At 43.2% G+C, this 55,029-nt stretch overlaps 2 protein-coding genes across 5 annotated transcripts; both read left to right on the top strand.

Annotated features, from left to right (window-relative positions):
• Positions 1–6,812: 6,812 nt before the first annotated feature.
• Positions 6,813–29,780, top strand: LOC120028361 (RAC-beta serine/threonine-protein kinase). Of its 3 annotated transcripts, none has more exons than XM_038973580.1 (12): positions 6,813–6,871; positions 19,986–20,150; positions 20,317–20,448; positions 20,727–20,838; positions 21,105–21,255; positions 22,712–22,843; positions 23,828–23,893; positions 24,012–24,203; positions 24,560–24,688; positions 25,921–26,135; positions 27,595–27,785; positions 27,950–29,780. In XM_038973580.1, the coding sequence occupies exons 2-12, from the start codon at positions 20,105–20,107 to the stop codon at positions 28,027–28,029; spliced, it is 1,446 nt and encodes a 481-aa protein (XP_038829508.1). In that variant the 5' UTR covers positions 6,813–6,871; positions 19,986–20,104; the 3' UTR covers positions 28,030–29,780. The 3 variants fall into 3 exon arrangements, with proteins under 3 accessions (XP_038829508.1, XP_038829510.1, XP_038829509.1); XM_038973582.1 differs by lacking the exon at positions 6,813–6,871 and adding an exon at positions 7,072–7,148; XM_038973581.1 differs by lacking the exon at positions 6,813–6,871 and adding an exon at positions 11,283–11,353.
• A 12,516-nt stretch (positions 29,781–42,296) lies between these two features.
• On the top strand, positions 42,297–48,605 carry LOC120028891 (CLOCK-interacting pacemaker-like). Of its 2 annotated transcripts, none has more exons than XM_038974164.1 (4): positions 42,297–42,811; positions 44,265–44,441; positions 45,291–45,493; positions 46,754–48,605. In XM_038974164.1, the coding sequence occupies exons 2-4, from the start codon at positions 44,273–44,275 to the stop codon at positions 47,984–47,986; spliced, it is 1,605 nt and encodes a 534-aa protein (XP_038830092.1). In that variant the 5' UTR covers positions 42,297–42,811; positions 44,265–44,272; the 3' UTR covers positions 47,987–48,605. The 2 variants fall into 2 exon arrangements, with proteins under 2 accessions (XP_038830092.1, XP_038830091.1); XM_038974163.1 differs by having other exon boundaries at positions 42,298–42,811; positions 45,291–45,520.
• The last annotated feature ends 6,424 nt before the right edge of the window (positions 48,606–55,029 follow it).

Here is a 55,029-nt window from a genome sequence, read left to right as displayed (position 1 = left end):
TTGAGGAGAGAACAGTGAAAGTGCCTTCCAGACTTAATGATGAAAAGCTTGTTTTGTCTGTGGCCATGGATCTTGGATGGTAATTCAAAATATTGGGGAAACTTCAAGATAGTAAGGAGTTTTACGCTTTGAGAATTATTGCTGAGGTATGTCATAAATAACGTCACTGTAAATGCAATGCCTCATCATTTCCACTAGGGAGCAGTATAAACCAGCTCTTCTCTACAGTGATAGGCAGATGAGTTGAAGAGGCAGAGCCCCCAAGCTGCCTGCAGATATAGATTCACTCAAAGAATTTAAAGAGACAAAAATATGAAATTTCATTCTGCTTGTCTCCTTCTTTCCAGCAGTTTAGGGGTGTTCCACTGTGTTACATTAGAATATCTTATGCCTCAGAAATCAAGGCTACACGCAGTCTTAACCCTTGTTGTCTTAAGGGTCATGTTAAACAGCAGAGAAAACCCCCTAAATTATATTTTTTCTACTTGAAATTTTATGACTTTTCCTAGAGTGACCCCAACATCAGAAAAAGTGAAACATCACCTTTGTTCATATTTCCATGAAAGCTGTACACCACCAGGTTACACAGATTGTCTTGGGGTTTCTTGTGCATGTGCAGCATCTCCCCTCCACAAACCCACACACGATTCAAGTTCACAGACAAAATAAACAAAATTTCAGACAAAATAAGCATTTCTTGAAAGCATTGTTTACTAATGGGGAATGCAGTCAGAGGCTATAAAGGTGGTGCAGATGACAGTCCCCCCAGTTCTCTCTTTGCTGAGCCATGAGTGCATGTTTCAGTGCCCAACAGGTCGTAGATCTGATTTTTTCAGATGTCCAGGAGGATCAAGCGAACAATGATTTAGAAGAGGAGGAGGTATTTGAAGAATAAGATGGGGAAGAATACAACCCAGAGCACGATGCATCATCTTCAGATGAAGAAGAAATCCCCCAAGCTGAAAGAGAGACATTTGTGTTAATTAAAGAACAGCAAAATAACATGGTCCTTGTCACCATATGACAACCAGGGCAGGATGGCAGCACAAAATGTCTCAAGGATGACCCCAGGGCCCACAAGACATGCAGTTGCCCAGGACATCACCTCAACATTCTACATGTTCATCACACCAGCCATCGAAAAAATCATCCTGGAGATGACAAATTTGGAGGGTTTACGTAAATATGGAGACAACTGGAAAAGGATGGATGAGATTGACCTGCATGCCTACATAGGGCTGCTAATCTTAGTGGGTGTGTATAGGTCCAGAGGCGAGGCTACATGTAGTCTCTGGGATGCAGAGAGTGGAATGGCGATTTTCCGTGCCACGATGCCACTGAAAGTCTGTCACACATTCTCAAGAATGCTACGATTTGATAACCGTGAGTCAAGACCTGCAAGGCGTGTGAGAGAAACTAGCGGCTATAAGAGAGGTCTGGGAGAAGTGGGTGAAGCGTCTGCCATCTCTATAACCCTGTGCCTGAAGTAACAGTGGATGAGCAATTGGTTCCATTCAGAGTTACATTTTTTTCTTCATATCTGTAAGTGAGGGTGTTCCTGGAGCAGCTGGGAAAGGCACTTGTAACCCCACACATTCAAAGAAGGGAGTGCCTCCCCGCACAGCAGCCTCTGCAATGCTTGTTAAAGCTGTTCAGGGGGCTGAATCTTGTCCTGATCCACCTGATGCTGCAGCTGGGGCAGGCAAGAGGAGGAGATGCCAAGTCTGCCCCCCCCCCCACCCCCAAAGAAGGAATGTAAAACAAATACTATGTCCTGCACATGTGAGAAATACATATGTAAAGTCCATGCACACACATTTGCATACTGTCCTACATGTGCTAATTAGAGTTGATTGATTTATGTTCTTCATGTTTTTGTTTTGTATCTATTATCTTATTTTATTCTTATTTTTGTTGTTGTTTATACACATTGTGGGTGGCGGGTATGGTTAAAAAAAATGGGAGAAAATTAGTATTTTGTAGTTGAATTCCTCATTGTACAGTATATACGAATATATCACTATGTTGCCAAAAAAGTTCAAGACTGTTATTGTTTCCCTTCAATAAAATGCATTCAAAACTACTTTCTGCACATTTCTGCTACTTTCTTAGGCTATAGGCTATCTCTTGTAAAAAAAAAAAGTCATGTTTACACCTATGCAGTACCTTTAGCAATAATAATAATAATAATAAACCTCTACTTTAAAAAAGAAAACAATTATGACAGGTGTGTTGTAATAAAAATGAGTGGTGTCCACATGATTAAATGCAGTCTTTCTGCATTGTGAAGAGGGAAGACCCAGATATTCACAAAGTTTGTGATGAATGACAGGTTGTTTCTTCATGCAAAATAGATTTGGGGTTTAAAATTCAAATAAGCTGCTTTATTTTAGGGGTTTAGTGAAGGCGGGTCATTTTCTATATAGAATGTTAAGACTACACAAGGGTTAATGAAGATGAGAGACCTGGTCGAATGCACCGATTCTCTTTGGTTGTAGGACTGACCAGGACAGAGCCTCCACACTTGAGGGATGAAAGCCTCTCTGTAATAAACTGAGCAGAGGATACATTCTATTATCTCCTGATTCAAGGACGGTTACAGAATCACATACATACAATATTCATTTGACAATATTTCAACGAATATACTTTTTTTAACACGTAACCAGTTGTGCCAAATCAGCACATTGGAGATAAGAATAATAGTCACAAAATGTGCATTTTCTATTTAGGAAATAAAAGATTCAATACATTTCTAAAGCAACATTTATTTGTACTTTTTACATATTCTTCTTCTGTTCTATTTCCTTAAAGAGGGAACGTGTGGGTTAATTAAGCAATAAGGCCCGAGGAGGTGTGGTATATGGCCGATATACCACGCTAAGGGCTGTTCTTAGGCACAATGCAACGCGGAGTAAGAACAGCCCTTAGCCGTGGTATATTGGCCATATACCACACCCTTTCTTGCCTTATTGCTTAAATGCAGCACTCGTGGAGATCCTAATTCTTTGGCAACTCCTCTCAGGTGCATTGGCAGCATATACAGTCATCAAGCTGATCGCTTTTGTCAAGTCCGTGACCATCATTGGTCACCGCCTTTCAAAGTGAGTTGGATTATGGGGATAGAAATTGTCTCACGTGCACCTACATGTCAACTGCGTGAACTTTACAAAAATCATGTGATCAAAGGTCATGAAGGTTTGACTGCAGTCGGCTGCAAGTTTCTGCAGTTGCTCTTCACCAACTTCATCCAACAGCCATCGCCTGAATTGTGGGAGGCTCTATTGTCAACCAATCATTATAGTGTTTTTGGTTGACCCGCATAACCAAAGACATGACTGAAACCGGAACCAACTTTGCCGCAATTAATGTATTCAGTGGAGGCTTTCTCTCACAAATTGATTGTGCAATCTACACACATATGATTTCAGTTTGTGAGGGTGTGATATTGGGGTTAGAGACATGTTTATTTCAACATCATAAAGACAAACTTCTAGAAACAACGGAAACACTACCAGGTTGATCTGAGCCTTGCCTTTGGAGTGTCCTACTTTCGGCTGTCGCAAATGCACCACCCCTAGGTGCTTTTAGCAACGTGGGTGTATTTACATACACTAGCAACATCCCCCACAAGTTATCCCTTTTTTGTCCACATTTGACACACGTGCACAGGGGAAGTTGAAGGAGAACCCATACTTTCATGGCTGCTTTAGGGAGATACACGTTTGAGAGCAATGGCGCTGCTTGATTCTGTTGGCGCGAGTGACAATAGAGGAAATTAGTGGAATACTGTAACATCAAAGAATGGAGCTAAAAAGGGCTAAAGTTGTAAATCAAGATAAACCTCGGTATGACAATGCCTCCTTGTTGGAGTGCATTTCATGAGCAATGATGTTTTTGGGGGAAAACTGTTTGCGGGCACAAAAATGGTGGGGCACTCCATTGGGAGTGGAGGCAGTTGGAGTGGAGGAGTGGCATGATGTTGATTTCATGTGTGTCAAAAGAACAAAAGGAGAAAGCACTGTGGATGTACAAAATATTCGACGCATGAAGTGGAATGCTATGATTATTGGAGTAGGGCACTGATAAAAGATGTCATATTTGGTGTCAATACTTTGAGTCTTCATGGTTTAAGATGAACATGCCAGGAATAGTTGATTCACGTCGCTTAACCCACACTGTGAATGGAAAGAAGAAAAGCCTTTATGTATTATTGATGTTTGATGAAGAAGTTCTCCTGAACCCATGTAAAGCTGGAATATATGAGATTTGCAGTGCGAGCCTATATATGTACAAAAGCCACTTCAATGTCATAAATGTAAAGAGTTTGGCCCTGTGTCAAGTGTTTGCAAACAGAATAGCATTGTTGAAGAGTCTGAGGATGCACAGTGTTGCAATTGTGATGGGAAACATGTTCCCTGACTGCCCTGTTAGGGCGAAGGAGGTAAAAGCAGCAAGGATCAGGGCTGTTGAAGGCATCCTATGCAGAGGCGGTGAAAACTGTCAAAGCAGCAGAGATGATGACGCTATGGCAGTGGATACCCAAGAGTCTTTGGATGTTAGTTACTTGAGAGATCCTGAAACACTAATCATGAAGATGTTTGATTTTGTTGCATTTATTGCGCAGGTGATTAATTGAAGAGGACAAACTAACAAAAACATCAAACAAACTGGAGATCACTGTGAAAGTGGCAAAAAGTTTATTGGATCTACAGACTGAATAATATGAGTTTGTTTTATTTATATATGCAGTACCAGTCAAAAGTTTGGACACACCTACTCATTCAAGGGTTTTTCTTTTTTTTTTTCTACATTGTGGAATAAAAGTGAAGACATACAAAATATGAAATAACACATATGGAATCATGTAGTAACCAAAAAAGTGTTAAACAAATCTAAATATAGTTTATATTTGAGATTCTTCAAAGTATGCACCCTTTGCCTTGATGACAGCTTTGCACACTCTTGGCATTCTCTCAACCAGCTGCACCTGTAGGTGTGTCCAAACTTTTGACTGGTACTGCATATATCAAAAAAATATATATATTTAAGTATCTCAGTTTTTACCCCAGCCAGTAGGTGGCAGCAATACTAAATTTTTAGATGTAGTCCGCCAATAAAACCTTGAAAAAGAAGAAGTTCTCCCTTCTCAGGTGTCTTTGGGTTATATGAGATTTGGTAATGTGTATGTAGACTGAGAAGTATTATATGCCAGCTGAGCCTAAATGCTGCAATTGTGGTGGTGAACATGCACCTGAATTTCTGAAGTGTCCTGTTAGGCTGAAGGAGACGGAGGTGGTAAGAGTAAGGGCTGTCTCCTATCCGGAGGCAGTGAGAAGAGTGAAGTTGAATAAGTAATGGTATTAAGAGTAGAGACACAAGAGGTTCCTTGTCAACAGAGGGATCCTGACATGTCGCATGTTAAGAAGATGGACTTTGTAGCGTTTATTACTTTGGTTATCAACTGCACAGTGCAAACAGAGAGAAAATCAGAGAAAATAGCCATCATTGTAAGTGCGGCTCAGCGTTTTTTGGGACTCAGGGAATTTTTACAGAGCCATTAACAAGGAATCCTGTTGATGAATGCTCTGTCCTCATAGGGATGTGATTTGAATGTGACTGAAAGAGTGGGATGGTTGTTTGATTCATTTTTGTATTATCTCAGATCCCCCGCAATGGAATATATTATTTTTTATTTGTTTCAATACCCCATACAGTAGGTGGCGTAGTCTGCCATAAAACTTTAAAGAAGAAGAAGGGGGGAAGTTGGTCTACAACAGACCCATGTTTGGAAAGTCTGTTTAATAATTCGTTCCTTTTACATATTTTGTCTTAAATTTCCCCTTCATAATGACGAACTGTCTTGCCCACCAGCGCAGTAAGTTTAAATGGAATTGTATTTAACTTTTGGCTGACCACTGACTGTTTTTGTGGAACCCAATACAGTTGAAAGCGACGCTAGTGAATCTAAAAGCACCTACCTGATTTCTCGACTTTCGTCTACAGTCGATTGCTTGCCTTACTACTCAAATGCTATGCTTGAGTGTCAGTGATCACTTTCATGTGCTAATTAATGGTGCAACTAGGAACTATTTTTTTGTTTTATCAACTGGGAACTCGGAAAAAGGATGAGTGGAAGTCATGACGGAAATGTCGGAGCCCGAGTTTCCGACATCGAATATGAAATTGGATGACCATTCAAAAGATTTTTCAGTCAGAGATCGTTTTTCACAGTTGTTTCATGTAGGGAGGCCTCTCAATACGTCATATCCTATTTGTGCGCGTGTGGAGGGTTGCTGTTCTGTCTGGTTTGGACGGGGCCTGGCCTGCTGATGTAACCAAAGATGTTTTATAACTAAACCAAGATAGACCACATCTTGTCGTTTCCAATGTGAACAAATTAGTCTTAGTGGGTAGAACAAGCAAGGAGGAGGGCAGAGCCAAGCATGCGCTAGCGATATCTTATTGGCGCGTTCTCGTAAACATCTGCGTATTTCCGTTAAGGAACGCCTACTCGGTAGTGCGCGTGTGAAATAACTCAATTCTTCTTTGCACTCCTTCTAAACAGCGCGATTTTTAAAAACTTTTGCAAATGTTGAAGTCTACAAAGTTTAGTCCGTTCATAACATATTCTAGTTTTGGGAACAGAACTGTATTGAGAGTAAATGTTAAATTGATGCTTTATGTCGGCCAAAATCCATCTCGTTCCATATTCTTCCATTGCCCGCCAGTGGGCTTCCTTTCACTACCATATTTGGTAGTGAGTGGAAACGTCAACCGGATGCTTCACATATATACATCTAGTGAAATATCTGTCTCCTTGTTCTATCTGTGATATAACTGAAGCACCAGCAATAACAAGGGACTGAAGGTAAAATCAAATATTTTTTATAACGTAAAAGGGAGATCAATAATACTTGAAAAATGAATAGATATGAACTGTAACTCAATCATAAAGATTTGTAATTATTTAAAAGTTGACTAGTCGCAACTAACGTACAATTTCGCGAGTTCACCCGACACATCCGTTTTACTATCTTGTTAGTAGGTAACTAACCTGCGACAACATGCCGCCGTTGTAGGAAGAAAAACAAGCTCAGCGGGCATTCGTTGGTTGTTTTTTGGAGGAAGTGTGATCACTGGCAGCGGTCAGTTAATTTTGTAAACATCAGTCATTGGTAGCTAGGTACGCTAGCTAACAGTACTACAGTAGATGGCTAACTTAACCGGCCATTGTTCACAGCAGGTCTGACCGAGACAAACTCAGTTCGAAGAGTGTGTTAACTAACCATTATCCAGGTGTCATTGCTGTTCATTCACCCACACCTCCATGCAGTAGTCTCGTTTTATCTATCAACAACATTATGACTGGGGGCAGGTGTAGATATCGACCTCGCCGATTAAACCCAACTCCACGATTTATGATGCGTTGAGACGGCTAATATCGACCCAGGGTCACTGCTCGACATAACGTTACTCTGAAAAGGCCCGGCATTTTAGGCTTGTCCGCTTCAGTGGAAGTAGCCCAATTTCTGTTTCATTCAGTAACGTTATTTAGCTAAGTTATATCACCCAAAACCTAGTTTTGCTTTTAAAAGTAGCAACCCACCTAGTCGATGCTGTTTCAAGTCTAACTGAATTTGTATCAATTCAAGTGGCTTACTAGTACCGAATTCCATTATCAAAATTAAGCCATTAAATAGCCAACAGATGTACACTTGATAAGTTTAATAATATATTTGGATTTGACTGAGTGGAAGGGATCCATTGGATTTTATCTCTGCAGACAATACAGTTTAAACAGACACATCAGTCACTTCTGTGTAATGCCAGGCCCCTCCCACTGTTAGTAATTTTATTGTGGTTACAGATAAACATTGAACTACTCTCCCATCACCCAATAGTATATGGTTAGATTGATGTAGCCTAGCCTGTAGCAGAACATGTTGTCCATTGTATGTTTCTAGGCACTGATGGTTCCCCCAAAAACGATCACTTATTTTAAATTAGTCTCTATTTTGAAAGTTGAGAACTTGATTGCTGACATGCAAAACATGTTGGGACTATATCAACAATGGACTAATAGGTTTTGGTTCGAGTTTTCCTTCAAGAGATTTGGGACAGTAACCAAAGGTCGCTGGTTCGAACCCCCAAGGCTAAAAATCTACCGATGTGCCCTTGAGCAAGGCACTTAACCCTAATTGTTTCTGTAAGTTGCTCTGGATCAGCGTGTCTGCAAAATGACTAAAATGTATAATGTTATGCTATTTCTGCCATCTTGTCATAATTATGGAGCTGGGAAGCGGAATGTTTAGGATCGCCACAGACGACTGACCAATTAGTAGATGTAGGGAAAAGCTCATCCTCTAAAGCGGAACAACTTTGCTTGTGATTCCTTGAAATTCACACCGTGACATGAGCTGCAATTTGGATTGTGCTTGGTAGATGCTTGAGAGCATCAGCTGTTCCGGACGACTGTGTGATCACTCTCTCCGTAGCCGATGTAAGACCTTTTAAACAGGTCAACATTCCCAAGGCCGCAGGGCCAGACGGATTACCAGGACGTGTATTCCGAGCATGCGCTGCCCAACTGGCAAGTGTGTTCACTGACATTTTCAACCTGTAACTGACTGAGTCTGTAATACCAACATGTTTCAAGCATACCATCTTAGTCCCTGTGCCCAAGAACACTAAGGTAACCTGCCTAAATGACTATGACTACCGACCCTTAGGACTCACGTTTGTAGCCATGAAGTGTTTTAAAAGGCTGGTCATTGCTCACAACACCATTATCCCAGAAACCCTAGACTCACTTCAATTTGCGTACCGCCCCAACAGATCCACAGATGATGCGATCTCTTTTGCACTCCACACTGCCCTTTCCCACCTCGGCAAAAGGAACACCTATGTGAGAATCCTATTCCTTGATTACAGCTCAGCGTTCAACACCATAATGCCCTCAAAGCTCATCAATAAGCTAAGGACCCTGGGACTAAACACCTCCCTCTGCAACTGGATCCTGGACTTCCTGACGGGCCGCAGGTGGTAAGGGTAGGAAACAACACATCCGTCACGCTGATCCTCAACACAGGGGCCCCTCAGGTGTGCGTGCTCAGTCCCCTCCTGTGCTCCCTGTTCACTCATGACTGCACGACTCCAACACCATCATTAAGTTTGCCGATGACACAACAGTGGTAGGCCTGATCACCGACAACGATGACACAGCCTATAGGAGGAGGTCAGAGACCTGACCGTGTGGTGCCAGGGCAACAACCTCTCCCTCAACGTGATCAAGACAAAGGAGATGATTGTGGACTACAGGAAAAGGAGGACTGAGTACGCCCCCATTCTCATCGACGGGGCTGCAGTGGAGTGGGTCGAGAGTATCAAGTTCCTTGGTGTCCACATCACCAACAAACTATCATGTTCCAAACACACTAAGACAGTCATGAAGAGGGCACGCCAAAGCCTATTCCCCCTCAGGAGACTGAAAGGATTTGGCATGGGTCCTCAGATCCTCAAAGTTCTACAGCTGCAACATCGAGAGCATCCTTACTGGTTGCATCACTGCCTGGTATGGCAATTGCTCGGCCTCCGACAGCAAGGCACTACAGAGGGTAGTGCGTACGGCCCAGTACATCACTGGTGTCAAGCTGCCTGCCATCCTGGACCTCTATACCAGGTGGTGTTAGAGGAAGGCCCAAAAAATTGTCAAAGACTCCAGCCACCCTAGTTATAGACTGTTCTCTCTACTACCGCATGGCAAGCGGTTCCGGAGGGCCAAGTCTAGGTCCAAAAGGCTTCTTAACAGCTTCTACCCCCAAGCCATAAGACTGCTGAACAATTAATCAAATGGCTACCTAGACTATTTGCATTGTGTCTCCCCCTCTTTTATGCTGCTGCTGCTCTGTTATCTATGCATAGTCACTTTAACTCTACCTACATATAGTGGGGAGAACAAGTATCTGATACACTGCCGATTTTGCAGGTTTTCCTACTTACAAAGCATGTAGAGGTCTGTAATTTTTATCATAGGTACACTTCAACAGTGAGAGACGGAATCTAAAAATCCAGAAAATCACATTGTATGATTTTTAAGTAATTAATTTGCATTTTATTGCATGACATAAGTATTTGATCACCTACCAACCAGTAAGAATTCCGGCTCTCATTTGGAAATTGCTCCCAAGGATGAACCAGACTTGTGGAGGTCTGCAATTTTTTTTCTGAGGTCTTAGTTGATTTCTTTTGATTTCCCCATGATGTCAAGCAAAGAGGCACTGAGTTTGAAGGTAAGCCTTGAAATGCATCCACAGGTACACCTCCAATTGACTCAAATTATGTCAATTAGCCTATCAGAAGCTTCTAAAGCCATGACATCATTTTCTGGAATTTTCCAAGCTGTTTAAAAGCACAGTCAACTTAGTGTATGTAAACTTCTGACCCACTGGAATTGTGATACAGTTTAATAATCTGTCTGTTAACAATTGTTGGGAAAATTACTTGTCATGCACAAAGTATATATCCTAACCGACTTGCCAAAACTATAGTTTGTTAACAAGAAATGTGTGGAGTGGTTGAAAACGAGTTTTATTGACTCCAACCTAAGTGTATGTAAACTTCCGACTTCAACTGTACCCTGACTCTGTGTGCAATGAACCCAAGAGAAGTGACACAATTTCCCTAGTTAATATTGCCTGCTAAGAGGAATTTCTTTTAACTAAATATGCAGGTTTTAAAAAATATACTTCTGTGTATTGATTTTCAGAAAGGCATTGATGTTTATGGTTAGGTACGTTCGTGCAACGATTGTGCTTTTTTGCGCGAATGCGCTTTTGTTAAATCAAATCAACGTTTTTTTGTCACGTGAAATGCTTACTTACAGGCTCTAACCAACAGTGCAAAAAAGGTATTAGGTGAACAATAGGTTTGTAAGAAATAAAAACAACAGTAAAAAGACAGTGAAAAATAACAGTAGCTAGGGTATAACAGTAGCGAGGCTACATACAGGCACCGGTTAGTCGGGCTGATTGAGGTAGTATGTACATGTAGATATGGTTAAAGTGACTATACATATATGATGAACAGATTGTAGCAGCAGCGTAAAAGAGGGGTTGGGGGGGGGGCACACAATGCAAATAGTCCGGGTAGCCATTTGATTATCTGTTCAGGAGTCTTATGGCTTGGGGGTAAAAACTGTTGAGAAACCTTTTTGTCCTAGACTTGGCACTCTGATACCGCTTGCCATGCGGTAGTAGAGAGACAAGTCTATGACTGGGGTAGCTAGGGTCTTTGACAATTTTTATGGGCTTCCTTTGACACTCACTCTGGCCACTAGGAGCGCCGCCTCTGGGTGAGTGCTTTCCCCCGTTTGGTGAAGTAAGCTGTGATTCGATGATAAATTAACATTCATCGCATTGATTATATGCAACGCAGGACAAGCTAGTTAACTACACATGGTTGATGATATTACTAGGTTAACTTGTGAAGATTGATTTGTTTTTTATAAGATAAGTTTAATGCTAGCTAGCAACTTACCTTGGCTTTTTGCTGCACTCGTGTAACAGGTGTTCAGCCTGCCACGCAGTTTCCTCATGGAATGCAATGTAATCGGCATCCAAAATTGCCGATTTGTTATGAAAACTTGAAATCGGCCATGTCGATTAATCGGTCGACCTCTAATCGGTCATCATTACTACTAATATCATGCCATTTTTCCTTTTGAAATAATGTCAGTTGGAAGTCGGCGTAATGGGTAAACAAACCGAAAAGAGGCCACCTCTCAAGCTAGCTGCAAAAGGTCTGGATTTGTTTCAGCCACCAAGGTCATGATTGTTATACTGTTATAGACCTATATCCATCCTGCCCTGCCTTTCTAAAGTCTTTGAAAGCCAAGTTAATAAACAGATCACTGACCATTTCGAATCCCACCGTACCTTCTCCGCTGTGCAATCCGGTTTTCGAGCTGGTCACGGGTGCACCTCAGCTACGCTCAAGGTACTAAACGATATCATAACCGCCATCGATAAGAGACAATATGGTGCAGCCGTCTTCATTGACCTGGCCAAGGCTTTCAACTCTGTCAATCACCGTATTCTAATCGGCAGACTCAATAGCCTTGGTTTCTCTAATGACTGCCTCGCCTGGTTCACCAATTACTTCTCAGACAGAGTTCAGTGTGTCAAATCGGAGGGCCTGTTGTCCAGACCTCTGGCAGTCTCTATGGGGGTACCACAGGGTTCAATTCTCGGGCTGACTCTTTTCTCTGTATATATCAACGATGTCGCTTTTGCTGCGGGTGATTCCCTGATCCACTTCTACGCAGACGACACCATTCTGTATACATCTGGCCCTTCTTGGAACACTGTGTTAACCAACCTCCAGACGAGCTTCAATGCCATACAACACTCCTTCCGTGGTCTCCAACTGCTCTTAAACGCTAGTAAAACAAAATGCATGCTTATCAACCGATCGCTGCCCGCACCCGCCCGCCCGACTAGCATCACTACTCTGGACGGTTCTGACTTTGAATATGTGGACAACTATAAATACCTAGGTGTCTGGCTAGACTGTAAACTCTCCTTCCAGACTCATATTAAACATCTCCAATCCAAAAATAAATCTAGAATCGGATTCCTATTTCGCAAACAAAGCATCCTTCACTCACGCCGCCAAACATAGCCTTGTAAAACTGACTATCCTACCAATTCTCGACTTCGATGTCATTTACAAAATAGCTTCCAATACTCTACTCAACAAACTGGATGCAGTCTATCACAGTGCCATCCGTTTTGTCACCAAAGCCCCTTTACCACACACCACTGCGACCTGTATGCTCTAGTCGGCTGGCCCTCGCTACATATTCGTCGCCAAACCCACTGGCTCCAGGTTATCTATAAGTCTATGCTAGGTAAAGCGACGCCTTATCTGAGCTCACTGGTCAGCATGGCAGCACCCACCCGTAGCATGCGCTCCAGCAGGTATATCTCACTGGTCATCCCCAAAGCCAACACCTCCTTTGGCCGCCTTTCCTTCCAGTTCTCTGCTGCCAATGACTGGAACGAATTGCAAAAATCGCTGGAGACTTATATTTCCCTCACTAACTTTAAACATCAGCTATCTGAGCAGCTACCCGATCGCTGCAGCGGTACATAGCCCATCTGTAAATGGCCCACCCAATCTACTTACCTCATCCCCATATTGTTTTTATTTACTGGTGTGCAAAAGAGCAGAAAAGTATCTCTACTTGCACATCATCATCTGCTCATTTATCACTCCAGTGTTAATTTGCTCAATTGGAATTACTTCGCTACTATGGCCTATTTATTGCCGTACCTCCTCACGCCATTTGCACACACTGTATATAGACTTTCTTTTTTTTCTATTGTGCTATTAACTGTATGCTTGTTTATTCCATGTGTAACTGTGTTTGTGTCGCACTGCTTTGCTTGGGCAGGTCGCAGTTGTAAATGAGAATTTGTTCTCAACTAGCTTACCTGGTTAAATAAAGGTGAAATACATGGTACTACCATGATGGTAGTAGTAATTCTGTTTGTCTTGCTTTTCTAGTGCAGTGGTTCCCAAACTGAGGGGGGCTTGAGGGGTCGGCAGGGGGGACTCTGTCCGGCTTTTAACTTACTCTTTAAAGTTTTAATAGTAGAGGGAACAAGGTGTAATTTCGAAATTGGGTGGTGTATCGTCAGTTCCTCTTATGTCAGTCATTGCATATTTTAGAGTTATTTATAACTTGTCAAATGTCCAGATCTGTGTTTTTATTGTTTTTATTTTCTGGTCATTCAAATATTACAGGAATACACTTTAGACATGGCAAAATGTATAGAATTGCAATAAATCTGGCTTTAAAACGTTACAATTTTCTTTGCATCCCAATGACAAAATGTGTAGAATTGTAGGAAATAAGCCTTAAAACATCAGAATTCTCTCCACCAACGAGGGGTGTGAACAGTTTGTCATTAACAGTGCTAGTGCCCAGAAATAGACGTTGATCATGTGTGTGCAGGGGAGTGCGGGATGTCCCCTAATGCTAGAAGGGGGGGGGGGGGGCACTGAGTAGAAAAAGTTTGGGAACCCCTGCTCTTGAGGACCGTGTGTGTGTTGGGTAAGTGAAATAAGAAGAAGCAGCAGCGGGGGGCTGGGGGGGGCTGAGAGGTAGCTGGCAGTTATTTGGTTGTGTAGCCAAGTAGTGTAACAGCCGGGTGGGCAGTGCATCACAAAATGGGGATTATTTGATAGTGGGGGTGACCGGGAGTGTTGCCAGCCTGTGCCAGGGCAAGCTGATGGGCTCTAACTGGGCAGAGCTGGCTGTAGAACAGACACAGACCCAACACTGTCTGGTGATGAGGATCCACATACACACGGCCAGGGGGTGGTCAAAAAGCGGAGTCCGTCAACACAGACTTGTCAGTTAACTTCTCTGGGATATGTGGGACGCTAACGTCCCACTTGGCCAAAAGCCAGAAAAAATGTAGCGCGCCAAATTCAAATATATTACTATAAAAATCAATCTTTCATGAAATCACACATGAAAGATACCAAATTAAAGCTACACATGTTGTGAATCCAGCCAACATGTCTGATTTCAAAAAGGATTTACGGCGAAAGCACACCAAACGATTATGTTACCTCAGTACATAGCCACAGAAAAACACAGCCATTTTCCCAGCCTAAGATAGTAGTCACAAAAAGCAGAAATAGAGATAAAAATAATCACTAACCTTTGACGATCTTCATCAGATGACACTCATAGGACATCATGTTACACAATACATGTATGTTTTGTTCGATAATGTGCATATTTATATCCACAAATCTCGGTTTACATTGGCGCCATGTTCAGAAATGCCTCCAAAATATCCGGAGAAATTGCAGAGAGCCACGTCAAATAACAGAATTACTCATCATAAACTTTGATGAAAGATACATGTTTTACATAGAATTAAAGATACACTTGTTCTTAATGCAACCGCTGTGTCAGATTTCAAAAAAACTTTACGGAAAAGCACACCACGCAATAATCTGAGACGGCGCTCAGATATAACAACATTTCTCCGCCATGTTGGAGTCAACAGAAATACGAAATTGCATCATAAATATTCCATTACCTTTTGATGATCTTCATCAGAATGCACTCCCAGGAATCCTAGTTCCACAATAAATCGTTGTTTTGTTCGATAATGTCCATTAATTATGTCCAAGTAGCTACTTTTGCTAGCATGTTTAGTGCACATGTCCAAACGCTCGCGCAGATGCAGGCAAACTCGGACGAAAACTTAAAAGTTATATAACAGGTCGAATAAACTGGTCAAACTAGTAGAGAATCAATCTTCAGAATGTTATCATAACTATCCAATAACGTTCCAACCGGAGAATTCCTTTGTGTCTACAGAAGTTATGGAAAGCAAGACGATATCGTTTGGAATGCACGTGACCAGGAACTGGCATTCTGCCAGACCAATGACTGAAACACCTCCCATCTGGCTCAACATCACAGTAGAGGCTTCATTCCACGTTCTACAGACTGTTGACATCTAGTGGAAGATGTAGGAAGTGCAAACAGATCCATATCTTACAGGGAATTGAATAGGAGATGAGTTGAACATCGACCAGCCTCAGAATTCTCACTTCCTGTTTGGATTTTTTCTCAGTTTTTTTCCTGCCATATGAGTTCTGTTATACTCACAGACATCATTCAAACAGTTTTAGAAACTTCAGAGTGTTTTATATCCAATAATAATATGCATATATTAGCATCTGGGACAGAGTAGGAGGCAGTTCACTATGGGCATGCAATTCATCCAAAAGTGAAAATGCTGCCCCCCTATCACAAAGAAGTTAATTGAAAAACATGTTAACATTGATGATCACATTTTTTGCACTCCTCACTTTACACCTGCATGCCTGTGAAGGCGTCCGCGTGCTTCCCATCCCAAATGGTTAGGAACAGTCAGTGGTGTAGTGATGTAAGGCACTGCATCTAAGTGCGTCGCTACAGTCCCTGGTTCGAATCCAGGCTGTATCACATCCGACCGCGATTGGGAGTCCCATAGGGCGGCGCACAATTGGCCCAGCGCCGTCCGGGTTTGGCCGGGGTCGGCCGTCATTGGAAATAAGAATTTGTTCTTAACTGACTTGCCTAGTTAAATAAAAAATATATTATGGCAACATATGGTAAAGTTTTTGCCAAAAGCCAAGGTTTTTTTCTGGAGGCAAGCTGAAGTTCGGAAGCCGAAGTCTAAACCCCATCGGTGCTTGGTCAACAGTAGGGATTCTTCAATGTAGTGTTTGTCATTCAACGATACACAAATCATTTTCATGCACATTTTTTTTACTTGAGCAATACTCTACCAAACATCCTATTTAGGTGTAAAATTATGAGCCTAAGATCTACTCAGCAAAAACTTCCAAATGAATTACAGATTTCTTGAGTTCTTACATTCATTCTGATGAGTTTGAGGAAGCATTAAGAGGCTGCATTTCTGTTTACAACCCTCAGCAGTTCTTCAGTGGAAGTAGGGCAATTCCATGGTAACAGAATTACGTGGACTTCGATTTTTCACTTTAAAATGTATACCTAAATTAATCGGTTTTGTTAGAAGTTTAACAAACAATAGAACAATGCACTGCTTTTAACAATTTCCACAAAACATGTTACAAAAACATATTTACGGGTAGAACTGTGCAGATACAAAGTTGGGTAACCATATAAAACTGAAGGAGATTTTACTGTAATTCTGTTACCAAACTTGCATCTGCACAGTTTTTCCAGTAAGTTTGTTTTAGAGCGTATGTACCAAGCCTTACTTTACCATTGTACAGGTGAGGTGATCAGCACCAAGTAACCTACAGGAATTTTTATGCCATTGTAGTCTTTGGGTGGGCTGCCTAAGTGTTTTTTTTTGGGGTCGCCTAAATGGAAAATGGAACAACACTATAGGTGTAAACTTAAACGACTATAACCAGATATAAAGTATGTAGAATAGATAATGGATATATATCACAGCAAAAAAAGAAACGTCCTCTCACTGTCAACTGCTTTTATTTTCAGCAAACTTAACGTGTACATTTTTATATGAACATAACAAGATTCAACAACTGAGACATAAACTGAACAAGTTCCACAGACCTGTGACTAACAGAAATTTAATAATGTGTCCCTGACAAAGGGGGGTTCAACATCAAAATTAACAGTCAGTATCTGGTGTGGCCACCAGCTGCATTAAGTACTGTTGTGCGTCTCCTCCTCATGGACTGCACCAGATTTGCCAGTTCTTGCTGTGAGATGTTACCCCATTTTCCCACCAAGTCACCTGCAAGTTCCCGGACATTTATGGTGGGAATGGCCCTAGCCCTCACCCGCCGATCCAACAATCCCATTGAGCACGTCTGGGACCTGTGATCCGGGCTCTTCGCTGGCTATGGCAGAACACTGATATTCCTATCTTGCAGGAAATCACGCACAGAACGAGCAGTATGGTTGGTAGCATTGTCATGCTGGAGGGTCATGTCAGGATGAGCCTGCAGGAAGGATACCACATGAGGGAGGAGGATGTCTTCCCTGTAATGCACAGCGTTGAGATTGCCTGCAATGACAACACGCTCAGTCCGATGATGCTGTGACACACCGCCCCAGGCCATGACGGACCCTCCACCTCCAAATCGATCCCGCTCCAGAGTACAGGCCTCGGTGTAACGCTCATTCCTTTGACGATAAATGCGAATCCGACCATCACCCCTGGTGAGACAAAACCGCAACTCGTCAGTGAAAAACACTTTTTGCCAGTCCTGTCTGGTCCAGCGACGGTGGGTTTGTGCCCATAGGCGACGTTGTTGCCGGTGATGTCTGGTGAGGACCTGCCTTACAACAGGCCTACAAGCCCTCAGTCCAGCATCTCTCAGCCTATTGCGGACAGTCGGAGCACTGATGGAGGGATTGTGCGTTCCTGGTGTAACTCAGGCAGTTGTTGTTGCCATCCTGTACCTGCCCCGCAGGTGTGATGTTCGGATGTACCGATCCTGTGCAGGTGTTGTTACACGTGGTCTGCCACTGCGAGGATGATCAGCTGTCCGTCCTGTCTCCCTGTAGAGCTGTCTTAGGCCTGCCTACCATCTGTAAGCTGTTAGTGTCTTAACGACCGTTCCACAGGTGCATGCTCATGAATTGTTTGTTTCATTGAACAAGCATGGGAAACGGTGTTTAAACCCGTTATTTGTTTGCTGTGTGTGTGTATATATACACACACACACAATTGAAGTCGGAAGTTTACATACACTTAGGTTGGAGTCATTAAAACTAGTTTTTCAACCACACCACACATTTCTTAACAAACTATAGTTTTGGCAAGTCGGTTAGGACATCTACTTTGTGCATGACACAAGTAATTTGTCTAACAATTGTTTACAGACAGTATTTCACTGTATCACAATTCTAGTGGGTCAGAAGTTTACATACACTAAGTTGACACTGCCTTTAAACAGCTTGGAAAATTCAAAAAAATGATGTCATGGCTTTAGAAGCTTCTGATAGGCTAATTGACATAATTTTAGTCAATTGGAGGTGTACCTGTGTATGTATTTCAAGGCTTACCTTCAAACTCAGTGCCTCTTTGCTTGACATCATGGGGAAATCAAAAGAAATCAACTAAGACCTCAGAAAAAAAATTGCAGACCTCCACAAGTCTGGTTCATCCTTGGGAGCAATTTGCAAATCAATCCCAGAACAACAGCAAAGGACCTTGTGAAGATGCTGGAGGAAACGGGTACAAAAGTATCTATATCCACAGTAAAACGAGTCCTATATCAACAACATAACCTGAAAGGCCGCTCAGCAAGGAAGAAGTCACTGCTCCAAAACCGCCATAAAAGCCAGCCTATGGTTTGCAACTGCACATGGGGACAAAGATTGTACTTTTTGGAGAAATGTCCTCTGGTCTGATGATACAAAAATAGAACTGTTTGGCCATAATGACTATTGTTACTTTTGGAGGAAAATAGGGGGGGGCCTTGCAAGCCAAAGAACACCATCCCAACCATGAAGCACGGGGGTGGCAGCATCATGTTGTGGGGGTGCTTTGCTGCAGGAGGGCCTGGTGCAATTCACAAAATAGATGGCATCATGAGGGAGGAAAATTATGTGGATATATTGAAGAAACATGTCAAGACATCAGTCAGGAAGTTAAAGCTTGGTCGCAAATGGGTCTTCCAAATGGACAATGACCCCAAACATACTTCCAAAGTTGTGGCAAAATGGCTTAAGGACAACAAAGTCAAGGTATTGGAGTGGACATCACAACGCCCTGACCTCAATCCTATAGAAAGTTTGTGGGCAGAACTGAAAAAGCATGTGTGAGCAAGGAGGCCTACAAACCTTACTCAGTTACACCAGCTCTGTCAGGAGGGATGGGCCAAAATGCAAACAACTTATTGTGGGAAGCTTGTGGAAGGCTACCCAAAATGTTTGACCCAAGTTAAACAATTTAAAGACAATGCTACCAAATACTAATTGAGTGTGTAAACTTCTGAACCACTGGGAATGTGATGAAAGAAGTTAAAGCTGAAATCAATCCTTCTCGCTGCTATTATTCTGACATTTCACATTCTTAAAATATAGTGGTGATCCTACCTGACTTAAAACAGATTTTTTTTACCAGGATTAAATGTCAGGAATTGTTAAACTGAGTTTTATTGTATTTGGCTAAGGTGTATGTAGACTTCCGACTTCAACTGTGTGTGTATGTGTATATATATATATATATATGTAAAGTTTAAATTAGGAGGCATATATATATTACACACATCTTGGAAAAGTGACATTTACGTAATCGTCATGCGGGCAATAATTTTCCATTGTCATACACCTACAATGAGTATTTATAAAAAATAAAAAATAAAAATAAAAATGTTATGAAAATGTATCCTCTTTCAATTGTGGTTAATATCTTGGTATCTTTGATCTTTCTGTCCCCCAGGCACTGTGAGACATTTTCTTCAGAGACACATCTGACTCCCTTCCCCAGCAGTCACAGCTCCCCTTCCCTCTTTTTCCCCTGTGACCCCACCCTGAGCCCCAGCAGTCCTCCGCCCCAGCATGAATGACATCAGTGTGGTCAGAGAGGGCTGGCTCCATAAGAGGGGTGAGCTGAGCTTCACTCATAGCTGTCTCACAGTGTCTCTGTTTCTAGGACACTGAGTCCACTCAGAATGAGTTAAACCCTAATATGTATGGCTTGTGCCTCTCTCTCTCTGCCCCTCTCTCTCTTCCCCCCTCTCACTCATGCCCTTCTCCCTCCCTCCCTGCAGGAGAGTACATTAAGACGTGGAGGCCGCGGTACTTCATCCTGAAGAGTGATGGCTCCTTCATCGGCTACAAGGAGAAGCCAGAGATGTCGTCCGACCACAGTCTCCCACCCCTCAACAACTTCTCTGTGGCAGGTTGGTCTCTGTCATTTCTGGGCAAACTTCTAGAGCCTGGTGGTACTTGGATGATGATGAGAGTTTCCTAGTCATGTTCACACAGATGTGCTCTCCTTTGATTCCTTGTGTCCATCAGCAGGAAGAACTGTTTCCTCTCCTTGAATCCTCTCCTCACTTCACAAGCTACTGTTTTGAGGTGTAGAGAGAATGGGAGGAGAGGAATCGAGGGAAGACTGTTGAGATTCACCCAGTGTCTACAGTAGCACACTCAAACCTCTCTTACTCCCTGTCTGCAGAGTGCCAGCTGATGAAGACAGAACGGCCCAGGCCCAACACGTTTGTCATCCGCTGCCTACAGTGGACCACAGTCATAGAGCGCACCTTCCACGTGGAGAGTAACGAGGAAAGGTGAGAACGGAAAGTTCCAGAGGCAGGGACAACGTGGAAGAGTTGGGTATTTGTTTATCTGTAAACTGGGCAATGCCCTCCTTCTCCAAGTTGTTATTTTTACTTCACCAACTTTCAGGATTACAGGTCTGCAATTGACCCCATTAGTGACCTCACTAGTCAATCACCCTCATACCCACCGTATCCACACACACACACTCAGTCAGTGTAGATTCATGTCTTTTGGGCTTGAAGTGGTCTACATTGAACTCCCTCTCCCCTTCCAGGGAGGAATGGATGCGGGCGATCCAAGCGGTGGCCAACGGCCTAAAGACGCGAGTGGAAGAGGCTCCCATGGACATAACGTTTGGTTCCCCCAGCGACTGCAGCGGCATGGAGGAGATGGAGGTGGCCATGTCCAAGTCCCGCAACAAAGTGGTCAGTGTTCTCCTGTCCCCCTACCAACCTGGCAGGCCTGTCAGTGTTCTTCTGTCCCCCTACCAACCTGGCAGACCTGTCAGTGTTCTCCTGTCCCCCTACCAACCTAGCAGACCCGTTAGTGTTCTCCTGTCCCCCTACCAACCTAGCAGACCCGTCAGTGTTCTCCTGTCCCTCTACCAACCTTGCAGACCTGTCAGTGTTCTCCTGTCCCCCTACCAACCTAGCAGACCTGTCAGTGTTCTCCTGTCCCCCTACCAACCTAGCAGACCTGTCAGTGTTCTCCTGTCCCCCTACCAACCTAGCAGACCTGTCAGTGTTCTCCTGTCCCCCTACCAACCTAGCAGACCTGTCAGTGTTCTCCTGTCCCCCTACCAACCTAGCAGACCTGTCAGTGTTCTCCTGTCCCCCTACCAACCTAGCAGACCCGTCAGTGTTCTCCTGTCCCCCTACCAACCTAGCAGACCTGTCAGTGTTCTCCTGTCCCCCTACCAACCTAGCAGACCCGTCAGTGTTCTCCTGTCCCCCTACCAACCTAGCAGACCTGTCAGTGTTCTCCTGTCCCCCTACCAACCTAGCAGACCTGTCAGTGTTCTCCTGTCCCCCTACCAACCTAGCAGACCTGTCAGTGTCCTAGCAGACCTGTCGGTGTCCTACTGTCCCTCTACCAACCTTGCAGACCTGTCAGTGTTCTCCTGTCCCCCTACCAACCTAGCAGACCTGTCAGTGTTCTCCTGTCCCCCTACCAACCTAGCAGACCTGTCAGTGTTCTCCTGTCCCCCTACCAACCTAGCAGACCTGTCAGTGTCCTAGCAGACCTGTCAGTGTTCTCCTGTCCCCCTACCAACCTAGCAGACCTGTCAGTGTTCTCCTGTCCCCCTACCAACCTAGCAGACCTGTCAGTGTTCTCCTGTCCCCCTACCAACCTAGCAGACCCGTCAGTGTTCTCCTGTCCCCCTACCAACCTAGCAGACCTGTCAGTGTTCTCCTGTCCCCCTACCAACCTAGCAGACCTGTCAGTGTTCTCCTGTCCCCCTACCAACCTAGCAGACCTGTCAGTGTCCTAGCAGACCTGTCGGTGTCCTATTGTCCCTCTACCAACCTAGCAGACCTGTCAGTGCTCTTTGTGTTTGTCCAACAGCCCTCCTCTAGATGTGGCTGCTTTTGTCCATTGGAACCTCTGCATCCTAGTTCAGAGTATCTACTAGTCCTTAGTAACAGTACCTCATCACAGCTGGTTTCCCATCTCCCTATGTGACCTGGGCCATAGTGTGTGTTGGTGCGTTTTCTGCTCCATTCTCTGCCCGTTCTTCATCTAAAACCGTTGTGCAGGTCTATGTAAACTCTTTATTACGCTGGAATTGTCATGGTCAAATAAATCCTGTCATCCAAACTGTCTTGAAGAAGCCTGAGATTTGAACCCTCATGGTGTTTGTGTCCCCCACACCCCCCACAGACCATGAGTGACTTTGACTACCTGAAGCTGCTGGGGAAGGGGACGTTTGGAAAGGTGATCCTGGTGAAGGAGAAGGCCACAGGGATGTACTACGCCATGAAGATCCTGAGGAAAGAAGTCATCATCGCTAAGGTAACGATTTGGCATCAAAGGAAATGGCAGTTGCTCAGACAGATGCGTCCAAAGTGGTTCCTTATACAGGGCATTATTTTGGACCAGGACCCATAGGGGGCTGGTCAAAAGCAGTATTGCACTATATAGGGAAAAGACTACTGGGCCCAGATTCACAAAACCTTAAATTACTTTTTTCCCCCCTTAACTTTCTTCTTAAGTCTATAGTTAAGCAAAGTTTCTATTCCTCAAAAAGATTCTTGGAAATTTGCTTTAGCTGTTTCTAATGTTTCTCCTTAAGCAAAAAGTTAAGAAGAAATATAGATTATTGAAAATAAAGTCCTTGGAAATGAATTCCAAGATAGCTAACCCTTGTCTTAAACTCAAGGCAGTGAGAGAAAACAGCTCATGAAAGCAATTGAACATGTTTAAATCACTCACAACTTAATCTGAAAGTTTCAGTATTGATTATTTTAAACCCAAGAACATGTTTTAGAACAGTGATCTCAGTACGAAATATGCTAACATGATTGCCATTGCTAGCTAAACTGGTTGCCTAGCAACAAACATTCAGTCATTAATATTAAGATATTGTTGAGGAATTACACCTACAAACTTATTTTTTTTATTTCTTAAGAAGCTTCTTAAGATTTTGCGTAAGAGGTGTTTTGTGAATCTGAGCCGTGCACCATATCCCTGGAAGTCTTGATTTTGATGACATTTTCCTTTTTCAGTCATTTAGCAGATGCTCTTATCCAGAGTGATTTACAGTAGTGAGTGCATACATTTTCATATTTGTTCGTACTGGTCCCCCGTGGGATTCGAACCCACAACCCTTGCGTTACAAGCGCCATGCACTACCAAGTGAGCCACAGCACTAATTATGCACAGTTACTTCTTGGTTCTATTGTGGGTTCTTGAGTGGCTCAGAAGTCCAAGTCCAGCTGTACACTGCTGAGTGTATCTGTCCCTCATGGTGTGTTTTTGTGTGACGTGTTCCATAAGGATGAGGTAGCACACACGGTAACAGAAAGCAGAGTCCTTCAGAATACGAGGCATCCCTTCTTAACGGTGAGTTCCTAACTGACATCATCTGACCTTACTGAACACTGATTACATTTCACCAAGCAACCAGCTGATTCAAAAGAAGTCACTAATTCTGACTGTGTCTCGTCTCCCCCCCACACAGACACTAAAATATGCGTTCCAAACACATGACCGGCTATGCTTTGTGATGGAATATGCAAACGGAGGAGAGCTGTTCTTTCACTTGTCGCGGGACCGCGTGTTCACAGAAGACCGGGCACGGTTCTACGGTGCGGAGATTGTGTCTGCGCTGGAGTACCTCCACTCACGGGATGTTGTCTACAGAGACCTTAAGGTAATGGTCGCTTCCCTGTATGTCTACCAAATGGGACTGGAAGTCTGGCTGATGTTTCCCTGACTCACCCATACCTTTACACGCACCGCCTCATACTGAAAGTATATTCTCAAGACTAACATTTCGCACAATAGGAAATATGGGCTGATTTTAAGATTAAGCCCAGTCTTGGATTAAAAGTGCTTCTGAATTGGTCTAGGCTCAATCCTACCATAGACTGAACTAGTCTCTTGGTGAAAAGCCTGTAAGTCTGTGGCACTTATTACAGTCAGCTGTCATGTTAGCAGTGGTATTTTCTGCTGCTGACTCTCTTGTGGTCACTCACTCACTCTTGTTCTCATCTCTTTCTCTTCCAGCTGGAGAACTTAATGCTGGATAAAGATGGACACATAAAGATCACAGATTTTGGACTGTGTAAAGAGGGAATCACAGACGGGGCTACCATGAAGACCTTTTGTGGTACTCCAGAATACCTTGCACCTGAGGTAACTACAGCACAGTGAACAAAATCATACATTCTAGTTGTGCTTTGAACAGTACATGGCAGTGTGTCCAGTTAACAATTTCAGATGCATTCCTTGCTGGTGCTTAACATACAATTTAATAACTCTACTTTGCCATTGGAAAGTAAATTATTATCAACAGGAATAGACAGCCGGACTGCAAATACACTATATATACAGTACCAGTCACACCTACTCATTCAAGGGTTTTTCTTTATTTTTGCTATTTTCTACATTGTAGAATAATAGTGAAAACATCAACACAATTAAATAAAACACATGGAATCATCTAGTAACCAAAAAAGTGTTAAACATCAAAATATTTGAAATTCTTCAAAGCACGCACACACGAAAGTATGTGGACACCGTTGCTGACTGGTGTATAAAATCGAGCACACAGCCATGAAATCTCCATAGGCAAAAATTGGCAGTAGAATGGCCTTACTGAAGAGCTCAGTGACTTTCAACGTAGCACTGTCCTAGGATGCCACCTTTCCAACAAGTCAGTTTGTCAAATTTCTGCCCTGCTAGAGCTGTCCCGGTCAACTGTAAGTGCTGTTATTGTGAAGTGGAAACATCTCGGAGCAATAACGGCTCAGCCACGAAGTGGTAGGCCACACAAGCTCACAGAACGGGACCGCCAAGTACTGAAGCGTGTAGCGTGTAAAAAATCGTCTGTCCTTAGTTGCAACACACCCCACTGAGTTTCAAACTACCTCTGGAAGCAATGTCAGCTCAAGAACTGTTCACCGGGGGCTTCATGAAATGGGTTTCCATGACCGAGTAGCCGCACACAAGCCTAAGATCACCATACGTAATACCAAGTGTCAGCTGGAGTGGTGTAAAGCTCGCCGCCATTGGACTCTGGCGCAGTGGAAACGTGTTCTCTGGAGTGATGAATCACTCTTCACCATCTGGCATTCCGACGGATGAATCTGGGTTTGGCGGATGCCAGGAGAACACTACCTGCCTGAATGTATAGTGCCAACTGTATAGTTTGGTGGAGGAGGAATAAAGGTATGGGGCTGTTTTTCATGGTTTGGGTGTCCACATACTTTTGGTCATGTAGTGTAGGTAATCGTTTACATTGCAACCGAGGTAGAAAGAGACACAGTGCCTTGGCTTCCACATAATTGGATTTGCTATTTCTCTTTTTGTTCTCTCTCTTTCTCGTTCTCTCCCCCTCTTTCTCGCTCTCTCCCCCTCTCCTGCAGGTATTAGAGGACAATGACTACGGCCGAGCGGTGGACTGGTGGGGTCTAGGTGTGGTCATGTACGAGATGATGTGCGGTCGACTGCCCTTCTACAACCAGGACCATGAGCGGTTGTTTGAGCTCATTCTCATGGAGGAGATCCGCTTCCCCAAGAACCTGGCCCCCGAAGCCAAGGCCCTGCTTGCTGGCCTGCTCAAAAAGGACCCCAAGCAGAGGTAGGTGTTGGTGTCTTTTTTATTTTTTATATATACACCGAACAAAAATGTGAACGCAACATGCTACAATTTCAAAGATTTTACTGCATTACAGTTCATATAAAGAAATCAGTCAATTGAAATAAATTCATTAAGCCCTAATCTATGACTTTCACATGACTGGAATACAGATGTAGATCTGTCGGTCACAAATACCGTAAAAAAAAATAAAAAAAACAAAGTAGGGTTGTGGATCAGAAAACCAGTCAGTGTCTGGTGTGACCACATTCGCCTCATGCAGCGTGACACATCTCCTTCACATAGAGTTGATCATACTGTTGATTGTGGCCTGTGGAATGTTGTCCCACTCCTCTTCAATGGCTGTGCGAAGTTGCTGGATATTGACGGTAACTGGAATACACTCGTACACGTCGACCCAGATCATCCCAAACATTCTCAATGGGTGACATGTCTGGTGAGTATGCAGGCCATGGAGGAACTGGGACATTTTACACAATTCCTGGAAGCTGAAAGGGCCTTGTTACATGGGGCTGTGCATTATCATGCTGAAACCTGAGGCGATGGCGGCAGATGAATGGCACGACAATGGGCCTCAGGATCTCGTCATTCAAATTGCAATCGATAAAATGCAATTGTGTTCATTGTCCGTAGCTTATACCTGCCCTTACATAACCCCACTGCCACCATAGGGCACTCTGTTCACAACGTTGACATCAGCAAACCACTTGCCCTCACAAAACCGGGATTCATCCATGAAGAGCACACTTCTCCAGTGTGCCAGTGGCCATCGAAGGTGAGCATTTGCGAACTGAAGTTGGTTACGACGCCAAACTGAAGTCAAGACCCTGGTGAGGACGACAACCGTGCAGATGATTTCTGACAGTTTGTGCAGAAATCGTTTGGTTGTGCAAACCCACGGTTTCATCAGCTGTCTGGGTGGCTGGTCTCAGATGATGCCGCCGGTGTAGATTCTGGACTGGCGTGGTTAGATGTGGTCTGCGGTTGTGAGGTCGGTTGGACGTACTGCCAAATTCTGTGAAATGATGGAAGTGGCTTATGGTAGAGAAATTAATCTTCAATTCTCTGACAGCGGTCATGCAGTCAGCATGCCAATTGCACGGTCCTTCAAAACTTGATACATCTGTACATTGTGCTGCATGACAAAACTGTACTTTTTAGGGTGGCCTTTCATTGTTCCCAGCACAAGGTGCACCTGTGCAATGATCATGCTGTTTAATCATGTTATTGACATGCCACAACTGTCAGGTGGATGAATTATCTTGGCAAAGGAGGAAATCTCACTAACAGGGATGTAAACAAATTTGTGCACAAAGTTTGAGAGAAATACATTTTTGTGCGTATGGAACATTTCTGAGATCTTTTATTTCAGCTCATGAAACATGGGACTAACACTATACATTGAGTGAAGAATATAATGGTGATGCTGATCATTCTGTAGGCTTGGAGGTGGACAAGAAGATGCCAAAGACGTGATGACACAGAAGTTCTTCACCAGCATCAACTGGCAGGATGTGGTAGAGAGGAAGCTCTTGCCTCCCTTCAAGCCCCAGGTGACGTCAGAGACGGACACCCGCTACTTTGACGACGAGTTCACAGCACAAACCATCACCGTAACGCCCCCGGACAAATGTGAGTTGAGGAGTGTTTGTGTGTCTGTCGGTTTGTTAAAAATGTCTTAAAATCTGGATGGTGATTTTTTTTATTGATTTATAGTGAAACAGGTTTTGTAAAAAAAAGTTGTTTGTAGTAAATCTCCTGGTTTTGTGTTTCTCTCTCTCTCGTGTTATCTCCAGACGACAGCTTAGACTCAGAAGACCAGAACCAGCGCACACACTTCCCTCAGTTCTCTTACTCCGCCAGCATACGGGAGTGACCTCTCTCACATGCGTGCACACACAAACTCACATGAGCAAGCAGGCTAACACACACTCCCACTGCTGGGGAATTGGGATGACACAAACTGACACTCTCTCTCAAACAAACACACTTGCACAACACACGCACTCTGACACCGAGAAGCGGTGAAAACATGGATCCTAGAGCATGACGTGATGACTGACCTCAGCAGGCCTGAGTGGAAAAACTGGCCGTCTTGTCTCTCATTCTGACGGGACCAGGTGGAACCGGACAGGGCTGCTCTTAGCCATGCCTGCAGGACCCTGCCTGTCTACCCACCACACTACCACTACTACTACTACTACTACTACTACTACTACACTGGGTGCATCAACAGCACTTCACCATCCCTGGGTTATGCCAGCAGATACCACATCATCACCAGCCGAACGCATGCTGCACCTATCCAACACACACACTCTGACAAGCAACACCTAAAACCTCCCATACACTGCTGATTTTTTTTTTTACTACTGGATAAAAAATAAGTCCAAACAAATGTAGAAACACATGAAAGGAGAAATATTTTTAAACTAATTTTTCTTTTGATTGTTACGGTTTTAAAAGCCATATTTCTGCAAAAGAAAATACGAGTGCTCTTGCTGAAAACTTGCTGTTACAAATCGTGTGAACTGTTCCTACAGAGGGAAAGCGGGTCGGGGAGAGAATGAGGGGTAAGAAGGTGTGTGTACCTCGGAAGGTAGCCATTTCCCTGCTTGCACTCTGCATGTGTGAATGAATGTGTTTGGGTGTGTGGAAGGGAAAAAAGAGAAGGGGGAAGAGTAGAAGTGACCACAGCAATTAACATTGTTCCAGTAGCTGTCACGTTCTGAGCAGAAATATCCAGGAGGAATAGCTGTCACGTTCTGAGCAGAAATATCAAGGAGAATAGCTGTCAATCATTTGTTCCAAACTTTTCACTTTTTATTTTGAATTATTGATGTAAAGATCTTATTTTTTTAAACTTTTTTTTTGAAGATCATTTGGATGTTCCCATATTTAAGAATGCAAACTATTAAATCATGGATCACTGATTATATGTGATAAGGCTAGACTGACTGATAGAAAATTGACTCTTCAGTTATTTAACGTTCGATATTGAAGGTTGTGGTTCGTATTTTCAAGGCAATGTAAGTGACAGATTAAGTCCTTTGTCGGGATGTCAGAGTAGGACCATTGAACTAGGGTTGGGGTTAGTTCAATTCAGTTAATGTAGTAAGTCAACTGAGTTAACGTCATGGATTGAAATGTAATTGTTCCCAACCCTGGTGTGAAACAGATGCTGTATATAATGACAAGATGGTCTTGTCTCTGCCCTAACAATGGGAGTTGTTGTCTCAAAGGCAGAAAAGCAGTCGTTCTGCTTATCGCTGTATTCCCGTGTGGACAGATTTTTATATTTTTCTCTCTTACCTCGCCTCTTCCTCTCTGTGTGAACTTCCCACAATTCACCTGTCCTGAATGCATGTGTACACCCCATGTCTGGCCTGTAGAGGAGTGGTTCGGGTGAAACAACCATTGTGTTTCACAGTCAAGTGCTGTGATGTATTTCATTTTTGTTGCCCTTTTCAAAGATTCCTTCACTCAAGGACCATTAAGACCATGTTTCTTTTCATTGATTTGTTTTGGTTTTGTGGTTCACCTATTCCTTACTTTGGGAGACATTGTCTCATTTAATTTTATATTATATAAATTAAATTTAAACATGTTTTTCCTTTTGGTTCTTCATTTTGATCATTCATGTGTTCCTTTTTTTAAAGTAAGTGTGTGTGTGTGTGTGTGTGTGTGTGTGTGTGTGCGCGCGCACGTGCTGTGCTCATGCACAGCAGCAGGTTAATGGGGCATTGTAGAACAGCTCTCTAGTCTGCTCAATGCCGGTGTCCTTTAGCCGCTGTACCTCCAGTAGGGTAGTGCAGTCTGACTGCTGTTTGCAAGGGCTGAGGCTATGGGAAACATCCCTATCTTCACCAGCCCATAATCAGGCCTTGTAAAGGCAGCTTCAGAAACGGCAGGACTGGATTTCATGAACAACCTCCTTCTGATGGATCTCTCTCCCGCTGTCTTCAATGTTAGGACGGCCACCAGGAGGTGCTGTAGACTTTTTCTAAAGTTGACAGTGGCAGTAAAGCCACGCAGTGCAGAGACGTCTCAATAAAGTGTCCACGCTTTGTCTAGTGCACAGGTGTCAAACTCATTCCACGGGGGGCCGAGTGTCTGCGGGTTTTCGCTCCTCCCTTGTACTTGATTGATGAATTAACATCACTAATTAGTTAGGAACTCCCCACACCTGGTTGTCTAGGGCTTTATTGAAAGGAAAAACCAAAAACCTGCAGACACTAGGCCCTCCGTGGAATGAGTTTGACACCCCTGGTCTAGTGTGTACATCTAACATGCAAGCCAACGCCACTGACTTCTCCTGTAGGCATTGCACACAGACAATCGATATGGAACTCTTCACTGGCTATGTAAATACCAAAAAGGCTTGATGATCTGTAGGCTAGAAGTAGAATCGGCAGCTTTGTAGATGGAATTTGAGTTGGAGCTTAACAGTGATTACCTTGCTTCTCTGTATTTTGAATGTGATCAGTAGTCACGAATGTCATATCTCAATGCTGATGTACCAAGAATTCTTTGCTCCTCCCCAGCTAAACCTCAACTCAATAACAAGCAATCTTTTAGGGAGAAGACTATGTCCTGGTAGACAGTTTCAGCCCCATGTTGCAAGATTTTACATTGTAACAGGTGTTACCTGCTACAGTATATGGTAGCTTATATTTTCAATTATGTGCCAGTAAAGACTTTTACTGAATTAAGTGTCTCATTCTTCATTAGGGTTACCGGGTTCAATATCCCATATGCTATCTTCTGCCGTTGTGCCCCTTCTGCAAGGCACTTTACCCCCAATTCTCTAGGGGCGATGCTCTCCCATGCTCCCAGCCTGTGATGTGTATGTTGTGTGTCTATTTGGGTACCATGACAGCAAAAAAAGTAAGAATTTCCATGCAAATAGACCAATAAAGCAAGCATAGTATTGTAAAAGTTTTGAATTTCAAGTTGATTGATGTAGGTTAATTAACTCTGCCCAGTTTACAACACCTAATCACCTAATTGACCAACTGTATTCCTCATCAGCCAAATTCATACTGAATATATAAGGCTGTGAACTGATCAGGCATCAGTCGCGCACATGCAAATCGTGATATCTACGTGTCCACCCCCAATTAGTCAATCACTTGTGTTTATTAGCGGACCCTAAAATAATGTTGACTGTGTTTTTCTCTCGTTTCTCATCGGCCGTCCCTTGTCGTTTCAAGTAGCTGCAGGTCCTCTTAAGTGAATTTGCAGTCTCCGGTTCGAAGCATCATGGCCAAGACCGTATTCTGCGATTCCATGCCACTGCTGGATTTACACAAGAAGGTGAGTTCAACGTTTAAATAGGATGCGTAAAGTTTATTTAACGTCCCATAAAGTGTCCAAACATTTAAATACGCGCAGGTGACCCACAGCTGCGTGTTTGTTTATCCCTTTCCAAGTAAGAAAATGGAATATGAACTTTCTGGGGTTGGGACTGGTTTCATAGAAAATGTGTAGCCCTTGATCATGACGCTCAGTTCCATTACACGAAGGCATCTTCTGTACGGGGGAGTTTTGTTAAAACCTGTTTGGGCTGCAGGGGCAGTATTGAGTAGCCGGATAAAAGGTGCCCATTTCAAACGGCCTCGTACTCAATTCTTGCTCGTACAATATGCATATTGTTATTACTATTGGATAGAAAACACTCTCTAGTTTCTAAAACCGTTTGAATTATATCTGTGAGTAAAACAAATCATTTTGCAGCAAACTTCCTGACAGGAAGTGGAAAATCTGAAATCGATGCTCTGTTCTAGGGCCTGCCTATAAATGTCCTTGATATATATCAGTATACATGCACTTCATACGTCTTCCACTAGATGTCGACAGGCAGTAAGAGAAGAAATGGAGTGTATAACTTGATCTGGGGTCGAATAAAAGCTCTTTGCATGACGTGTCACCAGTTTCCTGTTTTCTGGAGAGCGCGTGAAGGGACCTGGTTTTGCCTTCTGTACAGCTGTCGTTATAGACGACTAATATCTCCGGCTTTGATTTTATTTGATACATGTGACAATATCATCGTAAAGTATGTTTTTTCAATATAGTTGTATTAGATTATTGAAAAATTTTCGGGGCGTTAGGCGTGTTGCGTTGTGTGCCTTTGTTCAGGAAGGAGAACTTCGCGCTACTTTGCTAGCTTTCCGTGCTAATTGACTGGAGAAGAGGACATTCTAAATCCAAACAACGATTGTTCTGGACAAAGGACCCCTTGTACAACATTCTGATGGAAGATCGTCAAAAGTAGGACCCATTTTATGATGCTATTTCATATATCTGTCGAACATCTGAAATAGTCGTTTGCGCCCAGATTTTGGGTACTCTCTCTATACCTAAGCTGGATGTCGTAATGAAGTTATTTTTAGAATTCTAACACGGCGATTGCATTAAGAACTAGTGTATCTATCATTTCCTATACAACATGTATTTTTTTGTAATGTTTATGAATAGTTATTTGGTCAGAATATGTGGGTGTCAGAAAAATATCCGGACGTTGTGGGAAAAAAGATGCTACGTTAGCACAATGTATAACCACTGATTTCAGCTCTAAATATGCACATTTTCGAACAAAACATAAGTGTATGTATAACCTGATGTTATAGGACTGTCATCTGATGAAGCTTATCAAGGTTAGTCAAAAATTATATATCTTTTGCTGGTTTGTTACGATCGCTAACTTTTGCTGCTGGGGAATGGCTTGTGTTTCTGGCTATTGTGGTAAGCTAATATAATGCTATATTGTGTTTTCGCTGTAAAACACTTAAGAAATCGGAAATATTGGCTGGAATCACAAGATGCCTGTCTTTCATTTGCTGTACACTATGTATTTTTCAGAAATGTTTTATGATGAGTATTTAGGTATTTGACGTTGGTGTCTGTAATTACTCTGGCTGCTTCGGTCCTATTTGTGACGGTAGCTGTGATGGTAGCTGCAATGTAAAACTGATTTATACCTCAAATATGCACATTTTTCGAACAAAACATAGATTTATTGTATAACATGTTATAAGACTGTCATCTGATGAAGTTGTTTCTTGGTTAGTTTGGTTGGTTCTTGGTTAGTTAGGTTGGCTTTGTGCATGCTACCTGTGCTGTGAAAAATGTCTGTCCTTTTTTGTATTTGGTGGTGAGCTAACATAAATATGTGGTGTTTTCGCTGTAAAACATTTAAAAAATCGGACATGTTGGCTGGATTCACAAGATGTTTATCTTTCATATGCTGTATTGGACTTGTTAATGTGTGAAAGTTAAATATTTCTAAAAAATATATTTTGAATTTCGCCCCCTGCACTTGAAGTGGCTGTTGTCATATTGTGCCCGGCTTCGGGCTTGCAGCCCATTAAGGGTGTTTTCACATATAGTCCTCTTTAAAATAACCGATCTCAGTCTTTTAAAGTGAACTCCAGGGTAAAAAAATAATAAGGCTGTTTATGTACTACCCTTGCCTTTGAATGAGGACTCAACTCTTTTTCCAGTTCACATCAACTTTCTTTTGGCCTGAGTCCTTTGCTTTCACATTGCTATGTTAAGAAAATAACCAATATATTTTTTCAACATCAACTCAGGTTTTTCAACAGGTTTTTACCAAGTGCAGGATAAGCCATTCCACCAGAACATGTTATAAACAGCTATATATATGCTAACCACTTACATTTTGGAAGAATTTACTACAGATAATGCTGTGATGAAAGGTGTTCACCCAATGTAGACTAATACCCCTTTAATGTCCCTATTGTCTTCTCACGCTATTCAAACCACACAATCGAATATTCCGTTTATGAAGCTGTGTTGGCCTCTGTCACATATTGCAAACAAATAATCTGAACTAAAAACATTTGATAATCACTAATGAACATCCAAAAACGGCACACTTTTTTAACCCTTCGAACCTGCACATCGTCATCCAACACAATCTCACACTCAATTCGTGCAAATATGTACAAAAAGTGTTTCAGCAGATTGTGTTTTTGTGCGGCTTGTTTCGTGTGAAAATTCGTAGGAAAAGGCCATTTTTTGTGCGACTTGATTCATAGGAAAATCCATTTTTGGGGGGCTAACTTTGGAAGATTTTTTGGGAAGTTATTGGAGCAATGCATTTTGTGCAATGGTGTTCTACACTGCCTTTTTGTGTGTCCTACATTCATTTTATTTTTGATTAATGGCAATGCTGTTTTCTATGCTTGTTTTCACTTAATAGTTTGGGATACTGGTGCTATGTTGGATTTTATGAGGGTTGTCATATTGGAGTAAAAAGCTTTATTTGTGTTATTTACATTTTTGGGGTATTGATGAATATATTTGATTGGGGAATGGGGATACATATTCATGATGGGAAATGAATTCAACAATAAATGTAGGGAAACAGAAGACCTGCAAAAAAATAATGCAACTATAACAAGGCTGGACTATGATCAATTAAGCCATATCAATGCGGTTAAACAGGTTCATGTAAAATAATGAATTATGTTGGCTTTCACTTATGGCACTTCCAAAGTCGTTTCATGGTCATGTGAATCATGTTATGTACTTAGGCTATTGTAACAAGGCATATGCCAGCATTGTAGGTCTACTGCCTCTGCCCAGAGGAATACTAGGCTTTCGTGACAACGGCCATTAGAGTTCACTTTACCACGTATGAGCACTGGTTAGAGTCCCTGTTGCAGCTCACTTTGCCAAGTTTGAGCCCTGGTTAGAGTTCCTGTTGCAGCTGTCAATTTCCTCTGCTACATTGGTGCCAGCTTTGGGATCACATCCAGCTCACGTCTAGTTATGTGATCTAGTGGTTGGATGCATTCTGTTTTTCACATTGTGTTGGGTGTAACTACATTCATCTATCTAGTGAACAATGGGCGTGACGGATAGAAGTAGTCACTACAGGTGAACATCCCAAGTTGCCTGAAGCTGAATGGAAAGTGCTATGCCCTGACCAGTTATTCAGAAGAAAGTATTCTGTGACTGTCTAATTTACATAAGTAAAATGACCAGTGTGGACTCAAAACAAACACACAGTACACATTTTAAAAATGACCTGTTTAAAGTGTTATTACAACCATGGCGTTCTGTTACTGAAGCTTGTATATCAGATAATCTGACAATGATGTGGATCATATGGGTAGACAAAGTGTGTTATGCAGCAGAACACAACTATCCTTGTTTTAGGATGCAAACCAGTAATATGAATCACTGTTGATCCATCCTGTTCTGATCTAATGAGATGGATGTAGGATTTCCTACGGCCTAGAATCAAGGCCTTTCCCAGTCATGAAGGACAAAGTTAGGCCCCTCTTGGTTCTCATTGGCAGACTGAACCCAAGTTAGGGGTTATGTCACTTGTATTTCTGCTGACTTTGAACATAGCGTAGGGTTAGGGTATTGAATCAATTTCAAACTCCTACACCACTTTTCCCAACATATTATAACCCTGTAGATTGTAAATAAAAAATTAAGCTGATATAACTTGTATTTTTTATTATAGCCGAATGGCTTCGGACTGAGTATTTCTGACCATTTATTTACGGAGAGCAATTTTTGTTTTTATAACATGTCATGTCCATTTACTTATAGTAGTGTGTTGATTAATTATTGCTTTCTTAAGAGGAAATACAGAATGTGTGTAAAAATGCCAAATATACCAAAAGCTAAAAGATGCAGGGATTTATGACTATTTTAAGCATGTTAATCATTATTGAAACATGCAAACTACAAACATTTAACCAGTTAAAGATAATGAATACATACAACTAGATACAAATATTTGATCAAAAGTAATTCATACAAAAGTCAAGAGTTGGCTATAACATGAGTACAAACAAGGTGAGTGTGTGTGTATAAGTGTTTGGACATTATACAGTGGGGCAAAAAAGTATTTAGTCAGCCACCAATTGTGCAAGTTCTCCCACTTAAAAAGATGAGAGAGGCCTGTAATTTTCATCATAGGTACACTTCAACTATGACAGACAAAATGAGAAAAAAAAATCCAGAAAATCACATTGTAGGATTTTTTATGAATTTATTTGCAAATTATGGTGGAAAATAAGTATTTGGTCACCTACAAACAAGCAAGATTTCTGGCTCTCACAGACCTGTAACTTATTCTTTAAGAGGCTCCTCTGTCCTCCACTCGTTACCTGTATTAATGGCACATGTTTGAACTTGTTATCAGTATAAAAGACACCTGTCCACAACCTCAAACAGTCACACTCCAAACTCCACTATGGCCAAGACCAAAGAGCTGTCAAAGGACACCAGAAACAAAATTGTAGACCTGCACCAGGCTGGGAAGACTGAATCTGCAATAGGTAAGCAGCTTGGTTTGAAGAAATCAACTGTGGCAGCAATTATTAGGAAATGGAAGACATACAAGACCACTGATAATCTCCCTCGATCTGGGGCTCCACGCAAGATCTCACCCCGTGGGGTCAAAATGATCACAAGAACGGTGAGCAAAAATCCCAGAACCACACGGGGGGACCTAGTGAATGACCTGCAGAGAGCTGGGACCAAAGTAACAAAGCCTACCATCAGTAACACACTACGCCGCCAGGGACTTAAATCCTGCAGTGCCAGATGTGTCCCCCTGCTTAAGCCAGTACATGTCCAGGCCCGTCTGAAGTTTGCTAGAGAGCATTTGGATGATCCAGAAGAAGATTGGGAGAATGTCATATGGTCAGATGAAACCAAAATATAACTTTTTGGTAAAAACTCAACTCGTCGTGTTTAGGGGACAAAGAATGCTGAGTTGCATCCAAAGAACACCATACCTACTGTGAAGCATGGGGGTGGAAACATCATGCTTTGGGGCTGTTTTTCTGCAAAGGGACCAGGACGACTGATCCGTGTAAAGGAAAGAATGAATGGGGCCATGTATCGTGAGATTTTGAGTGAAAACCTCCTTCCATCAGCAAGGGCATTGAAGATGAAACGTGGCTGGGTCTTTCAGCATGACAATGATCCCAAACACACCGCCCGGGCAACGAAGGAGTGGCTTCGTGAGAAGCATTTCAAGGTCCTGGAGTGGCCTAGCCAGTCTCCAGATCTCAACCCCATAGAAAATCTTTGGAGGGAGTTGAAAGTCCGTGTTGCCCAGCAACAGCCCCAAAACATCACTGCTCTAGAGGAGATCTGCATGGAGGAATGGGCCAAAATACCAGCAACAGTGTGTGAAAACCTTGTGAAGACTTACAGAAAACATTTGACCTCTGTCATTGCCAACAAAGGGTATATAACAAAGTATTGAGAAACTTTTGTTATTGACCAAATACTTATTTTCCACCATAATTTGCAAATAAATTCATAAAAAATCCTACAATGTGATTTTCTGGATTTTTTTCTCTCATTTTGTCTGTCATAGTTGAAGTGTACCTATGATGAAAATTACAGGCCTCTCTCATCTTTTTAAGTGGGAGAACTTGCACAATTGGTGGCTGACTAAATACTTTTTTGCCCCACTGTAATACACAGTCATAAAATGTATCCCCATTCCCCAAACACCTTCATTGATACCACAAAAAAATAAAAAATAAATCCAATCTGCCAACCCTCATAAAATTCGACATAGCCTTGTATAAAATGCATTATGAAAAATGGTGTAATGTTTAAGAAAAAGTGGAGCCTTGTGTAATGTAGGCTCCACAAAATAATAAATGCGTTATGAATAAAATAATGTAGGCCTACTGTTGCCTTCACAAGATAAGGGCCTTTCTGACTACAAGTGCACCTGTATCCCAAAGAATTAAGCCAAAACAAGCATAGACAACAGTATTGGCATTAATAGCATTTTTTTTTTAAAGTAAGGCTACTATTATAATTATTTCGGTGATAACCTGGCTGTTTAACAATATTGTCTTGTTAACACGTTTAAATAAATACATGTGGGACACAAAGGCAGTGTAGAACACCATTACCAATCATGTATCGCTCTAATAACTTTCAAAAGATTGTTCTGAAGTCGTCCCCCCCCCAAAGAATGTCTTTTCACATGAATTAATCCACAAAAACGCACAAAATCTGCTGAAATGCAACACAACCAACATCTTTTCTCTTTTGTAGTGTTATGGCAGGGAAAACTGTTTTACAGTAGTCTCGCATGTGGTGTGGGAATAATGACAAGCGAACCTGGGGAGCTTTGTGTTCTCATTGACCTAAAAAAGGGAACTGGACCGAGGAATTCAAGCGAGATGGTCTCAGTTCGTTTGGCTTCGGTGTCTCTTGACGGGTCTAAGTTCCTTTGGCGTGTTCACACTGAAAAAAAATTGGGCAAACCGCACTGAGTTCACAAAAATTGGATTAAAGGGACCAAGTGTGAACACTCTAACACACATGGCGGTACAGTTTATGAAGCATGAAGACCTTACCTTTCATATCAGCAATAAATCATTTTCAAAAAACAAAGTAAAATTGATACGCACCTATATAGGATTCCCATATGGACATATCGCCATGTCACATTGCTTGTTTACAGAAGACTGATTGTGCTACATTGTGCTAATTATACTGAACAAAAATATTAACGCAGCAATTTCAATTTTACTGATTTACAGTTCATATAAGGAAATTAGTAAATGTAAATCCATTAGGCCTAATCTATGGATTTCACATGATTGGGCACAGGCGCAGCCTGTTTGCAACTGCACATGGGGACAAAGATCGTACTTTTTGGAGAAATGTCCTTTGGTCTGATGATAAACAAAAATAGAACTGTTTGGCCATAATGACCATCGTTATGTTTGGATGAAAAAGGGGTAAGCTTGCAAGCCGAAGAACACCATCCCAACCGTGAAGCACGGGGGTGCTTTGCTGCAGGAGGGACTTGTGCACTTGACAAAATAGATGGCATCATGAGGAAGGAGAATTATGTGGATATATTGAAGCAACATCTCAAGACATCAGTCAGGAAGTTAAAGCTTGGTCGCAAATGGGTCTTCCAAATGGACAATGACCCCAAGCATACTTCCAAAGTTGTGGCAAAATGGCTGAAGGACAACAAAGTCAAGGTATTGGAGTGGCCATCACAAAGCCCTGACCATAATCCTATAGAAAATTTGTGGGCAGAACTGAAAAAGCATGTGCGAGCAAGGAGGCCTACAAACCTGACTGTTACACCAGCTCTGTCAGGTGGAATGGGCCAAAATTCACCCAACTTATTGTGGGAAGCTTGTGGAAGGCTACCCGAAACTTTGGACCCAAGTTAAACAATTTAAAGACAATGCTACCAAATACTAATTGAGTGCATGTAAACTTCTGACCCACTGGGAATGTGATGAAGGAAATAAAAGCTGAAATAAATAATTCTCTCTATTATTCTGACCTTTCACATTCTTAAAATAAAGTGGTGATCCTAACTGACCTAAAACAGGGAATTTTTACAAGGATTAAATGTCAAGGATTGTGAAACTGAGTTTAAATGTATTTGGCTAAGGTGTATGTAAACTTCCGACTTCAGCTGTAGGTAGAGTTATTAAAGTGACTATGCATAGATGATAACAACAGAGAGTAGCAGCGGTGTAAAAGAGGGGGGGGGGCATTGCAAATAGTCTGGGTAGCCATTTGATTAGATGTTCAGGTGTCTTAAGGCTTGGGGGTAGAAGCTGTTTAGAAGCCTCTTGGACCTAGACTTGGCCCTCTGGTACCGCTTGCCTTGCGGTAGCAGAGAGAACAGTCTATGACTAGGGTGGCTGGAGTCTTTGACAATTTTTATGGCCTTCCTCTGACACCGCCTGGTATAGAGATCCTGGATGGCAGGACGCTTGACCCCAGTGATGTACTGGGCCTTTCACACCACACTCTGTAGTGCCTTGCAGTCGGAGGCCGAGCAGTTGCCATACCAGGCAGTGATGCAACCAGTCAGGATGCTCTCGATGGTGCAGCTGTAGAACCTTTTGAGGATCTGAGAACCCATGACAAATATTTTCAGTCTCCTGGGGAATAGGTTTTGTTGTGCCTTCACGGCTGTCTTGGTGTGCTTGGACCATGTTAGTTTGTTGGTGATGTGGACACCAAGGAACGTGAAGCTCTCAATCTGCTCCACTGCAGCCCCGTCGATGAGAATGGGGGCGTGCTCGGTCCTCTTTTTCCTGTAGTCCACAATCATCTCCTTTGTCTTGATCACGTTGAGGGAGACGTTGTTGTCCTGGCACCATACAGCCAGGTCTCTGACCTCCTCCTATAGGCTGTCTCGTCGTTGTCGATGATCACTGTTGTCATCTGCAAGCTTAATGATGGTGTTGGAGTCGTGCCTGGCCGTAAAGTCATGAGTGAACAAGGAGTACAGGAGGGGACTGAGTACACACCCCTGAGGGACCCCTGTGTTGAGGATCAGCGTGGCGGATGTGTTATTACCTACCCTTACCACCTGTGGCGGCCTGTCAGGAAGTCCAGGATCCAGTTGCAGAGGGAGTTGTTTAGTCCCAGGGTCCTTAGCTTATTGATGAGCTTTGAGGGCACTATGGTGTTGAACACTGAGCTGTAGTCAATGAATAGCATTCTCACATAGGTGTTCCTTTTGTCCAGGTGGGAAAGGGCAGTGTGGAGTGCAATAGAGATTGCAACATCTGTGGATCTGTTGGGGCGGTATGCAAATTAGAGTGGGTCTAGGGTTTCCACATGATAAAATTAATGTTTTGTCAACTCCGGCAGATTTTTGGCTAACGTCAACCAGTGCTGAAAGATCTTAGAATAGTTGTTTTTGTTTGGGATTTTCAAATGAATAATTTTCCATATTTTACCAATGTTTGTATAAAAAAAAAATTGAGGGCAAAAGTGTCTTGAATATCTATTTATATTTGAAGAATTATGGCCATCACTGTTGTGCAACATCTGCTTATTAAACAATTGACTTCTTTGCTGTGCTAGACTTAAGGGATGTTTGCTTTATAAATGTTTTATGTTCTAAATTTTGGAAAAACATGCCAAAATTCTAACGAAATTAGCCCTGTGGCATTTAATAGTGCTATAAAACCAAAACGTTTGGAGATTTCTATTACGTATTTGAATCATCTAATGTTAGAATTAAATAAAGGCCTTAACACTTGTTGGACAATAATCGTAATGGAGTTGACATAAATCCCCAATCGCATTTTATGAAAAAAAAAAGTTGTTCCTTTACGTGGTGTGATAGCTCAGCTATTCCCAAATGTAGCTACTTGTAACTTGTCAGAAATGTCCAGATCAACTAGCTCATGTCAGCTGTTTTTTAAGATATGTTTATTAGCTCATAGATTTTGTTGTAATATTTGAGTCACTCATATCACATAAATACACATAATGGAAACATGTAAAGAATTGCAAGAAAATGTGCTTTAACAGCGCTAAAGTTCCGCTTGTCTTCTGCGGTGACTTTTTTCCACGGCTACCGCTTGTGGAACTGTGCTACACCATTTGTTCGGGTTTCTATCGTCTCTCTGGCTGAACCATCAGTGCTCTGTCTGCTAGCAGCATGTGCTCGTTTGCCTAACCCCGCCTTTTTAGGCTCTGCTCACGTGCTCGAGCAGATCCGTGGCAGTCATTGGCCGAGAAGCGTTAAATACGTCATATTCTGCCGTACGAGAGCCATGTGGATGTGTTCTGGACCAGCTGACTGATGAACTATGGCACATTTCACATCTGAGAGACACGTGAAATGTAGCAACAATCTAGCATTTCTAATTCACCCTGTAGGGAAGGAAAAACATGTATGCATGTATCTATTTTTAAATCACTATTTTTACATGTATCTATTTTTAAATTACACCATGCTTCCCTGTCGTTCTTTTCTCATTAGTCCAGTTGACAAAGGCTGTTCATTTAGTGTAGCCTAGGGTATAGCAATACAAGTCCAGTAACCCAAAGAAACATGGTATAGAAATAACAGAATAGGTAGAGCTTTGTCTCCATATAATTAGGTAAATTAATAGGATCTCTGTCCCTATGATATTCTGTCCAAAACCTCTCTTAAAATCCTGACGTTCTCATCCAGTCACGTCAGCTCAAAACTCATGTGGTCCCCACCCCTACACGTGCCCAGAAAACGAAGTAGTCTTTATTATGCTACATCCTCCCTTGCTTGTGCGCGGCCCTTCCGCACCAATCTCTTGATATCAACTGAAACAGTTTGTCATTCTAGCAAGGGAAGGGTCGTCACTAGTCAGCCGAAAAGTCATAAACCCTGAAATATTTATTCAATGTATCTTCTTAAAATTCGATTATAAACCTAACTTTAACCTAAACCATACTCCTACCCTTATACTTAAATTACGATCAAAAAGCACATTCTTTTTTTCATAAATGTTTACAATATGCCTGTAGCCAATTTTAACTTTGTGGCTGTGGCAACTAGTGGAAACCCGCAAGGAGGTCTAGGAGGCGGGGCCATTTTCAGGTTGGGTACCGATTATCAATTTTGGAATTAGGACTCGTCTCGTAGGATCTAACCGTTAGGCTACAGGTAGTCTTCACATCCCGTTAGCTAGTTTATACATTGAATGAGATAGATGTAATAGAAACGCAGCGATAGACACGCATAGATGACATGACATAAGGAAAGCGTTGAAAGATAGAGCTAGAAATTAGGTGCTCTAGTCAACAATACGGCGAGACGGAGCGCTATGCAAGTGAAGTCAACCACCAGTGGCAAAGAGTCTAAATTGATATTGGAGGTAAGATGTTGGTGATTTTTTTTAAATATACTTTGAGACTTTTGAAACAATAATTTGATGTAAAAGGTGCACTGACCACAGTTGCTTTATATGTGGACTTTTTGACCTGCTGACCATGCTTAAGCAAGTATTTAAACATTTGACAAATATAGTTGTCATGTTCTTTCTTTTGATTTATTTATTAGGCCTAAATATTTCTGACTTATTTCCTGCGTTTTGTATATCGCGTTTGCTAATGTGTAAAGCAATAGAGCAAGTTTGTCTGTTCTGCCGTAGTTGTGATGTTACATAAGGGAAAGGGGAGGAGCCCCCAGTTGTGACAGCGCACGTTTGATACCCATCATACACGTTTGTCCTAGTGGCCCTTTTGTTTACAAAATAACACCACAGAAAGTTACCTATAAACAATTGCTTAGTCGGAACGTCATAAAACCTGCCATTGGGTATCATCATGTACAAGAAAGTGTCAGTTCTCAGGGGGCTATATAGTCGCACAACCTTACTTTGTGCCCCTCTAAAAAGTTTGAGGTGCAAATATATTTCATTTTGTCAGCTATTGTTTATTACATTGATTTTTAACCAATATTTCTGCTTACAAGTCCCATGACTGACTTTAAGCTCTTCTCCACGAGACACATAGGTTTTCCTCGACAGTTGAAATTCAGCTGACAGTGTGGGTAGTCTAATGGTCAGAACAGAAAGGATGGGGTCGATCGGGTCAGACTCATGGTGGGGCTTTTTCTCTCTCTTATCCTGGACATAAGATACTGTCACTCAAACAGAGAAAATTGAAAGATTTGGGGAAAGGGAGATGGAGGGAGGAAATACCAAATTGTGTAAACATGTCTGTCAGAACAGGGTTGACCTATAGGGTGACACAGTGTTACATAAAGAACCACATCCGCATACAGTATATCGCTCTAAAGACTAATCCCACACACATGAATGTGCTAAATAACTTCTGAAGCTCTCATGATCATGTCCATGGTAACCACCATGATTTAACGTCTCCCATCATGCCTGGTTAACACATGCAAAAACGGTGTATTTTGTCATGGTGATGTTTAATTAGTGGGTGGATGTGATATTACCAAACACACATAGCCCCCCCCCCCCCCCCCCCCCCCACTATTCTCACGACACGCACGTACAGTCCACACACACGGGACCCTGATGTATCTAGGAGTGAAGAGGAGGAGCCAGGCAAAGGGAACAGGCTGTGGAGGGAGAAGTGACTAAGAAGGAGGAGCTAAATCAGAGATTATGTATCCAGCAGCATAATGTCATTTCAACACATAAAAATATTCAATGAGGAGTTTTTATTTTTTCTGCTACTTGGAGCCAAGGTGTTTCTATTTTTATGACAGTAGCTTTTTGAAGTACCATAGGCCGATGCATTTTAAAACATATTCCATGGAAATGTTACTCAGTGGTGTATTTGGTTCTCCACCAGGACGCAGTATGCCTCTGGAACAGGCTTGTCTAAGTGGGCGAGAGCCACGTGCATCCAGTAAGAATGCCGAAGACAGGAGCAACACTGCCACCCTGCTGGCCTCAAGGAGTACTGCAGACACAGAGTCCAACAGAAGAGGCTCTCGCTGCGGCTCTGAAAAAGATTCTGGATATTCGGGTGAGGGAGAACGTTCCGGACACTCACTCACTCCAAAACGTGTCACTCACCCACCCCCTCGCTCTTTCTCACTCAATGTGTTTCCTGTAAACTCTCACACTGCCAGACTGTGTGACCATCATGAGTCATGACACACAGGGTGACACAGTGTTACACAGGCCAGGCAGTGCAAGTCACAGCTTCCAATAGGATGAATTACTGACTACAGTATGACAAGTATGTGACGTGCAACCAACCAGTCTGAGGTGTTGTATTCCTAGATAGACAAGGACACACGTGTAGTCTACATGCTCACTGGTCTGTCTCCTCCTCGCCCTCCTTTCGCCTTTCCCCTCTATTTCTGTATCTATTTCTCCTTTTTATTTGTTACTCCATTTAGTTTTGCTGTCCTATGATTGGTCACCTCCTGCACCTCCTGCCATGTCTTTCTTCACAGTTTCATGCTCTCGTCCTGCCACCTCTTCAATGCTTTTCAATTAGGAACATTTTTTAAATGGAAATTTGGTTTACTTTATCAATTGACTACTGAAATGGAACTGACCTCAAGCCTGTAAACCTCAAGCATGTAGTCTACTCAGTAGTATTGCTGATAGAATTCCTTGAATTCCTTTATGATGAGTACTAGATTACTGTCCTTGATGACGTGTGAGTATGACCTCACAGGTACACATGACTCACTCAGTAACCAGTGGGAAACGGTATAAACATAATTGTGTGTCATTTCTTGTGAGGACAGCTCCCATCCCCCCTGTATTCCCCTTCAATCCGTCTGTATTTCTTCAATTCTTTACACTCATCTCTTCCCTTAACTTGCTTCTCTCTCTCTCTCCCCTTCTTCCTCTCCTCCAGACAACAACAGCTGCACAGACTGGCTCCATGCGGATAGAGAGAACCAGGGCAGCAGCGTGAGTGAGCCCAGGGAAGGGGAGGGTCTTCAGAGCCAGGTCAAGCCCGAGCAGGCCCCTCTCCAGGGGAATCACATCCTGGTCCCCAGCCCCGGAAGCCCTGACCTCACCCCCATCTTCATCATCAAGAACGTGGTGCTCAAACAGGTGAAAGAGGTGGGAGGCAGGCTTGAGGTCAGTTCCATTTCAGTAGTCAATTGATAAAGTAAACCAAATTTCCATTTAAAAAATGTTCCTAATTGAAAAGCATTGAAGAGGTGGCAGGACGAGAGCATGAAACTGTGAAGAAAGACATGGCAGGAGGTGCAGGAGGTGACCAATCATAGGACAGCAAAACTAAATGGAGTAACAAATAAAAAGGAGAAATAGAGGGGACAGGCGAAAGGAGGGCGGGGAGGGGACAGGCGAAAGGAGGGGGAGGAGGGGACAGGCGAAAGGAGGGGGAGGAGGGGACAGGCGAAAGGAGGGGGAGGAGGGGACAGGCGAAAGGAGGGGGAGGAAGTTACAAGGATAGGTGGAGGAAGAAGACAAGGTGATAGGGACAGGTGTATGAGGAAGAGGAGGGGACAGGTAGATGAGGAGGAGTAGACAGATGGAGGAGGTGACAGGGACATGTGGAGGAGGAAGAGGAGAGGGGTGACAGGGACAGGTGACAGATGGAAGAGGAGGTGACAAGTGGAAGAGGAGGAGTAGACAGATGGAGGAGGTGACAGGTACAGGTGGAGGAGGTGACAGGTACAGGTGGAGGAGGTGATGGGGACAGGTGGAGGAGGTGACAAGTGGAAGAGGAGGTGACAGGTACAGGTTGAAGAGGAAGAGGAGGTGACCGGTAGATGAGGAGGAGTAGACAGATGGAGGAGGTGACAGGTACAGGTGGAGGAGGAAGAGGAGGTGACAGGTACAGGTGGAGGAGGTGACAGGTACAGGTAAGGGAGGAAGAGGAGGTGACAGGTATAGGAGGAGGAGGAAGAGGGGGTTACAGGTATAGGAGGAGGAGGAAGAGGGGGTTACAGGTGGAAGAGGAGGTGATAGGGACAGGTGGAGGAAGAAGAGGGGGTTACAGGTGGAAGAGGAGGTGATAGGGACAGGTGGAGGAGGAAGAGGGGGTTACAGGTGGAGGAGGAAGAGGAGGTGACGGGGACAGAGTGTGAGGAAGAAAGCATCTGGAAATGAGTTGTCTAATAAATGTCACTGTGAACCAGGTCAGAATGACCAAATGGTTTTAGGGATGTATTTGATGGCACAAGACTCATCCTTGTTCACTATCCTCCTACAGCAAGTCCGCTCAAATAAGTTTCCCTTTTCTTTACAGTATGTGTTAGCACGAGGAGTTGCCTCTCTTTCTCTCATCTTCCCTTCATCTTTCCTTTCTTTTTGGCTTCAATTCCCCCCCCCCCCCCCCCCCAGAATGGCTCAGACCATCACCTCCAGAACCAGCTAAACTGGGAGAACAGACGAGGAAGCTCCAATGACTCTGGCCCCTGTCATGTGATCCTGGTTCAGCAGCCCAGTGAAGCCTCGGCCTCGGCCTCACCCGCATCCCCAAAGCCCAACAGAACACAGTCCTGGAGATCTGACAGCACAGCTATGAAAACAAAAAGCAGAACCTACCTGCCCATTCTTAAGTCCTACCCTCGTATCGCTCCCCATCCCAGTAAGAAGCCATCTGACAAGACCCCAGTGGACCCCCATGGTAAGGGGACTGGCAGGGAGGACCAAAGCCAGGACAAGAGGATGTGTACAGAGGACAAGAGGGATGAGGTGTCCACTACTACTCACTTACTGACACCATCCAGAAAACATGTCCGCAAGCAGCCAGACCCCAAGAGAAGCCTGTCCCACTGGAGGAGCCCTGCCTCCTCCCACTCCCCCAGCCCCCGCTCTCCCTCCACACTTTCCAGCTTTGTCTCCCGCTCTATGTCCAGCTCCGACACCACCACTGCCTCCTCCTCCTCCTCTTCCGGTGGCTCCTCTCCCCTCTCGGCCAGGAGGTGGCCCCGCAGGCACGGTCCAGGCCTGTCCCTGTTCAGTGCGGCGCGTGACAGGCGCTTCCTGAACACGGTGGGCATCTTAAGCCAGTCAGGCCTGCTTGACATCACGCTGCGCACCCAGGACCTCCTCCGCCAGAGCAACGCCACAGACGGAGACATCGCCCAGCTCCGCGAGCACACACAGCTGCTGTACCAGGCCGCCAACCACCACAACAACAGCCCCTATAACAGTGACCCTGATAATAACGACCCCAATGCCAACACAGCCAACGCGGGCTGGGAGAGGATACACCAGGCTATGGCTCAGTCAGGCTCCTACCCCAGCCTCAAGAACCTGGGGAGTGAAGAGGATCACAACACTTATAGTCCAGAGCCAGGAGTGGGAGGGGACGCCAGTTTCAAGAGAGATTCAGTTGACCCTAATATTGCCACTCATACCCACAATGGGTTGGAGGCCCCGGCCCAACCCTCGCCCCTCCTGGCCCCCATGTCAGATCTGCTCCCACAGTACTGCCCTGTTTCCCTGTCACAGCATTCTCCAGTCAGCATCACCACGTCCCGCTCTCACTCTGGGCAGGCCAGTGCCAAACCCCCTGAGACAGTCACCATCATGCCCCCTGACATTTCCACCCATGGTGGTCTTCTCTAGCACCTGCCCAAGGAAAGACAGGGCACCTGGCCAGTTTGTAACCCTCTAACAGTCACTTCACTTCAGCTCCAACGAACCCAAAGTATGTAGTCTGTATAGTAACATGTTTCTGACGGTTACCCCGACAGAGACATTAATAGCCTCCCAAAAAAAGACTATGTTTTGGCCTCTTCAAAGACTGCTTGAGGAAATTCCTAGAGAGGCTGAGGGGAAGAGGTTGAAGGTTTAATGACGCGTGAGACAATGTCGACAGGACAGCACTATGCTACACTGTATATTTCTGCACAGCGTCTGAATACTACTCATTGCCTGCCATAAAAACTCAGCTTCAGCTTACCAATTAGTGAGCTGAATATCAAGACTTGTTGCATTTTGATAAACTTCACTACGTATAGAGAAATTATACTGACAATGTACATTATTTTTGTATTTGCCATATATAAAACAGACTGACCAGGTAAATTCAGGTGAAAGTTATGATCCCTTATTTATGTAATCTGTTAAATACACCTCAATCAGTTAGTGTAGATGAAGGGGAGAAGACATGTTAAAGAAGGATTTTTAAGTGCCTTTGAACAACAGGCTATGGTAGTAGGTGCCAGGCGCACTGGTTTGAGTGTGTCAAGAACTGCAACGCTGCTGGGTTTTTCACGCTCAACAGTTTCCTATATGTATCAAGAATGGTTCACCACCCAAAGGACATCCAGCCAACTTGACACAACTGTGTGATACATTGGAGTCAACATGGGTCAGCATCCCTGTGGAACACTTTCCACTCCTTGTAGAGTCCATGTCCTGATGAAATTGAGGCTGTTCTGAAGGCACAAGGGGGTGGAACTCAATATTCCTAATGTGTTGTACACTCTGTGTATAAACGTATCGTATGGTTAAAGATTTCATTGAAACATAAAAGGCTATCTCATTCAGGATCTTGAAGATCCTACCAGGGAATTATGTATTAACATTGGTCTTTGATTGTTTTAGTATTGACAAAACCAGGTGTGTGTGTGTTTGCTTCTTGAGTCTCATCTAAGGGAATGCCAATACACACATTTCTATGTGACATAAAGACAGTTTATTTTTTTATCTACTTTAATTTGTGTTTTTAGATAAGCATTATTTTGTGGGGAATTCATCAATGTTTCTGATGTCTAATAAGGATTATAAAAATGTAATTCGGGTAAAGCACTAATTTACGTAACAAAAATGCTATTAGTTAAAGTTTATATTGGCCAAAAATGGTCTTTCATAATAAGAAAGTGACAGAATGAGATGATGAGATGACCTTTTAATAGTGACTACAACTGCTACCATGTAAACTGGAGTGACTTCAGAAAGGTACGTCATGAGCTGCCAGTAACCCATGTTAAGCCTTGAGTGGGGACAGTTGAAAGAACATTGTGTTTTGTTTAGTACAATGACCATCTGCAGTGTCTCTAGGTTGCTCGCTCTGTGCTTGGGCTATGTTCTTTCAAATGTATTGTGGTGACGCACTGTTCAAATATGGAACATGATGACACTGTATTGAAACATGCACCATTGTTCATTATCAATGGTATTCTATCAACATGTTGGTAAGGATACAAGAGTGCAGCTAGGTGTTGTGTTAAGATACATGATCAGTATACAAAGAACTTTGACGCAGAAGCTTTTCTAGGTGTGTGTCAGTTCATTTGTCCGTGGGTTCCCCTGCTGCGGTCATGAGTACCTCCATCTCTGCTCCAGAGGTCATGTGCTCCGGCTTAGTCTTTCTATTCCCGGGTCAACGGGAGGTCATGGTCCGGCCGACACAGGTGGAGGAAACGCTGGTGAGTTGAGGGGAAAGTCAGCACATCAACATGTCAAAACTGGTTAATGATTCAAGTGAGTTAGTTGGTTTCTTAAATACTTTCTGGTCATTTTGCAGTGAATAAATTATACCTACCCACTCAGTTTACAAAAATAATTTTAGATCTATAAGTCCTCCAATTTTATCCTTTAAACATAATTATCCTATGACCAATCCATGAAGAAAACCGTGTTTGAACACCGGTCACAGATCAGTCACACTCACCTCTCTATGACTGCCTGTCCCGGTGCAGATCTGCAGCAGGGCCCACCCGGGGACCAGGACGATGGAGGAGAGGGCCAACAGCCAGCCCAGAACATGCACCCATCCTGGGTACACATACCAGCAGTTGAAGGTCAGGGGCTGGTACTCCACCAGAGAGCAGATGAGCGACACCTGGGAGAGACGAGAGGAAATGAGGATTTCTTCAACATGAAGATATGCTTTTAACATTTAAAGTAACTCCAGATCAGTCGTTTTTGTTGCTCTTGAGAACACTATCATAATTTTATCTCTCGAAGACGTGAGTATGTGAATAGTTGCTTGTGTAAAGCAAGTGAAAGTTCATGCAACAGGTCCCTTCTGCTTAATAGCTGAGCTGCCATGAATTTATAACCTATTGCAGTGGGATAGTGCCATCTGTTGGTGTCTTATAGAATTGCACAACCTTGAGTCTTGCATGCCATTACTGTCCATCAAAGCCTGGAACTCACCAGGGAAACCAGAGGGGTCATGTAGAGCCAGAAGAGCTTGAAGATGGGGTTAGGCCTCATTCCTATCGTGTCCTCTATCACACCATACACTCTGCACCTGGTGGGTTAGATTGGGTAGAGACAGACATGTTAATGTGTCCGAGTGGCGCAGCAGTCTAAGGCACTGCATCTCAGCGCAAGAGGTGTCACTACAGTCCCTGGTTTGATTCCAGGCTGTATCACATCTGGCCGTGATTGGGAGTCCCATAGGGCGGCACGCAATTGGCCCAGCATTGGCTGGGGTAGGCCGTCATTGTAAATAAGAATTTGTTCTTTACTGACTTACCTAGTTAAATTAAATAAATATCTAGATGTTGGCATGTTGCATTGATATCAGGTTTATCATCTCAATAAGACTGATAGTGGAATGATACTGGTTTGTATTTATATAGGATTCTATGGCACCACAGTGTTTATATGTATATGTTATATATATTTTATTGGGCATGCAATCATTGACAGAAATATATTCCAGTTTAGTTCACAAGCGTTTCGCTACACCCGAAATAACATCTGCTAAACACGTGTATGTGACCAATATAATTTGATCAGCCTCGCCAAATATCCATTCCATGGCCTCGAACACAGAGAGGAAGAGCAGGCAGGTTCCGTTACAGGCATAGTAGTCAAACAGCTGGAACACATACATCCCACCATGGGGACAGGAGAAGAGAGTTTTGAGTAGATCACAGCTACACACACACACACACACACGGTGAGAGAGAGACACAGCGAGAGGGGTGAGAGACAGCAGCACCTGACACTGCCCACCTCCACTATACCCCCCCAGATGACCAGCACATGCAGCCTAGAGAAACAGACTGGTAGAGATTGTACACAAACAAACATGGTCTTTAATGTTGTGGCCAACTGGAAGATCAAGCTATGTTGAATCCGTAAACTTACTCCCAGAATTCAGTGGCTGCAAAGGCTGAGTTCATCTGTCTGGTTTGAGAGTGGAAGTCAACACAGGCCTCTAATCAGGTAGAGAGAACATAATGTATGATACTGTACAATACACAGTACAATACATGTGTTTAAATGGTCTAAGTTCCTCATTTGTTCAGCTGATCATCATTTGAATAACCAGTGCACCTTCTCCTTCATGGACTCACCTCCACCATTTTTGTAGCAGAGGTAGGGGAACTTCCACATGTTACCTAGGCCCATCACCTTCACCAACATTTCCTTCTGACCCAGGTCGTCATCCTTTCTTTTTCTTTTGTCCCGTCTCTCCCATATGTCTGTCCGTCCATTGTGTTCTGAACGCTGGTATCTATTCCAAGTTCAGCCAGCATGACTGAAGCAGCATGAGTCTGAAATGTACTCATTGACTCAGACAGACACATTCCAACTGCTACCGTTGAGTTTGGACAACTACAATCCTTCAATAAGTTACTGAGACCTGAAAGGACCCTACTCAAAGACATGGGCTTTAGAGTACATCAATAAGTTAGCATGATGACAATTTACAAATCGGGAGGAATTGCATTCCATCTCCTTGCACTCATAAAGTTGTTTATTTAATTTAAATCAAAGGGGCTTTTGCTTTGTCTCAACGATTAACACCTCAACGATTAACACCTGTCTTCTCTTTATATCTATGTCCACAGTTCCCAAGACACGATCCAGCTTCTGGAGGGCCAGAATCTTAACAGTAATTGGCTGTCTATTGTTTCTGACTGTTGTTCTGTTGTGGAAGAGAGGAGCCGCAGTCAGAGAGACCTCCACTCTGACTCCCAAGTCTGACCACGGCATGATCCAGTCCTCATAGCAGGTACTGTCTCAACGTCAACAGTGAAGAGGCAACTCCGGGATGTTGCAAAGAAAAAGCCATATCTCAGACTGGCCAATAAAAAGAAAATATTAAGATGGGCAACAGACACTGGACAATGGAACTCGCTGTTGATGTTGAGACTGGTGTTTTGCGTGTACTATTTAATGAAGCTGCCAGTTGAGGACTTGTGAGGCATCTGTTTCTCAAACTAGACACTCTAATGTACTTGTCCTCTTGCTCAGTTGTGCACCGGGGCCTCCCACTCCTCTTTCTTTTCTGGTTAGAGCCAGTTTGCGCTGTTCTGTGAAGAGAGTAGTACACAACGTTGTACAAAGAAGGCCAGTTTTATTGCTTCTTTCATCAGAACGACAGTTTTCAGCTGTGCTAACAGAATTGCAAAAGGGTTTTCTAATGATCAATTAGCCTTTTTAAGCGATAAACTTGGATTAGCTAACACAACGTGCCATTGGAACACAGGAGTGATGTTTGCTGATAACGGGTCTCTGTACGCCTATGTAGATATTCTATAAAATATCTCCCATTTCCAGCTACAATAGTCATTTACAACATTAACAATGTCTACATTGTATTTCTGATCAATTTGATGTCATTTTATTGGACACAATGTGTTTTTCTTTCAAAAACAAGGACATTTCTAAGTGATAAAGATCTCATTCCATAGCATGATTAGTGTCTGTGTGTCTGACTGGAAGGTACCAGGGAGAGAATGGCTCGGGGCCAGACCCTGGTCTCTACACAATGAGGACAGTATTTACAGCAGATACTGTTTGCTATGAATTATTCGTAACCTTGTGACCCATTCCATACATCTGTTGTTTGGCATGAACATCCAGGAGGATGGACTTTGCTATAAAATTCTGTGGCTCAAATCCGCTCGTTGAGTTCTCAGTGATCACCTCCAGGTGTGATTACCGACCAGCTCCATTACTGCAGTAATTAAATAATAAAGTTGACTTGTTTTGAAGAAATGTAAAAGTCTCTCCTTTTTATTACAATTTCACTACACCGGTCAACATTCACAAGGCCGCAGGGCCAGATTAGATTACCAGGATGTGTACTCCGAGCATGCATTGACTAACTGGCAAGTGTCTTCACTGACATTTTCAACCTCTCCCTGTCCGAGTCTGTAATACCAACATGTTTCAAGCAGACCACCATAGTCCCTGTGCCCAAGAACACTAAGGAAACCTGCCTAAATGACTACCGACCCGTAGCACTCACGTCTGTAGCCATGAAGTGCCTTGAAAGGCTGGTCATGGCTCACATCAACACCATTATCACAGAAACCCTAGACCCACTCCAATTTGCGTACCACCCCAACAGATCCACAAATGATGCAATCTCTATTTCACTCCACACTGCCCTTTCACACCTGGAGAAAAATAACACCTATGTGAGAATGCTATTCATTGACTACAGCTCAGCGTTCAACACCATAGTGCTCTCAAAGATCGACAGTAAGCGTAGGACCCTGGGACTAAACACCCAGTTCATCATTGGGGACAAGCTTCCTGCCGTCCACGACCTCTACACCAGGTGGTGTCAGTGGAAGGCCCAAAAAATTGTCAACGACTCCAGCCACCCTAGTCATAGACTGTTCTCTCTGCTACAGCATGGCAAGTGGTAGGGGAACACCAAGTCTAGGTCCAAAAGGCTTCTTAACAGCTTCTACCCCCAAGCCATGAAACTCCTGAACATCTAATCAAATGCCCCCCCCCCACCACCACCTTCTGTGCTGTTGCTACTCTGTTATTATCTATGTATAGTCACTTTAATAACTGTACCTACATGTACATAGTACCTCGATTAACCGGTGCCCACACACCTGCAGGACGCTGACTATCTGTCTCTGGGAACAGGATTTCTACAGCCATAGCAACCGGGTGGAGATGCGTCAGCGTTCCATATACCTCCACCGGCTGCAGCCTGGGCAGTCAGCCTTCCCTGTAGCAAGAGGTACAGTTAAAACACATTGTGGGTGATATTAATGAGATTTGTGTTCATGGTTCTCTTTGTCTACCTGTCATCCACAGAGGACACTCCTACCTGTTTGCAGAGACAATCTCCTGCGCAGGCTGACCCAGAGTCAGCAGTACCCTCTACTGCTCACCCTCGGGTACTTCTGCACCTACCCACCCAAACCACAAGGTACGGAGGCCTAGCTATATTCATCCTTGTGTGGATTGTAGAACTAACATCTGAGTCAGATATATTGATTAAGTTATTTGTAATCTTTCAAAAACCTTGAAATATGGTAGGCCTATGTTCAAACGTCTGCAAGCTTCAACATGAGTGTGGTATCCATTTGAGAAAGTCTCTGTTACTCTTTATAATAACTGTGAGCGGACCAAGTCATTTGGTGTCACTTTAAAGTGGAAAGGTGGAATAAACTAGTCAGGAGTAGGTTTTCTTGATTGAACACAGTTCTCTATTGAGAGATTTCTGACAATACAAACACTCCAACACAGCCAGTGAGAATCTCCCAAGGAACAGCATACATCTTCTTCTTTAGATGAAACAGGAACACAAGACGATTACCTCTAAACTATAATAACAACCACAGATTTGTCACCGTCTTAATGGACCTTTTTCGATCGCTCCCCTCTCTTGGTAGCCATTCTACAGAGATCGTTTGTCTCTCTCCCCCCGCTGGTTCCATCCTCTC

Source organism: Salvelinus namaycush, chromosome 34 (assembly GCF_016432855.1).
Source record: "Salvelinus namaycush isolate Seneca chromosome 34, SaNama_1.0, whole genome shotgun sequence".
NCBI lineage: Eukaryota > Metazoa > Chordata > Actinopteri > Salmoniformes > Salmonidae > Salvelinus > Salvelinus namaycush.
The sequence above is the reverse complement of the archived record's forward strand: the minus strand, read 5'-3'. Positions and strand labels throughout refer to the sequence as shown.

What these genes read in the sequence shown, in the direction of transcription:
- LOC120028361 (XM_038973580.1), top strand. Translation starts at nt 20,105, where the DNA reads ATGAATGACATCAGTGTGGTCAGAGAGGGCTGGCTCCATAAGAGGG. An exon ending in GTGGAGAGTAACGAGGAAAG is followed by an intron (nt 20,839 to 21,104) that starts GTGAGAACGGAA and finishes CTCCCCTTCCAG; the next exon opens with GGAGGAATGGATGCGGGCGA. An exon ending in AAAAAGGACCCCAAGCAGAG is followed by an intron (nt 26,136 to 27,594) that starts GTAGGTGTTGGT and finishes ATCATTCTGTAG; the next exon opens with GCTTGGAGGTGGACAAGAAG.
- LOC120028891 (XM_038974163.1), top strand. Translation starts at nt 44,273, where the DNA reads ATGCCTCTGGAACAGGCTTGTCTAAGTGGGCGAGAGCCACGTGCATCC. An exon ending in AAAAGATTCTGGATATTCGG is followed by an intron (nt 44,442 to 45,290) that starts GTGAGGGAGAAC and finishes CCTCTCCTCCAG; the next exon opens with ACAACAACAGCTGCACAGAC. An exon ending in AGGTGGGAGGCAGGCTTGAG is followed by an intron (nt 45,521 to 46,753) that starts GTCAGTTCCATT and finishes CCCCCCCCCCAG; the next exon opens with AATGGCTCAGACCATCACCT.